The sequence below is a fragment of the Poromitra crassiceps genome (assembly GCF_964638095.1).
Source record: "Poromitra crassiceps genome assembly, chromosome: 10".
NCBI classification, from domain to species: domain Eukaryota; kingdom Metazoa; phylum Chordata; class Actinopteri; order Beryciformes; family Melamphaidae; genus Poromitra; species Poromitra crassiceps.
Genome location: NC_139631.1, coordinates 48,839,193 through 48,911,281, shown reverse-complemented (window position 1 = coordinate 48,911,281; position 72,089 = coordinate 48,839,193). Strand labels below are relative to the sequence as shown.

The 72,089-nt window shown below is 47.0% G+C and overlaps 1 protein-coding gene across 1 annotated transcript; it reads left to right on the top strand.

Moving 5' to 3' along the window:
* Nucleotides 1-40,934: 40,934 nt before the first annotated feature.
* Nucleotides 40,935-52,110, top strand: LOC310784496 (kazal-type serine protease inhibitor domain-containing protein 1-like; the record flags this gene model as incomplete). Its single annotated transcript, XM_083645482.1, has 4 exons — nucleotides 40,935-41,478; nucleotides 47,673-47,833; nucleotides 47,993-48,140; nucleotides 51,898-52,110. 4 exons carry the CDS (start codon nucleotides 40,935-40,937, stop codon nucleotides 51,984-51,986), a joined length of 942 nt encoding a protein of 313 aa, XP_083501608.1. The 3' UTR covers nucleotides 51,987-52,110.
* Between the last annotated feature and the right edge of the window lie 19,979 nt (nucleotides 52,111-72,089).

Genomic DNA, 72,089 nt, shown 5'->3' with positions numbered 1-72,089 from the left:
CATGTTTCCTTGTTTAGTTACAAGCAGTGGAAGTTAGCTTGTTTTCACTAAAAATGCCCTCCTTTGTAACAGAAATAGGAGAAAAATAGGTTTTTAGTGAATGACACCATTTCAAGCAGAACTCTCTTTTGAGCCTTTTATTTTTTGCCTCAGTGACACATCAGACATATACAGTATTTGTTTTCCCAAATAAATAAATAAAAAATAAAAAATAAGAGAATGTATTTTACAGTTGCCATGTGGATTTTTAGCTTCTCTCTCTCTCTCTCTCTCTCTCTCTCTCTCTCTCTCTCTCTCTCTCTCTCTCTCTCTCTCTCACACACACACACACACACACAGGAATAACGAGTGCTGTAACGTTACCTGCTGTCACGTTACCTCTCATAACTAACGTTAGCACAGAAGATCACACAAGTGCTACGTTAGTGCTGTAAACTTTGAAATGTTTATGTGACACATGTTTTGCCTTGGTTGCTGGGGACGGGTGTGTGACGCGGTTTGACGCGTTTGACGTATCCATGTGATTCCCCTTCCCTTGAGTGTGACAGAGCTCTCAAGCTGGCAAGCTGGCAAGAGGAAACGTGAAGCGAGTCATGCCGGCGGCATAAGTTATAAACAATGCGTGACAATTATACTCGAATGTTGTGTGTGATCATTTAATCTCAAACGCGATACAAAAAATAGGCTACTTTTTACCATCGTCATCGCTCCAAGTGGCACCCATTTCTCCTCCTCCGATTCATCCGTGTCAGAACGCTGTGAAGGGGAGCCTTCGTAGCAACAACAAAAACGCTGGCGTCTTCCTCGCCATCGTCGCCAGCCGAGAACTCTGGATCGGACTCTGTTTCGACCACAGGCTCCACCCATAAATACTAAACTAGCGGGTTGCTTTTATCAGTTTGACTTGAAACAATGTCACAGGCTGGGAAAGTGTCTGATGTAATGTAAACACCCAAAACATGAAAGTACGTCCGAGTACGTCTTTGGCACAGAACGCCATTGTAAAAAGTACGTCCGAGTACGTCTTTGGCAGAGAATGAGTTAATAATAAACCTTGAATTTGTGAATGTGATCAACCTGTGGACATTCAGTTCCTTATCCATTAGGTATCAGTATCATATCAGTCTCGAGTATTGTGATACTGCACTTTGTAAGGGACACCTTGTAGGCCTATCCAGCAGTTAAACTTGTCTAACTATTTGCACATTCATATATCATGGAAATATTAATGAGGGAGGACTAGATATGATTTTAATGGGGGGTTTTTGTGTGGAAAAACCATAGCACACTATTTAAAGTAGAGTTTTAAGATGTGTAAAACATTTGTAGGGGATCTTTTATCCTCAAATTATATTCTATGATGTGAGGTTCAGTCATTCAGAAAGATACGGTAAAAATACTTTTACTTTTACTCGTTGGGTACATTTCAGAGCCTGTACTTTTTTACTTTTACTTGAGTAAAATAATTGAATCAGTACTTCTACTTTTACCGGAGTAGTTTTTTACACAAGTAACTGTACTTCTACTCAAGTACAGAATGTCAGTACTTTTCCCATCTCTGAAAAGCGCGCCGTGCTAACAGAGGCCGCCGGTCCCATCTGTTTACCAGTAGTACCATCGTCTTCATCAATCACTCTATGCTGAGAGGAAAAGCGCGCCGTGCTAACAGAGGCCGCCGGTCCCATCTGTTTACCAGTAGTACCATCGTCTTCATCGAACAGTTCAAATGTTCAAAGTACAGTTCAGTTATTTTGAGAAAAAAAGAAAATAAATTTGTACAGTTATGTATGTATGTATGTATGGGATGCTGCAACGATGCAAGTCCAGTTCAAAGTTATTGTTATGAGTGAGTTATTGTTATGAGTTATGTATGTGTGTGTGTTTATCCAGAGTAGTGCTGCTGAGTGTGGTAAACTATGAAACACACTCCTGAGTGCAAGGGGATACAACAGGTCTTGCACCAAAATTTGGTCTCTTTGCGCTGGCCCCTGCGTATGCAGACCCTACACCTTCTTGTTGGTCTTGCTTTGCTGGTGGGCCTCAGGTGTTCCAGCTTGTGTTTGCCAATCGGGATATTGAGCCTGCAGTCTGGGTCGGTGTTGTATGGTGCCCTGCGTGCCCCACCCCCCTCAACTGCAACTTCCTCCTCCTCCTCCTCCTCCTCCTCCTCCGGCACAGGTCGCTTTGAGGTCCATGTCTTCACCACCCTCCGCATGAACTCCAAGAGGGTTTTACACTCCCCTGGGTTCCTGGCTTAGAGGATGTAGGCGTTGAAGATGCACACTTGGAACAAATAGGCTACAAACTTCTTGGGCCAGTTCAGTGTCTTCCGGATGAAGGGGTAGTAGGCTATGTTTTGGTCCAACCTATCCACCCCATTCATGGATGAGTTGTATGCCACAACACACTCTGGCTTGAGCTGAGCCACTTTGTTTGTCTGTCCCTTCTGCCACACGTCAACGCTCTGCATGCTGTCTTTGTGGCACGTTGTCACCATCTTCACCAGCCGTTTGTCCTGCCAAGCTAAAACCATAACCCTCTCATTGTGACGCACAACTTTTCCCCCCACCCCCAGGTCAGCCTTTGTCACCTCCCTGATGATCTGAGGTTCCCCCCTATTCTTCCTCAGCGTTCCACACACATTGGTTTGTGCTCGCAGTAAACGCTCACACAGTGCAACAGAGTTATAAAAGTTGTCCATGTAGAGCGTGTAACCATCACCCTGAAGACGGTCAAGGAGCGAGAACACAGTGTCTGGCAGAGTGCTAGGTACCCCAACATAAGGCTGCATGTTGAAACAGTACCCTGTGGCAGAGTCACACAGTATGTACGATTTGATGCCATACTTCACCGGCTTCTGTGGGTTGTACACCTTGAAAGACAGATGGCCCCTCCACAGCATCATACCCTCATCAATGCAAATGTTTTGACCTGGTTGGTACAGCTCCTTGAACTTGTTGACAATATAGTTCAACACAGGACAGACTTTAGTCATTTTGTCCGTCGCATCCTGTGATGCATTGTCATTGTAGTGAAGGAAGCGCCAGATGAGTTGGAACTGGTTCCTTGGCATTGTCTTGTTGAAATAGGGAGTTGCATCTATTTCATCTGTACTCCAATACAGTGCAATGCTTGGCTTCTTTATGTAGCCAGTGATGAACGAAAGTCCAAAGAATGTTTTCAGTTCTGGGACTGACACTGGTTTCCAAGCATTACCTCTGCTATGTGGCAGACTGTCCGGGTGTGCTTGAAAATAGTGAGTGGCAAAATTGTTTGTCTGTTCCACAATGTGTTGGAGCAGCTCATCCGTCAGGAACAGCTCCAGGAAGTCAGCTGGCAGGTCGGAATCCAGCGTCGCAGCAGCATTCTGGGGTCCACGGGTTGCAGTGAAGGGGATCTGGTTTGGTTCCCAATCTGCCTGCTGCCAGCCTGTATCTTCCCCACCTCTGCTCGATGCAACTGTAAATGATTGAAATATATATAATTATCAAATACATTTTTTATTGCTTGGTTATGATGTGTAGATATATATATATATATATATGAACTGCATGTGGGAGTGGGAGTGGGTTTTCTCCTCGATGTTGATGAATATATATATATATAATATATAAATTATCATAAATACATTTCATTATTGCTTGGTTTTATGATGTGTAGGATATATATATATATATATATATTACCTGTCTTCCTTGCACTGCCTGTGGAAGCCGTGGGAGTGTCTCTGCTCGATCCACAGTCTGTAGAAATATATACAATTATCAACCACAATTGACCACAGTTTTATTGCTGCAGTTTTACTGACTATAATGCCTGAACCTGCTCAATCCATGATCTGTGGAAATATATCTACCATAAATATACATTGTGTTATTGCAATGTTGTGGCTATTTAGAAAAAAAGTTTTACCTGCTCTGCTGCGTGTGTCAGGCGACGAATCTCTGCTACCTCCGTCAGGCGACGAATCTCTGCTACCTGCAGATCCCCATTCAGGCAACCACTCGCCGGATGAATCTGGATCCGGCTCACTGAATTCATCCGACGTATCTGAAGTTTCAGTTGTGAGCTGAGATGAAACTATGTCCGATTCTTGACCAGTACCATCGTCTTCTTCATCTCTTTCTTCTGCATGCTGAGAGGAAGCGCGCACTCCACCATGCTTCACTGTGGTGGGTGCAGAGCTAACAGAGGCCGCCGGTCCCATCTGTTGACCACCATAGTCTTCATCGATCACTTGTTCTTCTGCACGCTGAGAGGGAAAGCGCACCCGCCTAGCTCTACCACGCTGCACTGCGGTGGTGGGTACAGAGGCCACCGGTCCCATCTGTTGACCACCATCGTCTTCATCGATCACTTGTTCTTCTGCACGCTGAGAGGAAGAGCGCACCGGTCTAACGTTAGCTCTGGTGGTGGTAACAGAGGCCGCCGGTCCCATCTGTTTACCAGTAGTACCATCGTCTTCATCGATCACTCTCCGCTGAGAGGAAGAGCGCCCCGGTCTAACGTTAGCTCTGGTGGTGGTAACAGAGGCCGCCGGTCCCATCTGTTTACCAGTAGTACCATAGTCTTCATCGATCACTCTCCGCTGAGAGGAAGAGCGCCCCGGTCTAACGTTAGCTCTGGTGGTGGGTGCCGTTGTAACAGAGGCCGCCGGTCCCATCTGTTTACCAGTAGTACCATAGTCTTCATCGATCACTCTCCGCTGAGATGAAAAGCGCACCGGGCTACCGTTAGCTCCACCAAGCTGCACCGTGGTTTCTGCAGTGGGAAAAGTTTTTTCCTGGTCGCCACCAGAAGTGGTGGCACCGGTACCACCACTAGTGCCTTCTCCAGCGATCGCCACACGTTTAGGCACAGAATACAAGCTCTCTTGCAGAGTAAGCTGCTTGTACTTCTCGGGTTTTCTCTTACGCTTCGCCATGTCTGCCTCATCAAAGGATCGCCGCTCACTACAAAGAACCACAGCGTTTCCGTTTCCCCAACGACTTCTGTGTTTTTTCCTCAACTTTCTCTAATCTGGAGAGCACTGTCGCCACCTAATGGATCTGTAAAATAGGTTAGACCTCCAATAGCTACAATATTTGTACAGGAGATGTATCGGGCATTGATCCACGTCCCACCGTCAAAAAACACAATTGACGACAATCGTCGTCATTGGCACTCTACGTTACTAAAGCAATTGACGACGATTGTCGTCATTGGCACGATTCTGTCATAAGCATGTATTCCTGGCTGTATCTTTTCACTTTGACCCGTAACAAACATGGTATGTCTTGACGTTGTCTGAGATGGTCCATCTATGGTGTGGTTGTATGTTGTGGGAAGCAGTATGTGGGATTTTGTTTATTGGCAAAAAAAAAATTACGTCATTTAAAACGGGGACGTTTTTTTTTATTGAGGGGGAGACGTATGAGCAGACTGTTCTGTATGTGACCTGCTCTATCGAAATCAGTCACATTGACCCCGAAACACATTTTGAGTTTTATACACTGTTGGAAAGAGAAAAATGTAAGCTTTCTGGTGATATAAGATCTAAAATTATCTTTGTTCTCCTAAGATTGAGTGAGATGCATCCCTTTATGTTTTGACTGTTTCCAAACTGTTTTTGAGAAAAACTGCCTCAATAATTGACAATGGCTGGGTTTCCCAAAAGCTTCTTAGCGCTAAGAAGCTTCTTTAACCCTTCTTAAGGCCCCCTTAAGAAGCAAACGCGTTTCCCAATTGCTTCTTAGCCTAAGATGATCTTTCGTTACGAAGGCATGCGTTTCCCAAAAGCTTCTTAGCGCCAAGAAGCTTCTTTGACCCTTCTTAAGGCTCCCGTTAGAAGCCAACGAAGCCAACGCGTTTCCCGATTGCTTCTTAGCCTAAAATTATCTTCCATTAAGAAGGTTGCGTTTCCCAAAAGCTTCTTAGCGCTAAGATGATCTTTCGTTAAGAAGGTTTTGTAAGAAGGGTCTGGGGCATTCTCAACACCTTCTTAATGACGAAACACTGGCAGATCCAGCCGCGTCAGGCAAAAGGAGATACTTGTGTCCACTGTTCCTCTTGTGTTTTTCCCTTTTTCCTTTCTTTCATGCACCCTTTAGTCCTGTAGGCTATATTCCTCTAATCAGAATGGATTCCTTTTATAATAAGAATCTTGTGGATTTATATAGCACCTTTCACAGAATCCAAGGTCGCTTAAATTCTGTAGTGTTTCTCGCAATTTTGTTGTATGCTGTGTATATAAAGCAATTTGAACTGCAGTCCATGTCTGAAATAAATAATGTTTAATAGAAGAAGTTCTTGTTTAAAGCCCCATTCAGCAACTTTTCCAAGTTTTGCTATTGGAGAAACTGCGCCCTCTGCGTGCAATAGTATCAATATTCAAAGTCAACAAAACACAGCGCCAGAAAGCTCTATGTACATGTTGTGACATCGGGTACTCACCACGTGATGAAATAATAATCCATAGTTCCGTGAAACATCATTTTCATAGCAAATTCGAATCGAGTTACTTCCTGGTTTCCTGGAACACAACGCTGCCGCTGTAGAGCGCATGCGCGCATCTTGCCACGGGACGTGGCAGACAAAGTGCTTAGTCCCAGGGCTGGCCAATGGAGGGCGGTGTGGGATAAATAAAGGCGAGAGTCTCCCTATTACAAGTCAATCTACCATGTCCTATGACTAAAAATATCTTATATTACAGTAAAAAAATTCAAAAAAATTACTGATTGGGGCTTTAACATGACCACGATTAAGTTATTCTACAACAGTGTTTCTCAACCACTGGGTCGTGGCCCACTGGTGGGCTCAGAGTGCCATCTAGTAGGCCGCAGAGGACCTCTTACATCGAGATGGTGGACAGCTCCAGTTAACACATTCACTGCCAACAGTTTTTCCAATACAGTAGGTAGCTTCTGCCAAGGGTTTTTTTGAGGATTCTGGCTCATCTTTCAAGAGCCGAGGATTATTTTCTGCTAGGACTTTGTGAACACAAAATATCTCAAAAGAACTAATAGAATGTGTGCTTTCTCTGTCTAAAAGAGTTAGTTTTTTATCATGTTCTGTTATGTAGGCATTAGCAGTTGAATACAGCATGGTTTCAGCGTCTGAGAAGGAAAGCTGAGATAAATGCCTTTTTGTGAAATTCGATAGAACAGGCAGAACAGTCACTTTAACCATTTATTTTTGGCATCAGTGAGACATCAGACATCTAAACAATAGTTCTGAACAGTAATTTCCTCCAAAATAACAGCACCCCCACCCCCCTCTCCTTCAAACTCCTCCCTCCGTGGGTGTGTCTCTGGTGGCTCTGCAGCGTGTGTCACAGGCGAGTCTCTGCTGCCTGTCTGTGCTGCCTGGCGGCCGCTCGTCGGGCGAATCTGGATCGGGCTCGTTCGTTTCTGGGGTTTCGGTTGTGAGCTTTGATGAAGCTGCGTGCGATTCTGGCTTTCTGCTACGTGTTTCAAAATGTGTTGCACCCAGAGTCTATTTTTGGAATCCCCCACCGTTGTGCGCCAGCTCCCAGCGCGAAAGCGTTTTCGCCAAACCATTTTCATGAGAATGGTTTCCTCACGCTTTTTCCTGCTGTTTTTGCTCGGCTTTCTCTAGTCTGGAGAGCACTGTCGCCACTTAGTGGGTCGGTAAAATAGGTTATACACATTCAATAGCTCCCATATTTTTATAGGAGATGTAAAAGGGTTTGATCCACGTCCCACCGTTAACTCGTCGACGGCAGTGAACGTGTTAATATGCTTCTTAAGAGCCTTTTTTTTTCTCCCTTCTGTTAACTCATTCATGGCCATATACGTCTTTAACGTCTTATCAGGAATGTGTTTGACGTGTTTTTGTTTTTATTCGTGTTTAGCGTAGTTCAAAGACTTCCCCAGCCTGTGACATGGTATCAGGTCCCTGGCCTCAAAGTCAAGCCGACAACACGTGATCAAACAACTACCCCAGCTGTTGTTTTGAAATGGAGCAGGAGGAAAGAACAGAAAACGGAGAAACGTTTCCTTGTTGCAGAGAGGAGAAACGCCATTGAAACGCCCCTCGGCGCGCTGCACGAGCTGGTCGCCTTGCTGCAGGGCAGCGAACCTGGATGAGTTGTTCGTGGTAGTCAAACCCGTGACCAACATGATCGATCCTGGTCCCAAACCCAAGCCGGACCCCGTTCCTGTGTGCCAGCCCGAAAGAGACGAGACGGAGTCACAACTTTGTGAGGAGGAGGAGAACGAGCAGCCTCGCCACAGAAATTGCTTTCACACAGAGCCAAGCAGCACGGCCACTTTCCATGTCGAGGGCGAGGAAGTCAAGTCAAGTCAAGTTTATTTATATAGCCCTAATTCACAAGCATGTCTCAGAGGGCTTCACAGAAAGTATGTCTAGCTGATTCTAGCTAACACACAGTAACAAGAATATACAGAATAAAGATAACATTTGAACATTTGAAGAAAGCAGGAGAGTGGAGGAGGGAGGGAGAGGGAGGAGGGAGGAGAGGGGGGAGGTGGGGAGAAAATAGGAAATGTGGAGGAGGAGAGAACAGAGGAGGAGAGATGAGGGTGCAGGGGAGGGAGAGCCAGGGTAGGGGTAGGGTCTAGGGTTGGGGGAGGGGAGGGAGTAGGATACGGGCCCGGATTAGGGCGAGGGTGGGGAGAAATGGGAAATGTGGAGGAGGAGAGAACAGAGAAGGAGAGGGTGCAGGGGAGGGAGAGCAGGGGGAATGTGAGAGGGAGGAGAGGGCAGAGAGGAGAGAACAGAGAAGGAGAGGTGGGAGGGCGCAGGGGAAGGAGAGCAGCGGGAATGTGAGAGAGGGGAGAGGACAGAGAGGAGGAGAGAACAGAGAAGGAGAGGTGGAAGGGTACAGGGGAGGTAGAGTAGAGGTAGGGTCTAGGGTGGAGGGAGGGAGTAGGATACGGGCCCGGATTAGGGCGAGGGTGGGGAGAAAATGGGAAATGTGGAGGAGGAGAGAACAGAGAAGGAGAGGTGGGAGGGTGCAGGGGAAGGAGAGCAGGGGGAATGTGAGAGAGGGGGGAGGACAGAGAGTAGAGGTAGGGTCTAGGGTGGAGGGAGGGAGTAGGATACGGGCCCGGATTAGGGCGAGGGTGGGGAGAAAATGGGAAATGTGGAGGAGGAGAGAACAGAGAAGGAGAGGTGGGAGGGTGCAGGGGAAGGAGAGCAGGGGGAATGTGAGAGAGGGGGGAGGACAGAGAGGCAGAGAAGGAGAGGTGGGAGGGTGCAGGGGAAGGAGAGCAGGGGGAATGTGAGAGAAGGGAGAGCAGGAAGTGGCAGGGATTCAGGAAAATAGGGGAGAAGAGGAGAAGGAGCAGAGGGGGGGAGAATGAGGAGAGAGCAGGAGAAGGGAGGGGGGGCGGTGGGATGTGGGGGAGGAAAGAGCATGGAAAGAGAGGAGAACAAGAAGGGGGAAGAAGGGAAGAAGCGGGGGAAGGGGGAAAGAGAGGGGGGGGGGAGAAGATCAGACAACTGACTACTCTAAGCATTAACCAGAGCTAACTGGGACATAGTATCTAGCTAATCTACAGCCTAATCTGGCCTATCCTACCCTGCTCTAGTCTGATTTTAGCCTGAACACTAACAGGTCAGCCTTAGGCTGTAGCTAATCTATCGCCTACCTAAGCTGTTCTAAACCAACCGGCAGCCCTCGACCAGTGATGAAGAGCACCGATGCCCCCCGACCCGGCCCCCGCCCACATAAGGCGTGGGAGGGAAGGCCAGGCCGGGACACAGCGGCACCCCCTCACCCCCAGTGAACGCAAGAAAACCTTTCCACCATATGGTGGCAATCCACACATGGATCGCCACATGGATTGCCCCAGTGACTTGGCTGAGGAGGAACCTTGTGAGGTCGTTGTGCTAGGGGCCAATTGCTGCGGCCCGGGCGGACCCAGCCCCCACGCGACCCGCCCCCCCAGCCCCCAGCCACCAGCATAGTGACTGAGAGCGTGAGAGCAGGCCACGCGGGGGACGGGCCCACCCAGGCCACAGCAGCGGACCCCCATCTGGGGACTCCCCTCCGAGACAGGCCGAGAGATGCCGGGCTAAACCATGCACAGAGTTTCCGAAAATGAAACTCTGTGAATGGTTTATTATGGAAATAAAATGTACAAGAGAACAGAAAATTGAAAATGTAAAAAAAGAGTCCAACAGAAGGGATATAAAAATGTAATTTTTAAATTATCCTAAGATCAGGGAAGGGAGTTGAAAATCTAAAAAGTAGAGTCCAAAAAGAAATAGAAAATGCAGTCTTTAAGTGTTCGTAGGTTTAGAGAATACTAGTTAATTAGCTAGGTGAAAAAAGGGGTAACAAGATTGGGAGTTCCATGAGGATGATCTGAGGAATCCATGAGTCCGCGTTGGTGACATGGATTAAGAGGAGGGGAGGGGAGGATAGGAGTCGGAGGTGATGATTAAGAGGAGGGGAGGATAGGAGTTGGAGGTGATGATGAGGCGGCGGGGGGGGGGGGGGGGCTGGGGGGGCGCCCCCCCCCTTCCCTTAGGCAAGCAGGTGACCAGGATGATGAGGATAGGGGTCGGTGATGGTGATGAGCCCGGGGTGTCAGACAGTAGAAGGAGTAGTGGGTAGATGGCCTAGAGTGACGACAGGTGGCTAGGGCGATGACGGCCGGACCTAGTGCTGCAGCGGTGGGGTGTACGTCAGGCCAATGAAGGACACCTGAGGGGGAGAGAGAGAAGAGAGCGGGGGAATCTGCGCAGAGGTGGAACTAACTCTATAGACAACAATAAAATTAGGTCAAATCAAAATTTATTAGGATTATTTAGGATGACTAATATTATACTGCTAATTCAGGTCTAGGTAGTCTAGGTCTAAGTTTATACTGATACTGCTGGCTTGAGATAGCCCGCTCAGCAGTTCAGGACTAAGTTTATTCACCAGCTATTTGATTTTATATCTGAGCTACTGGGTCGGCTGATGCCATATTATTAAATTAGGTCAAGTCTAAGTTTATACTGATACTGCTGGCTTGAGATAGCCCGCTCAGCAGTTCAGGACTAAGTTTATTCATCAGCTATTTGATTTTATATCCGAGCTACTGGATCGGCTGATGCCATATTATTAAATTAGGTCAAGTCTAAGTTTATATTGATACTGCTGGCTTGTGATAGCCCGCTCAGCAGTTCAGGACTAAGTTTATTCACCAGCTATTTGAATTTATATCTGAGCTATTGGATCGGCTGATGCCATATTATTATATTAAATTAGGTCAAGTCTAAGTTTATACTGATACTGCTGGCTTGAGATAGCCCGCTCAGCAGTTCAGGACTAAGTTTATTCACCAGCTATTTGATTTTATATCTGAGCTACTGGATCGGCTGATGCCATATTATTAAATTAGGTCCAGTCTAAATTTATACTGATACTGCTGGCTTGAGATAGCCCGCTCAGCAGTTCAGGACTAAGTTTATTCACCAACTATTTGATTTTCTATCTAGGCTACTGGGTCGACTGATGCCATATTATTTAAATTAGGTCAAGTCTAAGTTTATACTGATATTGCTGGCTTGAGACAGCCCGCTCAGCAATTCAGGATTGTATGTACTCAAGAGCTAATAAATATTTCTAGAGAATGACATCATCAAACATAACCATCAAGCACAACCAAATGATTGGGAGAATAAATGGGTTTTGAGTCTAGTTTTGAAGATTTCAATGGAGCCAGCTTCCCTAACTGACAGAGGAAGCTGGTTCCAGAGATGTGGAGCACGGTAAGAAAATGCTCTGCTACCTGCTGATTTTTTCTTAATTTTAGGGACGGTAAGATAATTACCGTCCTGTGAGCGGAGAGTACGCGTGGGAACATAAGGAATGATTAGCTCAGATAAGTACGGAGGTGCGAGCCCGTGCAAAGATTTATAGGTTAACAGAAGCACCTTAAAGTCTGATCTGGCCTGAATTGGGAGCCAGTGGAGGGAGATTAAGACCGGAGTTATATGATCAAACTTCTTAGTTCTAGTTAGAATTCTAGCAGCGGCGTTTTGCACGAGTTGTAATTTATTTGTGCTACAAAGTGGAAGGCCAGAGAATAAGACATTACAGTAATCGAGTCTAGATGAAACAAAGGCGTGTATTAAGGTTTCGGCATCCGTTGCATTTAGCAAGGGACGGATCTTTGAGATATTGCGAAGATGAAAGAAAGCTATTTTAGTGATGTCCTTAATGTGAGCATCGAATGACAGAGTAGGATCAAAGGTAACACCTAGGTTTTTCACCTTTGAGTTTGGAGTAATTACGCAGTTCTCAATGTTCAGACTAAGATCAGTGAGAAATGGAAGTTGGGTTTTTGGGCCAACAACTAGTAGTTCAGTTTTGTTGGCGTTTAGTCGTAAGAAATTATTTGACATCCAATCTGTAACAGCGATTAAGCAGGATTCAAGATTAGCGAGTTTAGAGCGATCGTCTGGTCTAATTGGTATATAAATTTGGGTATCGTCGGCATAACAGTGGAAGTTAATGCCATATCTACGGAAAATTTCGCCAAGAGGCAGTAAGTAAACTCCAAAGAGTAAGGGACCCAGGACTGATCCCTGCGGTACACCAAACTTCACTGAGGAGAATGTGGACATAATATTTTTATATGAGACACAGTGTGTCCTATCAGACAAATATGACTTTAGCCAGGATAGGGCAGTGCCCCGGATACCTACGTAGTTAGATAAGCGGTCTAGGAGGATCTTATGATCGATTGTATCGAAGGCTGCGCTTAAGTCTAATAAAATGAGAAGAGAGGAGAAATTAGAGTCGGACGCGAGGAGAAGGTCATTGGTTACTTTTGTAAGAGCAGTTTCAGTACTATGGAGTGATCTAAAACCAGATTGAAAGGGATCGAGAAGTTTATTATGCGAGAGGTAGTCAGTTAATTGTGTCGAGACTACTTTTTCAAGAACTTTAGAGAGGAAGGGGAGATTTGAGATTGGCCTGAAGTTGTTAAGAACCTCAGAATCAAGGTTTGGCTTTTTAAGTAGAGGTTTGATTACAGCAGATTTGAAGGAGGCAGGGACAATGCCAGAGGAGAGGGAGCTATTGATAATGTTAAGTAAGGAAGGGCCTAGTATTGGAAGGAGTTCCTTAATCAACTTTGCAGGGAGAGGGTCGAATAAACAGGTTGTGGATTTAGATGAAAGTACAATTTTTGAAAGTGCATTTAGGGAGATAGTCTCAAAATTTGAGAGTATAGTACTCTCGTCTAAGGTTCTAAGGACAGGGCTAGGAGAGGGGTTAGCACCCTTTGTGAGTAATAGAGAGTTGCTAATTTCATCTCTAATACAGATAATTTTACGGTTAAAGAAGTCAAGGAAGTCATTAGCTGTAAATGGAGAGTTTGTATTGGGGGATGGTTTGCGAGTAAGATTTGCGACCGTGTCAAATAAAAATTTAGGATTATTTTTATTAGTGTTAATAAGATCTGATAGGTAGGAGGCTCTTGCAGCGGAGAGCATACATTTGTATTTTAATAGGCTATCACTCCAAGCTAGTCGATAGACTTCAAGCTTGGATGATCGCCATTTACGTTCTAGTTTTCTGCATATTAGTTTTTGTGCGCGTGTATCGTCAGTATACCAAGGCGAGGGTTTTTTAGGGCGACGGATTTTAGTACTTTGAGGTGCGATAGAATCAAGCGAGGCGAGTAGGATTGAATTAAATTGATTTGTGAATTCATTAATGGAGTCGATCCGCTCTGGGAGAGAGGAAAGCGGCCCCGATAACAAATCAGCGAGTTCAGTGGGAGTAGAACTATCGATACGCCGGGCGGTATAGGTATCGGCTAGGTTTGATTGCCGGAGGGGCAGGTCTATTTTAAATTGAATGAGATAATGATCTGACAGTGCTGGAGGGTAAATCATGACTGACAGATCTGAGACGTTAATCCCACGAGCAAGGACGAGATCAAGCGTGTTGCCGTTAGAATGCGTTTGTTCATGAACCAACTGAGCAAAGCCAAGGGTGTCGAGGAAGACTGGACTCCAATGCGACAGGACCCGGATGATCTCGCGGTAAGGAATCATTTTGTTGTTGATATATATGCATTGCCAACGATGCAGAGGCAGAGTAGGCTAGACGCTGATCTCAGACCAGTTTGGTGTTCTCCTCCTATGCTAATTTGCGGGGAGATCAATAGTGTTCCCTGGGAAGGAGGTGCGATCCAGCAGCAGCTGTGGACAGAACTCTCTCTCTCAGTGTTGATGTGATGTGATGTCACTTGAGAATTGTGATGTCATCAGTGATGTCACTTGAGCAAATTGTGATGTCATCAGTGATGATGTCATCATCGATGTCACTCGAGCAACTGTGATGTAGTATGAGCTGATGGCACACAGTTGCACGATGGCACCTAGGTGGGTGGGCGGTGTCTGTCTGTCTGTAGCGCACGAGATTCCTAGTAATCCAAAATTGTCTCGTTGGCTAAAAGGGGTGTGGTGGGGGGAGGGGGTGCATGGAAGGGGGGGGGGCAAATTTCGAAATGCAGGATGGCAGGGACAGAGAGCTGAAATTTGGCATGGAAGTGTGTGTGTGTGTGTGTGTGTGTGTGTGTGTGTGTGTGTGTGTGTGTGTGTGTGTGTGTGAGAGAGAGATACACTGTCTCTCTGCATTCTATGATCGTATAGTTTACTGAGACACTAGTACACTACACTGTCTCTGTACTAAATGTGATTATATAGTTTACTGAGGATATGTTGCTTTTATTTCAGATGAGGAGCCGATTGTGAGCCCACATCTCAGAATGAGCTCAGGACGGCCGAATCCCTGCCCATCTTTCGCCGAAGATTGAAAACTCCTTTTCTTTTCTTTTTTCAACTTTTTATTTTAGTTTTCAGTTACTCTACTGCTGCAAGGGTGTATCTGTGTAGATGATGTTCCACAGTTGATTCCACTAATGTTGACAGAATGTGACATTGTAAGTCACTTTGGATAAAAGTGTCTGCTAAATGACGAAATGTAATGTAATGTAAAGAGACACACATGGGCACACACACACATTCACACTCACTCACACTGAGTAAACTGTATTGTTGAATGTAAAAAAAGCACTTCATGTATATATATATATATATATATATATATTTTTGTCATTTGTGTCATAACGAATAGTATTTACATGTCTGATGTCAATACAGTTCAAAATAAAATAATTGAGAGCGAGTTCTGCCTGAGATTGTGTCCTTTACAAAAATGCCTTTTTCTCCTATTTCTCTTCTCAGAGAGACCTTTTTGGTGAAAACAGGGTGTATATAAATGGCTATAAGTAGAGTACAGAACATGCTAAAAGCTCACTTTTTTTTTCTGGTGAACCCAGAGACGTACATCTTCATTTTGAGGTATTGCAAATCACTTTGGTGCTAATAGATAATTTACTGTGCGTCTTGAATGATGATTCAAGATTCAAGATTCAAGATTTTTATTGTCACTCCATGGTACAAGTACCACGTGTGAAATTCTTGTGCAGTGGACTCCGTTTACGACATAGTACAAATAGGCAACAAGCAATAAGTAATAGGCAATAAGAAATAGGCATCAATAAGCAATAAGGCAATACGAAATAGGCATCTATAAGCAATAAGACAAGTCGGTGGCTTATACGACAGTGGCATATTCATTGCACATATAGGTGCACATGTCATGTGCATACGTTAGACGTGTTCAGACATTCCAAATTCGACGTTTTATACATACATGTGCAAATAGCATGTACCTTATTAAACATACACTTAAATTTACAATTAAACGTTAGGCACCTTATTAAACATACACTTAAATTTACAATTAAACGTTAGGCATCCGTAATAGTAGCAGCTGCAGTACGGTACGGTACGACTACTGCACTATTTGTGCATATTAAGGAGTCTCGTGGCCTGCGGGAAGAAACTGTTCCTCAAGCGATTTGTGCGTGTTTTTGGAACCCTGTATCTCCTCCCTGAGGGTAGTAGGGAGAACAGGCTGTTGTGGGGATGGTTTGTGTCTTTGATGATCTTCAGGGACCTCCTGAGGCACCGCTGGTTGTACAGTTCGTGCAGTTCTGGCAGTTCACCTCCTGTTACGTGCTGGGCCGCGCGCCTCACCCTCCGTAGCGCTCTGCGGTCCATGGTGGTACAGTTCCCGTACCAGGCGGTGAAGCCGCCTGTCAGCAGGCTTTCAATGGTGCCTCTGTAGAAGTCCCCGAGGATTTCTTTCTACAGCCCGAATTTCTTCAGGCGCCTGAGTCCGTGTAGTCGCTGTTGGGCCTTTTTGACAACAGTGGCGGTGTGGCCGGCCCAGGTCAGGTCCTGGTGGATGTTGACTCCCAGGTACTTGAAGCTGTCCACCCTTTCCACCACTGTGCCGTTGATGGTGATTGGGGGGTGTGCGCCCCCCCCCCTCTCCTGTAGTCTACAATGATCTCCTTGGTCTTGGAGACGTTCAGGGAGAGGTGGTTGTCCTGGCACCATTGTTCCAGTACCCCCACCTCCTCTCTGTAGGCCGTCTCGTCGCCCCCCGAGATCAGCCCCACGACCGCTGTGTCGTCTGCAAACTTCACAATTGTGTTTGAAGTTTGAGTCGCCACGCAGTCGTGGGTGTAGAGGTCGTACCAGAAGGGGCTGGAGACGCACCCCTGGGGCGCTCCTATGCTAATGGTCAGTGGGGAGGAGGTGAGGTTGCCCACCCTCACCACCTGGCGGCGGTCTGTCAGGAAATCCAGGATCCAGTCGCACATTGCCGTGTTTAGTCCCAGATCCCTGAGTTTGCTTACCAGCCTGGAGGGTACTATGGTGTTGAATGCTGAGCTGTAGTCCACGAACAGCATTCTTACATAGGTGTCCTTCCCCTCCAGGTGGGACAGGGCGGTGTGGAGCACGTGTGCTACTGCATCCGCTGTGCTCCTGTTGGGGCGGTATGCGAATTGTAGCGGGTCGTGGTCCGGGGGGAGTGTGGGGCGGATCTTTGATATGACCAGCTTCTCAAAGCACTTGCTGGCTATTGGTGTGAGGGCTATTGGGCGCCAGTCGTTGAGGCTGGTCACTTTTTGCTGTTTGGGAATGGGGATGATTGTTGCTGCTTTGAAGCAGGGGGGGACTCGTCGGAGGGAGAGGGACTGGTTGAAGATGTCTGTGTATAGGGGTGCCAGCTGGTGAGCGCAGGCTTTGAGGACCCGCCCGGGGATGCCATCCGGGCCGGCCGCCTTGCGTGGGTTGATACGCAGGAACGACCGGCACACTTCATCCTCAGTGATGGTGAGAGGGTGGTCTGGATCTGTGGGGGTGGGTGGGGTGGGTGGGGGGTGGGGGGGGTTGGTGGTTGGGTGTGAATGGGAAGGGGTGCTGAGGGGTGGGAGGGGAGTTGGTGGGGGGGGTGTCAGGATCGGAGTGAGAAGTGTGGATCTAATCGCGGGTAGTTGATGAAGCTGGGGTGCTGTGGAACTTGGTAGCTTGAAAGCTGGGAGCTGCACTGTTCGGGGTTTGGGAACAGTTGGTTGCAGGTTGCAGACGTTGCTTGAGATTGGTATGATCCTAATTGAGAATTTATCAATCACTGGCCAAGGCCTGCAGGAGCAGGCCCTTATAGACTTGAATATGACATCATCTGTGTTATGACATCACATGTGTTATGACATCACCAGCGAGGCCATCGGAAGGCATGATTGAGACACTTGGTGGAGACACAGGTGGATCACAGGTGGATCGTGACATCATCAGTGATCGATGACATCATGGTAGGAATGACGACGTCAACGTAGGAATGGTGACGTCATCCCAGGTTGCAGACGTTGCTTGAGATTGGTATGATCCTAATTTAGATTTTGAATCACTGGCCAGAGCCTGCCGGAACAGGCCTTTATAGATCCGAGCATGACACCACCTGTGCTATGACATCATACCGTTTGTGACATCATCAGAGACATGACATCACCTGTGCTATGACATCACTAGCGAAAGGCAAGAAAGACACTTATGAATCATGACATCATCAGTGATCGATGACATCATAGTCGGAATGACGACGTCAAAGTAGGAATGATGACGTCATCCTAACAGTACCCTCCCCTCAACGGACGTCACCTGGCGTCCAATGAGGCCATCAAGGATGGCATCTGGGAGACAAAAAATCCGTAGGTTCTGGTGGAGGTGCTCTTCCGCAGGTGGTTAGATGCAGGTGGTCAGACCCCAAAGGGGGTGCAGGACAGTGGAGGTGCTCCTCCCTAATACAGGATATCGAAGCCATAGATGGACCGATACGTGGATAGAACTTCCACCGGGTCCGGTGGGTCCTCTGGGGCCGGCCATCCCCCGGGGCACGATCCAAACATGGGAGGCTGGGGACCATCAAAAGGGTCAAATGCCGCCGTCTCCGAAGGTAGAGCCGCAGGGGGATCTGACACAGCGAGGCCTGCCCTCCCGACCTGTAGTTTGGGCAGGACACCCACCGTCTCCTCCTTTAAACGCCTCTTATTTCTTCTTGCTCTTGACCGAGGGCTGACGACACTACGGGAGCCTCCCAGCATGAGTTGTTGGTCCAGCATGAGTTGTTGGTCAAGGACAGGAATTGGCTGCTGCTGGGGTACGGGTTCAGACTCGGCGAGGGGAAGGTCCACAGGTTGTGCCTCAGGTACAGGTTCAGACTCGGCGAGGGGCAGGTCCACAGGTTGTGCCTCAGGGCCAGCAGACTCGGAGGCCCCCTGCGGGGGGACGGAGCCGATCTGCAGGCAGCGATTGAGCTTCCCAATGAGACGGTCGACAGTCCTCTCCAACTCGTTAACCCTCTTGGAGACACACTGCCACTCCTGGGTCCTGCAGGGAGCGCTACCCAACCGTACAGATCGTTCGGCTGGACACGTAGAGTCTTGATCCAGAGAGAGTACCACGGGCCGGCGAGCGGTGGGACCACTTACTGGACGCCGGGAGCAGGAGGAGAGGTAATGCCCGGCTCGACCACAGTACAGGCAGCTCCGGGTGTCCAAACGGCGCTGCCTCTCCTCTGGTGTGATGCGAACCCTGCCGGTCAGGTCACGGTACAGATGGCTGCTGGGACTCGAATGTGGCTGCCCCTGCTCTGGGATGACGCGAACTCCCCCCCAGAATATGCCCTTAGCAGCTGGAGGCGGCCGAGAGGCAGAGCTAGAAGCAACGGCCGCTGTGGACGGGGGAGTGGCAGGTCTGGAAACCTCCGGAGCTGACTTAACTGCCAGCAGCTCACGATCGCCGACGTTATAATTGGCTTCAGCGGGTGAAAGCTTACACGAGAAAAAGGCGCAAGGATGGACCTTATGATCCCCAGGAGAGCGTTGAGAGAGAACAGCCCCAATTCCAGTCTCTGAGGCATCAACCTCAACGATGAACTGCAGTTCTGGGTCAGGTTGGGAGAGCACGGGAGCTGTAGAGAAACGGCGTTTGAGCTCGCTAAAAGCAGTCTTGGCCAGGGGGGTCCACCGAAACGGAGTAGAGGTGGAGGTGAGGGCGGTAAGAGGGGAAGCCACACTGCCGTAGTTGCGGACAAATCGTCGATAAAAATTGGCAAACCCAAGGAACCGTTGAAGTTGTTTCAAGGTAGAGGGTTCAGGCCAATCCGCCACAGCCGCGACCTTGGCGGGATCCATGCGTAACTCACCTTCGGCAATCACATATCCGAGGAAGGACACAGTGGAAGCATGAAATTCACACTTCTCAGCCTTGACGAAGAGGCTGTTCTCCAACAGCCGTTGGAGCACTAGGCGGACATGTTGTTGATGGTCGTCAAAATCCTGTGAGAAGATGAGGATGTCGTCCAAGTAGACAAAAACGAAGAGCCCGATCATATCCCTCAGAATGTCATTTATGAGAGCCTGGAAGACGGCGGGGGCGTTAGTAAGCCCGAAAGGCATAACCAGGTACTCAAAATGGCCAAGGGAAGTGTTGAAGGCCGTCTTCCACTCGTCCCCCTCCCTAATGCGGACAAGGTGGTAGGCATTCCTTAGATCAAGTTTGGAGAATATCTTGGAGCCATGAAGGGGTGGGAAGGCAGAGCTAATGAGTGGCAGCGGATATGTGTTCTTCACCGTGATGTCGTTCAGCCCTCGGAAATCAATACATGGTCTGAGGGTCCCATCCTTCTTCCCCACAAAGAAAAACCCAGCGGCCATCGGGGACGACGAGGGCCTAATGATGCCCGCAGCCAAGGAATCACGGATGTAGGTCCTCATGGACTCCTGCTCAGGGCGGGAGGGGTTGTATAGCCGGCTCCGGGGAAAGGTTGCCCCGGCCTTAAGGTCAACAGGGCAATCAAACGGCCGGTGGGGAGGGAGGGACAGCGTATGCTCCTTCCCGAACACCGGGGCCAAATCATGGTAAGCCATGGGAACGGACGACAGATCTGGGGGAGCCGCAGCCGACACCGGTGCAGGGGAAGCCGGAGAGAGCGCGGCGACCAGGCAATTGGCATGGCAATAGGGGCTCCACGAGACCACCTTGCCCTTGCCTGGGGACCATTGGAGGAAGGGTTTGTGCAGGTTTAACCAGGGGCGGCCGAGGACCACGGGAGTGTTAGGACAATCGGTCACGTGGAAGTGAATTGTCTCCCGATGGTTCCCAGAAAAGCGAAGGTCAACTGGCATGGTTCTTTCAGTAATCTGGGCGAAGCGCTGGCCCCCGAGGGTTATGGCCTCAAGGGCGGGGGAAAGTGGGGCGGTCCCCACGCCCAGTCGAGTAACAATACCGCGGTCCAAGAAGCACCCCTCCGCCCCCGAGTCGACAAAGGCCGGGAGGGCAAGTGGCCGACCCCGCCACGAGAGGGTGCAATCAAACGACGATACGGGCAGAGGGGCGCAGTCGGTCTGGCTCAGTAGCATCTGCCCAACGGCTACTGAGCCTAGTCTTTTGGTGTCCGTCCTTTCGGGCGGATGGGGCAGTCCTCGACCACATGGTCCGGGGAACCACAATAATGGCAGAGGTTGTCGCGGATACGGCGTTGTTTCTCCTCAGGGGAGACGTGGTCCCTGCCCGATCGAGAGGGGGGGGCAGCGGCAAAGGCAGGGGCAGGGCGAGGAGCGGCATCTGCGGTGCGGTTGGGCGTCTCTTGGCCCGGCCGAGCTCCCCCGGCCGTGATCATGGCCCTGAGCCTACCGCACTCGGCCCAAACTTGGCTCAAGCTCAGAACATCAGCCTGTCCCAAGTCGACCTTCAGCCCCACATGGGCACTCTGCCCAAAGGGGTTGAGTCTCTTTCTTGAGGATTCATACTCCTCTTCCGTGCGGATCTCAGAAAACAACTGAAGGAAGGTTGGCGGCTCTACTCTCCTCTCTCTCAGGCGGAGATTAACCAACATCAAGTCGGAGGCTACTGCGCCCCTCAGCAGTTGCTCTAGCCGCACCTTATCCACACTCCCCGGCAGAAGACCACCACGCTGAACCACCTTACCCAGCGATCGTTCCAGACGCCTCAGGAAGTCGGAGAGCTTCTCGTCTGGCTGTTGCTGTATCAGGCGGAACGCAAAGTACAGGTCATCTCCAGATTCCGCAGTCCCAAAGACGTGCTCAAGTGCTTCCAGGCACCTTTCAGGGCTAACTCCGGAATCATGGGCTCGGACTGCTTTAACAACCTCCAGTGCTGCGCCTTTGAGGCTCTCCAGCAGTCTCATCCTCTTCTCCTTAGGAGAGCAGTCGCACTCCTCAACCATAAGGCGCGCTTGCTCGAACCAGTGCTCAAACTGTTCTTCTCCCGCCGGAGTGGGCAGAGTTCCGGAGAACAGACGTAGGCGGCGAAAACTAACATGCTCAGCAGCAGCAGCAGTAGAGTAGGGGGGGGCGTGCTGGGGCAAGACCGGTAGCGACGCAGGCACAGTGGGAGCAAGAGGAGTTAGAGGCGTTGGGGTTGGGGGCAACAGCCATTCACTGAGCCTCCCCTGAAACTGGTTGGAGTCCGGCGTTGGAGGGATGGCTGCGCGTGAAGCCTCCAGTGCCTGGGCTGGGGCGACTGGTCGCTCGAAAGCGGGGGCAGCGAGGGCAGAAGGCTGCGCGATGCCCCCCTGGTCGAGACGATCTAGCCGTCTTGCCAGGAGGGCGTCCCGGTCCTCGGCCTTGGAAGCCTGAACTTGACTCTCCTCGACCATGAGGGCGTGCCGATCTTCGGCCTTCGTCTGGCCGTCGAGCACGTCCCGAAGGACGTGCGCGTAGAGCGCCTGCCCCCGTTGCATCTCCGCGAGTCGCGCGCCCAGGTCAGAAACAGCGGAAATCAGCGCTGTCAGGGAGGTGTCGCCTGGTGGGCCACCTGACGTGGTCGGCGGGGAAACTGGGGTCTCAGGAGCCTCCTCCTTGACTGGCGGGAGTGTGTCTGCTGGGTCCGCTTTAGAGTGATTGGGGGCCTCCTCCTTGATTGGGGTGAGAGATTTGCCCGCTAGATCCATTCCTGAGTGATTGATACTGTCAGGATCGGAGTGAGAAGTGTGGATCTAATCGCGGGTAGTTGATGAAGCTGGGGTGCTGTGGAACTTGGTAGCTTGAAAGCTGGGAGCTGCACTGTTCGGGGTTTGGGAACAGTTGGTTGCAGGTTGCAGACGTTGCTTGAGATTGGTATGATCCTAATTGAGAATTTATCAATCACTGGCCAAGGCCTGCAGGAGCAGGCCCTTATAGACTTGAATATGACATCATCTGTGTTATGACATCACATGTGTTATGACATCACCAGCGAGGCCATCGGAAGGCATGATTGAGACACTTGGTGGAGACACAGGTGGATCACAGGTGGATCGTGACATCATCAGTGATCGATGACATCATGGTAGGAATGACGACGTCAACGTAGGAATGGTGACGTCATCCCAGGTTGCAGACGTTGCTTGAGATTGGTATGATCCTAATTTAGATTTTGAATCACTGGCCAGAGCCTGCCGGAACAGGCCTTTATAGATCCGAGCATGACACCACCTGTGCTATGACATCATACCGTTTGTGACATCATCAGAGACATGACATCACCTGTGCTATGACATCACTAGCGAAAGGCAAGAAAGACACTTATGAATCATGACATCATCAGTGATCGATGACATCATAGTCGGAATGACGACGTCAAAGTAGGAATGATGACGTCATCCTAACAGTACCCTCCCCTCAACGGACGTCACCTGGCGTCCAATGAGGCCATCAAGGATGGCATCTGGGAGACAAAAAATCCGTAGGTTCTGGTGGAGGTGCTCTTCCGCAGGTGGTTAGATGCAGGTGGTCAGACCCCAAAGGGGGTGCAGGACAGTGGAGGTGCTCCTCCCTAATACAGGATATCGAAGCCATAGATGGACCGATACGTGGATAGAACTTCCACCGGGTCCGGTGGGTCCTCTGGGGCCGGCCATCCCCCGGGGCACGATCCAAACATGGGAGGCTGGGGACCATCAAAAGGGTCAAATGCCGCCGTCTCCGAAGGTAGAGCCGCAGGGGGATCTGACACAGCGAGGCCTGCCCTCCCGACCTGTAGTTTGGGCAGGACACCCACCGTCTCCTCCTTTAAACGCCTCTTATTTCTTCTTGCTCTTGACCGAGGGCTGACGACACTACGGGAGCCTCCCAGCATGAGTTGTTGGTCCAGCATGAGTTGTTGGTCAAGGACAGGAATTGGCTGCTGCTGGGGTACGGGTTCAGACTCGGCGAGGGGAAGGTCCACAGGTTGTGCCTCAGGTACAGGTTCAGACTCGGCGAGGGGCAGGTCCACAGGTTGTGCCTCAGGGCCAGCAGACTCGGAGGCCCCCTGCGGGGGGACGGAGCCGATCTGCAGGCAGCGATTGAGCTTCCCAATGAGACGGTCGACAGTCCTCTCCAACTCGTTAACCCTCTTGGAGACACACTGCCACTCCTGGGTCCTGCAGGGAGCGCTACCCAACCGTACAGATCGTTCGGCTGGACACGTAGAGTCTTGATCCAGAGAGAGTACCACGGGCCGGCGAGCGGTGGGACCACTTACTGGACGCCGGGAGCAGGAGGAGAGGTAATGCCCGGCTCGACCACAGTACAGGCAGCTCCGGGTGTCCAAACGGCGCTGCCTCTCCTCTGGTGTGATGCGAACCCTGCCGGTCAGGTCACGGTACAGATGGCTGCTGGGACTCGAATGTGGCTGCCCCTGCTCTGGGATGACGCGAACTCCCCCCCAGAATATGCCCTTAGCAGCTGGAGGCGGCCGAGAGGCAGAGCTAGAAGCAACGGCCGCTGTGGACGGGGGAGTGGCAGGTCTGGAAACCTCCGGAACGGCGGCGCGCTCGGAAACTGGGGCAGGAGGGGCAGAAGGCTGCGGAATGGCACCCTGGGGGCCTAGCCCGTCGAGACGATCTAGCCGGCCAATCAAGAGGGCGTGTCGATCAGCGGCTTCGGAAGCCAGAGCCTGGATTGTTTTTTCCTGCTGGGCGTGCCGATCAGTGGCTTCGAAAGCCAGAGCCTGGATTGCTTTTTCCTGGTGGGCAATCAGGCGACTTGACTCAAGTGCGAGGTCTTGCAGAGGCTGCGGGGTGACACCCTCAGGAGGGTTCAGTCCGTCGAGACGATCTAGCCTTCTATCGAGACGATCTAGCCTTCGATCTAGGTGCTTAAGTATGACATGGAAGTCTCCGAACGTGATAGGACGAGTGGAGACATCAGGATGAGTGAAGGTATCAGGATGAGTGGAGATATCCAGCTGACCGCCTGGTGGGTCAGCTGAAGCGACCGGCCGGGTAACTGGCGTTGGGGCGACTGATCGCCCAGAAGCTGGGGCAGGAAGGGCAGAAGGCTGCGCAATGCCCCCCTGGTCGAGACGATCTAGCCGTCTTGCCAGGAGGGCGCTCTGGTCCTCGGCCTTGGAAGCCTGAACTTGACTCTCCTCGACCATGAGGGCGTGCCGATCTTCGGCCTTCGTCTGGCCGTCGAGCACGTCCCGAAGGATGTCATCGAGGAGCGCCCGCTCCCGCTGCATCTCCGCGAGTCGCGCGCCCAGGCCAGAAATAGTAGAAATCAGTGCTGGCAGGGAGGTGTCGCCTGGTGGACTGCCTGACGTGGCCGGCGGGGAAACTGGGGTCTCGGGAGCCTCCTCCTTGACTGGCGGAAGTGTGTCCGCTGGGTCCGCTTCAGAGTGATTGGGGGCCTCCTCCTTGATTGGGGTGAGAAATTTGCCCGCTAGATCCATTTCAGAGTGATTCATACTGTCCCAAACCTAAACTAATATCAGGTCAACCTCTGCAAACCGTTCCCAACTTCGAGCGTTGCAGACTTAGCTATCTAGTTCCACAACTCCCCTACTCTTGGAGAGTGTCTTGGCCATCAACTACCCGCGAATAGATCCACATGTCTAACACCGATCCTGACAGGGGGGAGAGGGGGGAGGGTGGTGGTCGGGGGGGGGGAGGAGGGATGGTGGTCTTTGGGGGGGGGGAGGAAGGGTGGTGGGGGGACGGAGAGGGGGGGGGGATGGTGAGGGGGGAGGGGTGGCAGGGGGGGGAGGGTGAGGGGAGGGAGGGAGGTGATGGGGGGGGGGGGGTGGGAGAAGGGAGGGGGGGGGTGGATGGGAGGCGCTCTGGCAGAGGGGTCGAATCTAGCGTAGAACGCGTTGAGTTCATCCGGTAGGGTGGGTGACGTGCTGGGGTTCTGTCGTTTCACCTCTTTGAAGTCAGTAGCAGCATGGAGGCCTTTCCACAGGTGTCTGGGGTTGTTGGTGTCCAGTTTTGACTCCAGCTGCCTTCCGTAGTCTCTCTGTGCTTTTTTTATGAAAATTATGATTATGAAAAGATGAAAATCTTTGGCCTGAGCTAAATATTGGCAGTCCTAAACTGGCCATGAATGAGTTAAGAAGGCATTTGGGAAACACTTCTTTGGAGCCTTCTTAACTCCTTAAGAAGCTTCTTAACTCTTAAGAAGCTTCTTTGTTGGGAAACTCAGCCAATAATAGTTCTGCTTGTCACTCTACATTTATGAGCTTCAAAACTATATTTAATGTTTGAATTTCACAATAATCTTTCCAGAGAATGAAGGCCAAGGTTTAATTTAGCTAAAATCTGGTGAAACCCCAAAACAGCCAAAATCAATATTTTTTCATAAAATTATGTTTCTACACAAGCGGACCAGTGCTACATGTAGTCACATGTCAGATTTGGTCAGAGCAGGTCACATGTTGGAGTACCTTTATTTTGATGTCCGGAAACGGAAGTAAACGGTGGTTCACTCTCTTTGTTTATCTCTCTCTCCCCTGACCAAGTAAAGGGATGGCAGCAGGTCCCAACTAGAAGCGGTCTCAGACTCATTATTTCATCCATAAATACAATATAGAAAGAACCCAAAATGCTCTGTAACAGTAGCTAAATATAGAAACCCTTAACAGAAAAACTTTGGCCCGATCTTGGATGTCTAAAAAAACAGGAGTAGAGGGGCCCTATCTTGGTACAGGTGATGTCCCCTATTTGCGCTTGCGCACCTGTTTGCGCATGCCTTAAGGCAGGGAAGATAGCAGTCCACCTTGCGCTAGTGTCCAGGTGTTATACTGAGTTTTGCACCCCCGCCCGGCAGCAGCTAAACACATCCCCACCTCACAGGAGCATATTGTAATGATTTATATGGAAATGTAACTGTTTAAAAGTGATATACAGTAATTGTGTAGAAGTGACCTCCCTGTTTTCTAAGTTAAAACAGCCCCAAAATATGTTGGGGATGCAATTCTCGGAGCGCATGCGGAAACGTTCATGGCATGTGCCGCAGGCGCAAATTAGAGCCATGCCAAATCATCTGTGCCCCCAAAATGGCAGCACAAACGGGATTTAGGCGGTCCTAAGCACCAGAATTATTCACAGGTGTGGCCAGGCAATGCCTGGGCGTTACATCAATAAAACCAATCGGATTCCTGTTTCGCAATCGCTGTTTGCGTGAGGCATGCGATGCTGTAATTCTCGGTGCCGCGTCTATGTGCCGACAGACCGCAGTGCCGACAGTCCGCAATGCCGATAGCCCACAAGCAGAACCAGCTGAGCGAGGCGGTGTGCAGCGTGTCGGGGGACCGGCTGCCTCTCCCAGCCCCTACGCCTAAACCTAACCTCTCCCACCCCCCATGCCTAAACCTAACCTCCCGCAGACCCTAACCCTCAACCTAACCTCTCCCCCCCCTCACGCCTAAACCTAACCTCCCCCAGACCCTAACACTAAACCTAACCACTCCCACCCCCCACGCCTAAACCTAACCTCCCCCAGACCCTAACCCTCAACCTAACCTCTCCCACCCCTCACGCCTAAACCTAACCTCCCGCAGACCCTAACCCTCAACCTAACCTCTCCCACCCCCCATGCCTAAACCTAACCTCCCGCAGACCCTAACCCTCAACCTAACCTCTCCCACCCCCCACGCCTAAACCTAACCTCCCCCAGACCCTAACACTAAACCTAACCTCTCCCACCCCCCACACCTAAACCTAACGTTGGCATTACAGGCTGTCGGCACTGCGGGTGGTCGGCACAGCGAGTGGACGCCGTAATTCTCTCCATGCGTAATAGAGTGGACTCACTCGTGCCAAGGACAGAGAGAGATGGAGAGCGCTTGTTGACAGATCGTCTGTGGTTATGGAATAGGTGAAGGTGAATAGCCTATCTCCATTGTCCAACAAGTTTCTCAATTAATTTCCTTCTTTGCGATGTGATAAAAGTTTCTCAGTGAGTTATAGTTTATTGCCTCACTGAATTATCTACTAATACCCAATTTTAGCAGCAGAATGTGATGTCCTGGCGTGGCAAGGCTGTGGGTAATGACATATCCAAAAGGAATTTACTTTGCACTGCGCTGCACTGCACGGAGATTATGGTGCGCTCAAGCGCAGCAGGGTATTTAGCGCGTAAGAGGTGCTTTTAAAAGCTCTTATCGCAAAGTAATTGCGCGCTGCTGACGATAGGATAATGCCATCTACCCCACCTTTTTGCGCTGAAACGCCTGGTTTGGCATGTGGCACGCCTATGTCCAGTACAGGCATGCACTTTTGCACGCCCCCAATTTGCATTGCGCGCGTTAAATGAGCACAAACGCTAAATTACCGCTTTTGCGAAGATAGGGCCCATAGTCTATACATCTTAAAACATGTTTGGAGGGGATCTGCAGAGGAAAAAATCAGACCCAGGTGTTGAAATAAGCAGTGCAAGTGTGCAGGTCCCAGGTTTACAGCAGGTCCCACCCTGCCTTCTCCTCCACCCCCCTCTCCCCTCTCGCTGACACTGTGTGTGTGTGTGTGTGTGTGTGTGTGTGTGTGTGCGCGCAACTTCCAGACATTTCCAATACTGTGTGCGTGTGTGCGCGTGCGTGTGCGTGAATGTGTGTGCGTGCGTGTCTGCATGCGTGTTTGTGCGTGCGTGCATTACCAGCTTTGAAGCGCGATCGAGACGCTCTCCCTCTCTCTCTACGCCTGTGCCTCAGCTGTGGAGCTGGGGTCAGGGCCTAGGCGAAATCTCGTCTTACACATCTCGCCACCACGCATGTCGCTACACACACATCTCGCTACGCACATCTCGCCACTCACATCTCGACACGCACCTCTCGCCCACAAACACACAGTCACTTATAGAAGTGGCTGCCCGATTTAAAACAAGGGCAAATTTGGCCCAGGACCACGTGCATCATGTAGCAGGCTTACCTGGGTTGTGGCTAAATGGGGTACCGGCACGGATGGAGTGACAGCAAATGGTGGCATAGCAAAGGGTGAGATAAAGGACAACTTGCACGTTTCTGGCATGAAGTCAAATATTCTGGGCTGTATGGCTGTACTGAACATAATTTTGCGGCACATTGCTGCCTCTCACAGAATATCACGTCATCAGAGATGGAAGTAACTAAGTACAAATACTTTGTTACTGTACTTAAAGGGATACTCCACTTTTTGGGGAGTTTAGTGGCTGTTTACAGTGAGCTGCAGTCGTGAAGTTAGTTAGTATCGCCATAGAATGGACGCTAATGGTACAGCTGTTACAAATCCGCCAAAACACACATCTCATGGCGCCAAAATACATGTTGTGCTTCGGGTACTCACCACACGATTAAATATTAATCAAAAAATGCACATAATCTGTCTTTTTGGAAGGAAAAGAAGTCGGCGGCCATGTTTGGAAATTAATGCCGGCTACCTCCGAGAATTTATTTTTAGGACAAAATTTCACTTTTATTCCCTACATTTTAACCCAAATATCTGTACTACTCCTTACATTTTCCAAACAAGCTAGTTACTTTAGCGTGACGATGTAACATTGGATGTATCTCTCATCTCCCAGCTTTCACGCATTACTTTTGAAATGTGTTTTTTACGCGATTTTCAGAAAACGCTTCCAAAGTCATAAAAGTTATTCACGTTTGTAAAGATGATCCCGCTGAATCAGAATCAGAATCAGAATCAGAAAGACTTTAATGATCCCCGGGGGGAAATTGGGACAAGTTACAGTAGCTCGCTCACAGAACACACATAGCATAAAATAGACAGTAGTAAATGCAATATAAGCAAATAAGCAGAAAAACACAACATAGCATAGAATAACTAGTAAATGCGATAGAAGCAAAAAATAAGTAGAATGTCAGTAGCAAAATACAATTCGTAGAGTAAGTATACATTCCGTGTAAATTATCATTATTGCACCCTGGCCTTATATTAAGTCGGCTTGCCCTATACGTTACACGTGGCTCAGCCATGCTCAGTTAACCTATCGGCTGGCTCAGTCTCAGGGAGACTGAGCGTCTCCGAGGTGCTCTTTTAAGAGAGGCATTAAATAGACCAATGGCCACAGGCAGGAATGATTTCCTGTGCCTCTCCGTATTGCATCTAGGTGGAATCAGTCTCTCACTGAACGTACTCCTGTGTTTGACTAGCACGCCGTGGAGTGGGTGCGAGTCATTGTTCATGATGGAGCGTAGCCTGGACAACATTCTCTTCTCTGACACCGCAGTCAGAGAGCCCAGATCCAGCCCCTAAATGTCCCTGGCCTTACGGATCAGTTTGTTGAGTCTGTTGGCATCCGCTGCCTTCAGCCTGCTGCCCCAGCACACAATAGCATACAGGAAGGCACTAGCCACTACCGACTCATAGAACATCCTGAGCATGGTCCGGCAGACGTTGAAGGACCTCAGCCGTCACAGAAAGTAGAGACGGCTTTGCCCCTTCTTGTAGAGTGCATCAGAGTTCTTAGCCCAGTCTAGTTTATTGTCAATGTACACTCCAAGGTACTTGTAATCCTCCACTATGTCAACACTGACCCCGTGGATTGAAACAGGGGTCACCGGAGCCTTGACCCTCCTCAGGTCCACCACTAGCTCCTTTGTCTTTGACACGTTGAGCTGCAGGTGGTTCAGCTCACACCATGTGACAAAGTTGGCCACCACATCCCGATACTCATCATCGTCGCCATCTTTGATACATCCCACTATCGCAGAGTCATCAGAGAACTTCTGAAGGTGGCAAGACTCTGTCTGGTAGGTGAAGTCCGTGGTGTAGATGGTGAAGAAGAAGGGAGAGAAGACCGTCCCCTGTGGTGCTCCCGTATTGCTGACCACTCTGTCTGACACACAGTTTTGCAGCCGCACATACTGTGGTCTGCCAGACAGGTAGTCCACAATCCAGGCCACCAGGGGGGCATCCACTCGCATCGCTGTCAGCTTCTCACCCAGTAGAGCCGGCCTGATGGTGTTAAAAGCACTGGAGAAGTCAAAGAACATGACTCTCACAGTGCTGGCCGGGTTGTCAAGGTGGGCGTAGGCGCGGTTGGTAAGGTAGATGACCGCATCCTCCACTCCCAGTCGGGGCTGGTAGGCGAACTGGAGGGGGTCAAGGGATGGTTTGACCATAGGCCTGAGCTGCTCCAGGACGAGTTTCTCCAGGGTCTTCATGATGTGGGACGTCAAAGCTACCGGCCTGTAGTCGTTGGAGCCACTGGGTCTTGGCTTTTTCGGTACAGGAACGATACAGGACATTTTCCACATCACAGGGACCTTTTGGAGACTCAGGCTCTTATTGAAGATCAGCTGTAGCACATCACACAGCTGGGGGGCACAGGCTTTGAGCACCATGGGGCTGACCCCATCCGGGCCGGCTGCTTTCCTTGTGTGTAGTCTCAACAGCTGATTCCTCACCTGGTCAGCTGTGATGGTCAGCGTGGGTGGGGGGGGAGTGGCATCATCAGCTCTGAAGCCCTTCGGGGGGGGAGGGGGGGTGTGGCCTCGTCACTGGGTGTCGGGGTATGGCCTGGAGGATGAAGGGGGGGGGAGGTGGGCCATCAGCCGGGGCCAGAGGGAGAGAGAGGGGGGGGGGAGAGCCGTGTGGCGGGGGCTGCTGTTTGTATACTGCAGTCAGGGGAGTCGGGGGAGGGGGCCCCCGGGCCAGCCGTATCAAATCTATTGAAAAACAGATTCAATTCGTTGGCCCGATCAACCCCCCCCTCCACTCCCCCACCCCCCGCTTTGTTAAAGCCCGTAATGGCTTTCACACCTCTCCACACCTCTCTCATGTTATTCTGCTGGAGCTTTGCCTCAAGCTTCAACCTGTAGCTCTCTTTAGCCACTTTAATGCTCGCTTTCAGCTCCCCCTGGATGGCTCTGATCATATCTCTATCCCCCGACCTAAATGCTCTTTTCTTGGCGTTCAGGATGGCCTTGATGTCTTTAGTAACCGAGGGTTTATTATTCGGAAACATTTTATTTCCTTTGTGGGTATGTTGCAATCCACACAAAAGTTTATGTAGTCCGTAATGCACTCAGTGATCCCATCGATATCCTCACCATGTGGGTCACAGAGTGCCTGCCAGTCTGTTGTCTCAAAACAGGCTCTAAGAGCCTCCGTTCCTTCCTCTGACCATACCCTCACTGTCCTGGAGGTCACAGGCAGTGTTTTCACCCTCGGGGTATATCTGGATCTGAGGGAGACTAGATTGTGGTCGGAGCGGCCAAGCGGGGGGAGGGGTGACGAGGAGTAGGCATCCCTCACGTTTGCATACATCAAGTCTATTGTTCTGTCGCCCCTAGTGCTACAGCTCACGTACTGTTTAAAGTTAGGCAGTGTCTTTGTCATAGTCACGTGATTAAAATCCGTGATTGATATCAGTATCAATGCACTCGGATGCTTAGTCTGTAGACCAGCAATGGCGTTGTGGATAGTGTCACACGCTGCTGCCGGATTAGCAGAAGGGGGGATGTAAATCGACACAGCAATCACATGAGAGAACTCCCTTGGTAAATAATATGGCCGTAGTCCTACAGCTAAAAGCTCAGTGTCCGGTGAGCACAAGCGTTCTTTAATGCTGATATGCGCCGGGTTACACCATCTGTTGTTTACGAGAATGGCAAGCCCACCTCCTTTCTTTTTACCACACAAGGTGCTGTCCCGATCTGCTCGTATCGTCTGGGATCCATCAATTGATGCATTAAAGTCCGGGATATCTTTGTTTAGCCAGGATTTCGTGAAGCACATTAAGCTGCACTCCCGCAATTCTCTCTGTGTCCTCGCCAGACCTGTTAGTTCCTCCATCTTATTCACTAACGATCTAACGTTACCCATGATCAGAGAGGGGAGACTTGGCTTGAATCTCCTCCGTTCCCTCCTTGCCTCGTTTTTCCTCTGCCTCGCTCTCCTGCCTCTTCCCCTTCTTCCACACCGTGCGTGACCGATACCACCTCGCCGGCCGGCGAGCGTAGCGCTAACAGCTGTTCCCTGCTGTAAACAATAGCCCCACGAGTAGGCTCCAGCTGATGTCCCCATGCGAAACATTCCGAGAGGAGTAACCAGGTCAAAAATAAGTTAAAAATTCCTCTGAACCACATGGTTACTGGCGGATACACTATTTACACTATATATACACACGTTAAGTGTTAGAAAAGAGCGATCTTAATAATATAAATACAAAGAGCACGAAAACGAACAAGCTACTGCAACAAGCGACCTTCCTGGTCGACGCCTGCGCACACCCTGAACACAAATTACCACTCCCATAAACTTTTGTTAAGCACAGACCTTATTTTATGCATTTAAGCGAAATCCACAGTCTAAAACCCCATTCACTTTCCCCCTGAAGATCCAACATGTCCGGGACGTTCGCCTTCCGACTACAAAAATACATAATCCGTGCGGTACTCTATAAACACCGTCACTTCACAGCCAGGAGTGGCTTCAAGGCTCTGGCTGGCAGAGTGCCTCCACTCCTCCCACCTCCCTCCCTTTCCATCTATTTCTCTCTCTCTCTCCCTCCCTCTCTCTATTTATGTCTCTCTTTCTCCCTCTCTCTCTGTCTATCAAACACACACACATCCTTCTGCTCAATACATTTTTGACAGAACATATCAACATATCAGTGTGTGTGTGTGTGTGTGTGTGTGTGTGTGTGTGTGTGTCTCCCTCTCTCTCTCTCTCTCTCTCTCTCTGTCTCTGTCTCTCTGTGTGTGTCTCTCTCTCTGTCTCTCAAGGATACACATCCTTCTGCTCAAGACATTATTGGCCCTACAACACAAATCTGTCTCTCTCTCTCACTCACACACACACACACACACACACACACACACTTCCTGTGGAATGTGTCTCAGATTTCTGTAAAAACTTGACAGAGGAATGTTCACGTTTCCTCACAACACATTCTGTTCACACCAAGCCGCGACCTGCGTCTCGGCACGGAGACCCAGGTTCAATCCCTGCCCTGGCAGTGGTAACTCCAGCTTGGTCAGACGTTCCTACAGACACAATTGGCCGTGTCTGCGGGTGGGAAGCCAGTGGGGTATGAGTCCTGGTCGCTGCACTAGCTCTGTTCAGTCAGGGCGCCTGTTCGGGGGGGGGGGAGGGGAACAGGGGGGAATAACGTGATCCTCCCATGCGCTATGTCGTGCCCCACTTAGGGTCCTGACCCCAAGGTTGGGAAAGCCTGGTTTAGACTGTTGTGAACGCCGTCTGCCAGGTAGGCAGCGAGGCGACTGGCTGTGAGGAACTGGTGACATTTTCTAAGAATTCCCCCTTAAAGGTACGACTGAATCCTAGTAACGATAACAGCTATTCACAAAACATCTTAGCCCTCTAAGACAGCTCCTGATGTGGAAAACTGTTCAGAGTAGAGACTTTTAGAAGAGCTCAAGAGTTTCTTAAAGGAAGGCTTTGCCGATTATCAACCAACTTAATATAAGCAGATGGGCAGTGTTTACCGTTTTCCACATGGAAATATCCTCCATTTGTCCCACTTGCATAAATTAAAAAAATAAATAAAATAAACAATAACAGCCACCCTGGAAGCCAAATCGACAGCCCTCGGAGCAGATTCTGCATCTTGAGCAGAGCTTCCGCAGTTCCGTTGACGTAAAACGCATCACAACAGAGTGTTTTTTGCCAGAGGAGGAAATGGGAGCTCTCTGTGGAAAACATATAGCGAAGGTAAACACTGCCCATCTGCTTACATTAACGACATAATGATACAAAGTGAGTTGATAATCGACAAAGCCATCCTTTAAGGAGAGGAGAAAATGGCTGAAAGATGCAGAAACTGATGGGACACACATGCACATCATCTGCAATACTCTTACTCAAAAATGCTATTCTATGGTAGTCTATAAATTATATTAATTCTACTGAGTCTCGGACTGTTTTCACTAAATCTTCACATCAAATTAGTGTAGCAGGTCCACACCTTTAAACCATCTTTCCCCCCCCCCCCTGTTTTTGTTTATTTGTATATGGATGTCCTAGAAAGTCTATATGTCTCCTTTATGTAGACATTATACACTATCCATTATGTATGTGTTACTCTTATTGTATCCTTGTTAGTTGTACTTGTTACTCATATTGTGTTACTGATATGTGTTAATCATACTGTATCCATGTCAATTGTCCTATGTATGTACTACTTTTTTTTTTTTTTAACTCAATGCACTTTACATCAACCTGTCGAGGGACTACGGATGGAAATTAGCAAAGGCTACAATCCGGCACATTTACATGCAAATGTTCATTAATGTTGCACTGTCCCTATAGTCCAGGCAAAGTAGCGTTTTACGACAAACTAATTGTAAAAGAATTTTTTGCAGCTTAGATCATTTCTATGAGGTGTCCAGAACAACATACTAAAAGTCCTAAGAAATCCTAGTTGAGGAAATATGTTTAATTCTCATCAATCCAAGATGTGTGCAAGGCCAGACAACAATACACCCCAATGGGGCTATTTTTTTCCTTTACTCCTATCAAAACAAAACTTTATACAATGAAAGTATCCATGAAAAGTAACATTTTTTGTATTACAAGTTTCTTTGAAAATGAATTTGAATATGCAAATGAGCTATACACTAATCGAATATACTGTAGGCTACCCAAAATATACCCGCATAGGAGTAAAGGAAAAAATTAAGCCTATCACAATCAAACCTCACACAGTGAAAGTATACATGAAAAGGAACTTTTTTGTTTTACAAGTTTCTTGGAAAAATCTATTTTAAATATGCAAATGAGCTCAACACTAGGCCTAATTGACTTGTCCAATAAGCCATAAAGTCACAAGTAAAACAGGGGCCAAATAACTAACACATTCATGTCTATTCAGTAAGTTAACCTATGCATAAACAAGATAAATTTGAAGTCACTTGCCACACTTACCTGGGTCACTTGCCACAAAAAGACTTATATTGACCTTAAGAATTGATTGCACAATCTTGCCTCCAGTTGCTTTCTAAATTAATATTTTTTATTTGCGAACAAGCCTAACCAGATAGAAATGTCTAGTTAGAAAGGAGTTGGTGGGAGGTACGGTGGTGCAGTGGTAAGCACTATCGCCTCACAGCTTGAAGGTCGTGGGTTCGATTCCCACCTGGGACGATGTGAACGCTGAAGGAATGCGTGCCCGTCTGCATGTCCTCGAGTGCCCACCGCCCGGGTGGGGTCGTCAAAAGGGCCTTTCTGTGTGGAGTTTCCATGTTCTCCCCCGTGCCTCCCGGGGGTTTCCTTCATATAGGAACCCCCTTCACAAAAACATGCAATATCCTGGTTGCTAATGTGGTTCCTCCTCTGGTCGTTAAGGGCGCCTGTTCAGAGGGAGGGGAACTGGTTGGAATAGCGTGAACCTCCCACATGCTATGTCCTACCGGTGAAACTTCCTCTGTCAGGTGAAAAGAAGCGGCTGGCTGACTGCCCATGTCTCGGAGGAAGCATGGAGCCAGTCTCGGCTCTCCCCAGATCGGCAGAGGATGGAGTAGCAACCAGGATTGAGAAATCAAGTGAGCACTAATGGGGGATAAAATGGGATAAAATATCGGGAAAATTAAAAAAAGAAGAAGAAAGGAGTTGGTAACTTAAAATGTTCCGATTGGGTTTCTAGCCTAGATATTGCTGTTGCTAGCTTCTCATAAGACTGCAAAGCTACTTTACAAACGGTGGAAGTCTGATGTGTGGCCCGCCTGGTCTGAAATACTTACTACAAAAACAGAAGCAGTTTTGGTGTCTGGCAAAATTATTTAAAGAGCTGGAAAGTCTGGAAAGTGTGTCTATCTGTTTTTTCATCTGTCTTCTGTGTGAGAGTGAATCGTTTAGTTGGTAAGAATGACTTCTGCCTGTTATCTCGTAATCTTACCAACAATACCAATTATTTGTAAATCTACCAGCCCAAAATGTAATCTCACCACGTTACTAATGACTAAGATGGCTATTCTGACTTTCTGTCATGTCATTAGGTTAGGCTTGTTCGCAAATAAAAAAAAATAATTTAGAAAGCAACTGGAGGCAAGATTGTGCAATCAATTCTTAAGGTCAATATAAGTCTTTTTGTGGCAAGTGACCCAGGTAAGTGTGGCAAGTGACTTCAAATTTATCTTGTTTATGCATAGGTTAACTTACTGAATAGACATGAATGTGTTAGTTATTTGGCCCCTGTTTTACTTGTGACTTTATGGCTTATTGGACAAGTCAATTAGGCCTAGTGTTGAGCTCATTTGCATATTTAAAATAGATTTTTCCAAGAAACTTGTCAAACAAAAAAGTTCCTTTTCATGTATACTTTCACTGTGTGAGGTTTGATTGTGATAGGCTTCATTTTTTCCTTTACTCCTATGCGGGTATATTTTGCTACAGTATATTCGATTAGTGTATAGCTCATTTGCATATTCAAATTCATTTTCAAAGAAACTTGTAATACAAAAAATGTTACTTTTCATGGATACTTTCATCGTATAAAGTTTTGTTTTGATAGGAGTGAAGGAAAAAAATAGCCCCATTGGGGTGTATTGTTGTCTGGCCTTACTGGCACACATCTTGGATTGATGAGAATTAAACATATTTCCTCAACTAGGATTTCTTAGGACTTTTAGTATGTTGTTCTGGACACCTCATAGAAATGATCTAAGCTGCAAAAAATTATTTTACAATTAGTTTGTTTTTTGGTTCCAAAATGAGTTACTTTGCCTGGACTACTATGAAAGAAATGTTGAACCATGTTGATATTGAGTAAATTGTCCTCGACTGTTAGACCCCTAGACCCCCGTCAGACCCTTAGACCCCCGTCAGACCCCTAAACCCTCCTCAGACCCCTGGACCCCCGCCAGCCCCCTGAAGCATTTGGTCGATGTGGAGCAGTGATGATCTTCCCGGCTGCTCGCCTCCTCTGTGGGGGAGGGGAGCAGGGGGGGAGGGGACCAGGAGACACAGCTGGTGCTGACTTCAAAGAGGCTGCTGCCGCCGCTACTGGCCACCGCAGCTGAGTCAAGTTAGCCATAACAAGACCGGAAATCAGGAAGGGCTGCCTTCAAAATTAAAGCGTAAATGTGACTGGGGAACATGAAAAGAAAGAACACATGTGTTGGGGGTTCCAGGTCTCACACAGAAACATGGGTTAAACAGACCTGCTCTGCCCCTGACAGGCCGTGTCTGTCTGCTGAACACTGGCTGCTTGTTGTAATGCAACAGACCTCTCTGCTGGGAGCAGCCCAGGCCCGGGACCAAAACAAAATTCATTCATTCAACCTTTATTCAGATCTCGGAGATGATTGAGGGTATATCCTCATTTACAAATTACAATGATGCCGAAAATGACTTAAGCTGCCTTCACATGATAAGCGATCTTCTCTTCTCTCACCGCGAGGTAGAGCGGACAAAGGTCAGTGTTAACACATTGAATGCCAGCCATGTTTTCATTCCTGTAGGTAAGTTGTGCCAGGGGTGTTTTTGACGATTCTGGCTCATTTTAGAGACAGCCGAGGATTCTTTTCTGTTAAGAATTCATGAACACCAATCATCTAAAAATAACTAATAGAATGTGTGCTTTCTCTGTCTAAAAGAGTTAGTTTGCAGAGTTAGTAGTTATGTAGATATTAGCCGTTGAGTACAGCATGGTTTCAGCGTCTGGAAATTTATTCAGAGATAAATGGCTTTTTGTGAAACAGTCACTTTAACCATTCATTTTTGGCATCAGTAAGACCGTCAGACATTCTAAACAATAGTTTTGAACAGTAATTTCCTCCATAACAACAGGAAACACCCCTCTCATTCACCCCTCTCATTTAAACTCCTCCCTCCGTGTGTCTTCTCCTCCTTCCTCCTGGCTGTACAGCGGGCGTGTCAGAAGCGCTTTTGCTGCTGCCTGCCTGTGTGCCTGCCTGCCTGCTTGCCTGCGTGCAGACGCTCCTTGTGCGAGTCAAGATGGGCCGGGGAATGCGTGGGCGATGGGCAGATGTTGATTCTGGCCTTTCTGAGGTGTTTCAAAGTGTGTTTCACCTATGATCTATTTTGCAAATCGCTCTCCGCTCTCTGTGTGCTGCTGCCGGTGCGCGGCCGCTCTCAGGCAAGACAAGTCTGTTACTGTAAAATCGCCACGGCATTTCCTTGAACGGCTTGGTCCCGCGGCAGTTTTTTCTTTGATTTCGGTCGTCTGGGGGAGCACTGTCAACACTTAGTGGGTCGGTAAAATAGATTATACACATTATCTTGCTCCAATAGTGATCTCGAAGATGTAAAAGTTGTTGATTGATGTACCACCGTCAAAAAAAAAAAAATGTTTATGTAAGACGAGTAAACTCGGCTCTGGCACTTAAGCGTTGGATTATGTAAGACGAATTATTTCGGCTATGGCACTTAAGGTGTTAAGTAGGTAAAAGTTTAAAACAATGTGTACTGTGAGCAAGGTGTCAAATTCAAGGGTAGCGATGCCACATAGTTGGATAGCATCGCTGTCCCCATAGGAGAACAACGGCACTGCAGGCGCAGAGCTGTTTTACCATGGATCATGGGGGGGGGGGGGCTTTATGGTGCACCTGAACTTAGTGGGGGTGCACGAGTAGTGCAGGCAGGCAACAGCAAGGAGAAATAGTGTGTAGATGTTACAGGTCCTGAGCGTGGTCCCACAACAGATTATGATGGAACAGGGTGTCCAGTGCAGCGGTAGATTCCCTGCCTACCAACACAAGGGTCCAAGGTTTGAGCCCCCATGTTACCTCCAGCTTGGTCGAGCGTCCATACAGGCATAATTGGCCGTGTCTGCGGGTGGGCAATCTGGGAACCCAGAGTCTATCAGTCTGACGACTAATAAGACTCTGGCACAGGTGTCGTGCGGACATCCGTGCCAAGAATCCAAGAATCAGTCCGATGACATCTCATACATTTATCTGTTTAGAGAGATTAGCCTAAATATCTTTAACAACACTAGCAATAGTAGCAATAGCAAACAATAGTAACAACAATTAATAGCTAGCTATCCAGCCAGTCATTGTCCCCAAATCAACATTACGACTTTCATGAACAATGACATCTGTCGGCCGTAGCCTGAAGTAACGTTAGCAAGTTGAATAGTGAATTGGATGTGTGATGCTAACTATCATCAGTAAATGGTAAATGGCCTGCATTTATATAGCGCTTTTATCCAAAGCGCTTTACAATCAGTAGGTACATTCACCCATTCACACACCGATGGCGGCCAGCTGCCACGCAGGGTGCTGGCACACCAACAGGAGCAATTTGGGGTTCAGTGTCTTGCCCAAGGACACTTCGACATGCAGACTGGAGGAGGCCGGGAATCTAACCACCGACCTGTTTTATGCAAAGCGATTAGTGGACGACCCGCTCTACCTCCTGAGCTACAGCTGCAGCAGCAGCAGTAAGTTGAGAGGGGCAGTCTAGCCTACTTCTTGCAGCTTGCCGCCATGCTGTGGTGTTGGGCAACAGAAGTAACGCTAGCTGACTACAGACAGTGCAGGCAATTTGACTGGAACTACTTAGGTGTACATTGTCAGAAAATAATGTACACTCTGCAGCCAATCAGAATCGAGTATTGATCCAGGTGATGGTATAATCGTATTCATTGTAAACACAGATGGATATTAACATAGCAAATCCTTACTAGGCCTATCTGCAATATCTAAAAGGAGCGTTTTAAATAGCTTTTTTTTTTAAATAAACGGCAGTTTATCGAAATCGAGGGAATGAATATATCTCGTGGATTTGATATACGTTTTTTCTCCAATGCTTTTATTTTGAAGTTGGTGACAGGAAGTCCAGTGTTACATTCTGTTCAGCTTGACTCTGGTGTCTCGTGCCTGTCCAGTCTGCAACACAAGCAGCTCAGTTGTCTAAACCTCAGCCATCTGACTTGACTGTTACAGACAGACAGTCAGACAGTCAGACAGCCAGACAGACAGGGAGACAGTCAGACAGACAGACAGGGAGACAGTCAGTCTGTGAACAGAACCAAACGGATCAACTTTTTCATCAAAACCGAAAACTTTGAACATTTTCTTTTCTCTGTGACCTGTGGTGTTTAGTGTGAGAAACAGAACGCGTGGCTGTTAGGCAGAGAGGAATGTGAAGCTGAAAGACAGACAGACAGCCGACCCAGCCCGGTGCTGCCTGTCCAGTCCGGTCTGGTCCCGGTGAGCGTATGAGGACCTGAGGGAGCACCGTCTGTGGTGCAGCAGTGACACAGAGCAGTGACTGGATTGAGGACCTGAGGGAGCACCGTCTGTGTGGTGCAGCAGTGACTGGATTGAGGTTGGAGGGTTTAGAGGTAAAGATGAAGCGAGCCATGCAGCTGGCTTCGGTTCTGCTGCTCATCTGTGTGAAGCTCCGCCCATGCCCGGGACTCCCTGCGGCCCGGCCCAAACACACCAGCATGGACCGGCCCAGCCACCCGCAGCTGCTCAGCGACCCGGTGCTGGACCCAGAGTGGGCGGGGCAGGTGGACTCAGAGTGGGCGGGGCAGGGGAACGGGACCCACTGCGGGCGGTGCGAGGTGGAGATGTGCCCCGTGGCTCGGGGTTGCCGGGCCGGCCTGGTGATGGACTCATGTGGCTGCTGCCAGGAGTGTGGGGGGCTGGAGGGCCAGGCCTGCGACCCCCCGGGGCCCCCGGGGGGCATGCACGGCCTGTGCGGGGCGGGGCTGCGGTGCCAGGCAGATGCGCGGCTGGACGGCGAAGAGGAGAACGCGTGTGTATGTGAGCAGCAGCACGCCGTGTGCGGCTCAGATGGCAGAACATACCTGACCCCGTGTCAGCTCAGAGAGGCCGCCGCCTCCAATCCAACGCTCAAGACCAGAGGGAAGTTACCCTGCAAGGCCGGTAGGTAGACAGGTACAGTACTGCTCTGTAGGCGGGTTTCCATCCACCTAGTCTGACCGGGTGGAAGCAGCATGTTGGACTTAGCTCTCCCATTGGTGCCGACCATTTCAGTCGGTGCCGGATGGAAATCCCATTCCGCTCCCTGCAAGCTCTGCATTGGCTCCGACCCGCCCTGACTGCGGCTGCGACCATAATTTGGATTTCCTTTCCACACCCCCCATGTTGAATCTGTATGTCTCTGCTGCTGTACGTGTTGAATCTGCCGAGCTCAAATGCCTGCGCCGCTGCCTTTGAAACAATAACAACAGCAGCGCTATCCGCTAGCTTGTTGCTACACGCTGAAAATGATTGATGTGGATTATGCAATGAAGCAGCCGCTATGTTTGGTGGATGGCTGTAAACAGCCTTTTTCCCCTCTAGTCCACAATAGAAAGCGTCCCCAGCCAGACTCTCCCTGCCCCTTTGCTGGGAGAGTCTGGCAAGCGAGACTACCATCCACCTGTCTTTACACACATTTTTAATTTGCGCATAAAAAACCTGAGTGGAAAGGCCAGAAAATTTGAAAAAACCTTGAAATATCGCAAAACGGTTTTTACGCTTGGGAGAGGTGGAAAGTTGTATCGATAAAAGGTAAATGCGACTTAGTGCAGTGGAAACTGATTCAGCAAATCTTCTCTTGTCTCTTGGTTAACGTCTTGTTTAACCAAACTCCATTCATGTTGCCTTGCTTACTGCCAAAAGTTAACACCCTGCCGCTAAAACATGACAAAGGCCAGGTGAATGCATTCGCCGGAGGAGATCATGTTATCGCTCGGGTGTGTGTTCCTTTTCTCCTCGCTTGCTTCAATATGGCTGTGTTGCCAGATTGGCCGGTTTGCCGCCCTAGATGGCCTGTACAAATTGGGCTTGGGCGGCAGTTCATTGGCCGGCAGTTTATCTGCTGGGCTAAAGTTTATCTGGCAACACTGACAGACAGCTTTTTTTTTCTTTCTTTCTTTTGCTTACTTTCAGCTACGTTTGTGACGGCACACGTGTTGACACACAGCGGGTCTCTCTCTCGAGAGACAGAATGTCAGGGTGAGTTACAGAGCTCATTTACTGTCTCGCCCAACTACTATTACAGACATGATATGCTGGAGCTAACGCTAGGAAGCATTTTGTTTCTACACGGGGAACTCACACCGGCACGCGCCGTGCACACAAACAAACGCACCCAGCCAGCTACAGACAGAGCTACGCGGACCTGAAACTCGCTCGTGTTGTAAACATGATGAAAAAAATAAAACTAACGTGCACATTCTTTCCTAATTCCAAGACAGTGTGAGTAATGTTACAAGTTTGAGTTTAACACCTGCTGGACCTTTTTATGTATTCGGTGTAGTCTGGAGTCAAACAGCAATATCAGGCTAAGTTGGCTCAATTATTGAGTGTCTATAGGATCAAATAACATAATGGCGGTGCCATAGGCATCTAGGAATTGAGTGAAACTAAGCAAGTATACCGTTGGGGGTTCCAGGCCCGTAGTGTTAGACTTTGAAAACCCCCGACCTAGGCAATTTTATAATAGGATAGATGTTTTTCATAGAGCTCGGTTGCTGCCTGGAGGGGAACAGCACATATCAACTCCTAATATTTACAGCACAGCAGTGAATGGACACGTGCATAATTTAGCATTTTCTTTTGCCGAATTTCTGAAAATGCTGTTAAAATGTGTACATTTGAATGGAAAACCACCTAGTCTATCCGTCTCTCCGTCTGTCTGTCTGTCTGTCTGTCTGTCTGTGCTCTCGTTGTCCTAAACAGGTTTTCCCCCACTTGTTTTGTAGATGGAAGGACTTTGGGTTGGCTCCTAGCCTCGTCTCCTAGCCTCAGTGGCAGTCAGCCTAAAGTTTATTAACCAGAATTCATTCAGATCCGATTCGGAGAAGTTCTTAAAAAGGAAAATGAAATGAGACGGTTACTAAGAAATTATTGATGAATTGCACTTAAGAGCCTTCTTAAGAACTTCCTAAAATGTCCTCTTATGTCATTTCTTAAGAAGACTTAGGTGAATCCGGGCCCAGGTATCTATTTATAGTCTCCCCCTCTCTTTTTTTCTCTGGTATATAGTTGTAGAGTGTGTGTGTGTGTGTGTGTGTGTGTGTGTGTGTGTGTGTGTGTGTGTGTGTGTGTGTGTGTGTGTGTGTGTGTGTGTGTGTGTGTGCGTGCGTGCGTGCGTGCGTGCGTGTGCGTGTGCGCGTGCGCGTGTGCGTGTGTGTGCGTGCGTGCATGTGCAGGGTGTTGCTGCAGGAAATTCTAGTAAACCACAGTGGTTCCAGTCTGCAGCTCAGACACTCCCATAACATGCAGATAATGGCTCTCTGTGTGACTACACACACACACACACACACACACACACACACACACACACACATACACATGCGCATGCACACTGTAATTTCCCTCAAAGTAGCTGCTGTCTGTTTCACACTGCAGTCTGTCTCTCTGTTTAATAGCAGTGTGTGTGTGTCTCTCTCTCTCTCTCTCTCTCTCTCTCTCTATATATATATATATATATATATATATACACACTATATATATATATATACAGTATAGTCTCTCTCTCCCTGTCTAGGTTTCCAACTCCCTTTTCTTTGTTTCCGTAAGTAGCACTGTTCTTTTGTTTATTCAGTATTGAGCGTGTGTGCCCAAATTGCACCAAATTCGACACTGCACATCCTTGGGTCCAAGTGTGAAGTAGATTGGACGAACGTTCTCAAGATATGCGAAGGATGGTGCCTCTCCATACCTGAGAGAGTCCAGTCACCAGTGTGGATCCTCCAGTCCAGAGATCAGCTTCACTCCATCGCTCCTCGATGATTGTAGCTCAGGTCCAGCTCTCTCAGATGGGAGGGGTTGGAGCTTAGAGCTGAGGCCAGAAAAGCACAGCCTTCCAGTATATCAAGACCACACCATGAAAATCTCTGGTCAACTCATTAGGAGTACATCAAAGGATGAAACATGTTATTCCCTGTTGCCAGTAGGTGGCGCTCTGACTATAACTGAATATTGGCATGTCTATTTCTTCAGGCCGGGACTCTCATCAAACATGTGGCTGTGATGAAAAGCTATTGTGTTTTCCTCTGCCCCACTGTTCCCACCACATCAAACACCATCAAACCAGGACAGAAAGCTCGCTTTCTGCTTCGTTTGATTGGCTGCATGACCCAATGGACATTTATGAGTGGTGTGACTCCGCCTCTTGTACTGAAGAGTTGGGAACAGTTTCACTTTGTAGATGCGCACCTAAAAACGGCAATGCGTGGCACCTGAGAGGAGCACACAGCATAGGGAAACAATGTTTTTTGCGGCCATGAGTTTCTAGCTACGCTTCTCGTGTGATCGCTCCCGTACACTTTATTAACCCTTTATTAACCAAGACAGTGCTACAGTCAGTACATTTACATGCAGAGTTAAGTCGAGCTATCGTTATAGCTTGATTAGGCTATTTACTCGGACTACTGTATTGTCCCAGTATACAAACACAGGTGGGAAATCGATTTTTTGATGGAATCATGTTGTGTCCGCTACGATAGGTGGCAATATGCACTCTTTCCCAACAGGCTCCGCCAATTCTGACAGCTGGTAGCAGTAAGTCTCTTAATAATGCAGCTATTTCATTAAAAAATATGATATAATTATACAAACGTTTCCCCTCAAAACGTTCACTTCTGGCCCATAAAGTGTGGCAGTGTGTTTATGTTGAGAGACGCTGCGCCCTGTGTGTATTTTAGTGATAGGACATTGTTTTGCTGTGTTCTGTGTTTATGTGGTCGAGCGAGGTTGTGTTTATGTGGAAAGAGAGAGAGCGCCGATAAACCGTTCAAACGCAGGGATGGTCACGTAACACAAAGCTGCCCCTTGTTAGCTCAATACAGTTTAACACATTCACTGCCAACAGTTTTTCCAATACAGTAGGTAGCTTCTGCCAAGGGTTTTTTTGAGGATTCTGGCTCATCTTTCAAGAGCCGAGGATTATTTTCTGCTAGGACTTTGTGAACACAAAATATCTCAAAAGAACTAATAGAATGTGTGCTTTCTCTGTCTAAAAGAGTTAGTTCTTCTTCTTCTTCTTCTGTTTGGTTTTACGGCGGTTGGCATCCAAAATGTTGCATTACCGCCATCTACTGAACTAAACCTAAACTGATCTTAATTGAACTAAAATAAACAAAATAACCCCATATCCATATCCACCCAAAGTACTCAGATTCATAATTACTTTCCAGATGCAGACGCCTGAGTTTGCACAAATGCATCTCTCAGTATTTTATCTATCTCTGCTCCAGATACATCAACCACATCCAGAAATCTCTTTGCAGCTTCAACCACCATTTCAGTCCTCTCTGTCTTCCCAGTCATACTAGCAGCACAGTTTATCACCATGGCGATGAATGCCAGGAATCGCTTCTTGTCCATACAGATATTACTGTGACTTGCTCTTTCCTTTTCCGGCTCCCTTTGTACAATCACCCTGCCCTCGTTTCTTTCCCCTTTCCACCTTTTAACAGCCTCAGCATATGACGTCCCCCGTTCTTCTCTGATTTTATTTACCTCCCTTTCCTTCTTTCTTCGTGGACAATCCACAGAACCTGCATCATGATTCCCCTCACAATGCAAACACCTGAGCTGTTCCTTCCCCACACTGCAACTTTCAATATCACTTCCATTAAGTACTACTCCACAATCCTCCTTCCCACATCTCCTACATATTCTCTCCCTAGTACACACTGATGCCACATGTCCATACTCCTGACAGCTAAAAGAGTTAGTTTTTATCATGTTCTGTTATGTAGGCATTAGCAGTTGAATACAGCATGGTTTCAGCGTCTGAGAAGGAAAGCTGAGAAAAATGCATTTTTGTGAAATTCGATAGAACAGGCAGAACAGTCACTTTAACCATTTATTTTTGGCATCAGTGAGACATCAGACATCTAAACAATAGTTCTGAACAGTAATTTCCTCCAATAACAGCACCCCCACCCCCCTCTGCTTCAAACTCCTCCCTCCGTGGGTGTGTCTCTGGTGGCTCTGCAGCGTGTGTCACAGGCGAGTCTCTGCTGCCTGTCTGTGCTGCCTGGCGGCCGCTCGTCGGTCTAGTCTGGATCGGGCTCGTTCGTTTCTGGGGTTTAGGTTATGGGCTGGGATGAAGCTGCGTGCGATTCTGGGCTTTCTGCTGCTGTTTCAAAGTGTGTTGCACCCAGAGTCTATTTTTGGAATCCCCCACCGTTGTGCGCCAGCTCCCAGCGCGAAAGCGTTTTCGCCAAACCATTTTCATGAGAATGGTTTCCTCACGCTTTTTCCTGCTGTTTTTGCTCGGCTTTCTCTAGTCTGGAGAGCACTGTCGCCACTTAGTGGGTCGGTAAAATAGGTTATACACATTCAATAGCTCCCATATTTTTATAGGAGATGTAAAAGGGTTTGATCCACGTCCCACCGTCAAAAAAAAAAAAAAAAAATTTGACGAGTTAACTCGTCGACGGCAGTCAACCGTTGTTGTTTTTTTGACGAGTTAACTCGTCGACGGCAGTGAACGTGTTAAACTAAGATATTCCATTAAAAAAATATTTTTTCTAGACACAGATTTAGCTCTACATCAACGAACTTCACATTTAGCTTTAGACTTCCGGGTCAAAGAACGTCAGCGCATGCGCTGATAGCCTCGTCCATTTCTAGTCCGACTGGCCTGCATACATGCAGGAGTAGATTAACTCCCAATCGCATTATCTTGGTGTGTTAGTCGGACTTTTATAACTTCGATTTCAGTCGAGCTAACATTTACATGCTAACATGTTTACATGCTAATATGTTTACATGCATTTCAAAAGTCCGGTTTTAGGCAAACTAACGCACCCCTCTCTCTCTCTGTCTCTCTCTCTCCCCCTCTCTCTGTCTCTCTCTCCCCCTCTCTCTGTCTCTCTCTCTCCCCCTCTCTCTGTGTTGCTCTATGTCTCTCTCTCTCTGTTGCTCTCTGTCTCTCTCTCCCTCTCTCTCTGTCTCTCTCTCTGTGTTGCTCTCTGTCTCTCTCTCTGTGTTGCTCTCTCTCTCTCTCCCCCTCTCTCTGTCTCTCTCTCTGTGTTGCTCTCTGTCTCTCTCTCCCCCTCTCTGTCTCTCTCTCTGCCCCTCTCTTTCTCTGTCTCTCTCTCTCTCTATCTCAGTTCCTGTAATAAAAGTTCCTCCTCAGAGTCAGGTGAATGGGACAGGCAGCAGTCTGGTGCTCCTGTGTGAGGTATTTGCATTCCCCATGGCTCTGGTGGAGTGGAGGAAGGAAGGCCAGGACATCATCCTGCCAGGAGACGACCCGCACATCTCCGTCCAGGTACGGGCCCCTGCCCAGGTACCCTGCGTGTTGTGGGAGTTCTATATAAGTCTATTGGACTACCCTACACATTGTGGGAGTTCTATAGAAGTCTATTGGGCTGACTGAGAATGGGTTGGACAGGTTTAATCTCTCTCTCTCTCGCTCTCTCTCTCTCAGTCTAGGGGTGGTCCTCTGAAGTTCGAGCTCTCCAGTTGGCTGCAGATTGAGGGGGCAGAGCCGGAGGACTCAGGAACCTATCGCTGCATTGCTCGTAACAACCTGGGCTCAGTCTCCGCCTCCGCCGTGCTGGGAGTCCTGGGAGCAGGTAACTCAGTGGGCAGCCGAAGAGGTGTCCCTCCCCCTCTATCAGTATGAATATTCCTTCATATCCGTGTGAAGTCGAGAGCAGAATCACTTCCATCCATTGTTATCTCCAGAAGCCAAATACTCATTCATGCTCCATTTTCGTTAGAAAATAAATATGTCCGTTTCAAACGATGTAAGCACCGCATTTACTTGTTTACCTGTTTACTTGATTATGTACCTACTGTTATTTTACTTGCATTATGTCCTGTAATGGAGCCCCCAGCATAAGAATTTCACACGTGCATACTGGATGGAGTGAGAATAAATATATTGAATCTTGAATGTAACCGTCACTGCCCAAATACTTCCATGCGTCCTTCACGTTGGTACTGTGTCATGTTAAGCAATATATCCACTAGTGGGCAAGAGGTCAAATGTGCGAGTGTGTATGTGGAACTGCTTTGTAAATGGTAAAATGGCCTGTATTTATATAGCGCTGTTATCCAAAGTGCTTTACAATCAGTAGGTACATTCACCCATTCACACACCGATGGCGGCAGGCTACCACACAGGGTGCTGGCACACCATCAGGAGCAATTTGGGGTTCAGTATCTTGCCCAAGGACACTTCGACATGCAGACTGGAGGAGGCAGGAATCGAACCACCAACCTCTTTTATCCAAAGCGATTAGTGAACGACCCGCTCTACCTCCTGAGCTACAGCCGCCCTTTCGTCCATATCTGTAAGCTTTCAGAAAACGTGCACAATTACGCATGGAATGAACACAGAACGGACAGAAGTCTCTGTCCATATCCATATTTAAAATTGAGTATAATTTAGCCTTATTAACCTTTGTGGTCAATGGAAAATATTGTTAGCCGCTCAGCTGTAGGGCTGCACGCTATATAGTTTCAGCATCTTCATCGCGATGTGCACATGCGTAGGACATGTGATTCAAACGCATCATGCTACAACTTTTTCGCTGCTTGATACAAAAGCAAAACTCACACGGTTCTCATTTTCAATGACTAATGAACAAGAGAAGTCTGTCTGATATAACATCATTTACTGTGATTTAAGGCTTTTGTTAAGAGTACTCTATGTCACTTTACAGGTTTTGCGGCTCCGAACCGTAGTTGAGAAGCCTCTAGTGTTGTGTTAGCCTATTTTAGCTTAGCTTTAGCTCCTAGCTGCTAACAAGCTTTTTACTAAGAGCCTGGACCAATTCTGCAGTGGAGAACTGGCACTTTATTTTGGTACAGCAGTGAACATGATGCACAGCCTCTCTGTGATGTTCTAAGCTCTTTTGCCACTAACTGCTAACTTTACTCACTTAGCATCCTGCAACTCCCTCACACACACAGATGCGGCTATAAACACTTCGTATTACTGTCAGCCATGCAGGTTACCCAGAAGGCCACCTTCTTAAAGGGCCAAGGCTTGATAGAGCTTTTCAAGTCATTTGACATAAATTGCTGTATTTCCTCATATCGCAAGATATCACAGGTATATTTATTTTATTTTTTGCAATGTCTTAATGTTCAATATTGTGTAGTCTCGGTTTCCAGACGTCTGGTGAGCGGCGCCACCTAACCACCAAACGTCTGGGAATTTACTGTTCCAAATCTGGTTCATTGAGCTCGGCGAGAACGGCCGGCAGCAGACACGCCTACATTTATTATTAGAATTTTATTTGGTAGCGGCAATGCAATGTTTCATAGTTCCAATATAGAGCAAGACACTGATGTGCTGCAAAGAGAGTTTATACCTGTGGTTGTTTATTTTACAATAATTTGTCCTACCCGGAAGTGGTCCGCTTGCTACTGTGAAGCGCTGTGAAGTCATCAACAGCAGGCTCTGTAACGTTAGCCTCGGGAGTCGGGCTTATCGCTGGGGGAAAGACCTCTAGCCGCCGGGGCCCGATGAAACACGTCCTATTAACAGGTTATGTTTGTTTCTAAGTGATTAATATGTTTCTCCACAAACGCGACAGCACCGGTTCTGCATGAGCGTCATTGCTCCCAGAAAGCAGGCCCGCCCACAACACTCATGATTGGCTCTCCGATGCAAGGCTTCCAACAGCACCACCTAACGTTATGAAAAGATTTAAATAGTAATATTCTCAGTCTTACAGTAGTGAAACGGATTAAGACTGAGAGCTGAGTCTAAATATTGTGCAGCCCTACTTAGCTGCTGGTCAGCAGCAAGACTCCAGGTTCACCTCCTATACTGTAGAGACGAGTTAAGAATTAGTCTCACGTGGTCAGACCCAACATCTTACGTCAGCATGCTTCCAGCGACAGAGGGTCTGAATTACAAGTCAAATTTACGGGTTCCACCAGACAGTAAGTCTATGCGAAATCTGACCGACTGGGCTGTTACAGAAGTCCGGCATTGCGTGGTTAGTCAATTCATATGTCCGTCATGTCTCTTTTTATGCCTCCGCCGGCGATAGCCAGGCCGGAGGCATTATGGATCCGGGTTGTCCGTCCGTCCGTCCGTCCGTCCGTACGAGGTTCGTTAACGCGATATCTGAGGAATGCCTTGACGGAATTTCATCAAATTTGCCATAAACATCTACTTAGACTCAAGGATGATCTGATTTGATTTTGGTGGTCAAAGGTCAAAGGTCAAGGTCACTGTGACCTCTCGAACGCCATTTTCAAGCTTGTTAACGCGATATCTCAGGAATGCCTTGACGGAATTTCATCAAATTGGCCTCAAACATCAACTTGGACTCAAGGATGAACTGATTAGATTTTGGTGGTCAAAGGTCAAGGTCATTGTGACCTCTCGAACGCCATTTTCAAGCTTGTTAACGCGATATCTCAGGAATGCCTTGACGGAATTTCATCAAATTTGTCTCAAACATCGATTTGGACTCAAGGATGAACTGATTACATTTTGGTGGTCAAATTTCAAGGTCACTATGACCTCATGAACGCCATTCCCAAGTTCGTTAACGCAATATCTTAAGAACGGCTTGATATAATTTCTTCTGATTTGGCTCAAACATCGACTTGGACGCAAGGATGAACTGATTCCATTTTGGTTATCAAAGGTCAAAGTCACTGTGACCTCTCGAATGCCATTTTCAAGCTTGTTAACGCGATATCTGAGGAATGTCTTGATGGAATTTCTTCGAATTTCCCTCAAACGTCCATTGGACTCAAGGACATTTTGGTGGTCAAAGTTCAAGGTCACTGTGACCTCACACACCCAATTTTCAAGCTCTGTAACGCAACATCTCACGAGCGCCTTGACGGAATTTCTTCCAATTTGCCTCAAATGGCGATTTGGACTGTAGAATTAACTAATGGCGGAGGCATAAGTCCGCGTTGCGGTCGTTCTAGTTTTGGTAATGTGAATGGTTGTGTTCCAGACGTAGATGTATCGTATCTACGGCGGGCTACTTCGAGACTAAGTTAGAGTAGGCCTAAAGCAAAATATAGAATAGAACAGAATAGAATGGAATAGAAACACTTGAATCTGAGAGACATTTTTCAGAATACTGTCCTTAAAAGTAGAGCTACTGACAACAGAACCTGTTTCTTTGCACTCGTCTTGTCGTTGCAGACCTGTTTGATGTGCTGTTTGTTCACTCCCACTGTTGGGTGAAATCTGGGTATATTCTCCAAAAAGTGGATGTTATACCCGGATTTCACTGTTTATATTCCTGTCTCTCTCTCTCCCTGTCTGCTTTTCTGCCTGTCTCTGTCTGTCTGTCTGTCTCTCTATCTGTCTCTCTCTCTCATACCTGCCTCTCTGCCTGTCAGAGGAGATGTCGTCCTACCTGGCGGACAGTGTGTCGGAGATGATGGAGCTGATGGAGCCCAGAGAGTATTCTGACCAGGACTACTACTGAACTACTACATCTCCCACAATCCTCTGCTGTCATATTATGTCACATCCTCCCATCTGGAACTATTTTGCTTCCCTCCTGTTCATGATGAGGATTATTACTGAGCAGCAGATCAGCACGGACACCAGAGACATTAGAAACTACAGTAAGGTGTCACACAAATGGGATGCCTTTTTTTGTTGCCATTTTGCATGCTTCAAAGTCAATATGGGGGGCGTGCTTAGCCTCGATGAACATCAGATTAAAGAACCAAAGATGTCATTTATAAACAATCAGATCATGGGATACCAAGTTTTGTCCATTTTGCATTCTTCAACACTAAACACTCTACTTTAAAGGACATTAGAGATTGTAAAGAATTTAGATCAACACAGATGACTGCAGACTAAAGCATCTTTTGTCGAGAGTGACCTGGGTGCAGACGGGACCTCCGCACATAGATGCCTCTGCAGCACGGAGGTGCCTCTGCAGTGGAAGCTCGTCTTTTTCATGAAAACACTCATCTTTCATTATTTCACACCGGGCCTGGTGTTTTATACAGTCTATGCTCCCACCGTGTCCAAAGTCATGTAACATTCTTTTAAGCCTAACCCAAGCCATAACCATAACCCACCGTGTCCAAAGTCATTTTATTCTGAAAGTAAATCGTCGTATTTTCGTTGCTAGTCTGGTTTAACTGTCACTGTTTTGACACAGCCCAATACTGTCGTGTTTCAGAAAGGTAACATCAGTTTCAATTTCTATAGAGCAGGGATGCCCAAATTCTTTCCCATGAAGGGCCAAAACTCAATCTGGGTGGAGGGCCGAGGGCCAAAAATAAATGTTGTGGAATTACATTAAAATGTATTGTGTTTTATAGAAAATGTACATTCTAAATCTAAAATAACATTTCAATATAATAATCTACTTTTTATCTGTTTGGTAATTGTAATAATTTGCAGTAAACACCCAGTTAAAAACAGTTGTATTTTCCACCTTTGTAATCAAGAGAGAAATTTGACTTAATTCACAACTTGAAAAATCCTCAAGGGACTTTGAAAATCAGCTTTATTGTCCATCTTTTGTAAACAATTTGCCATGACAATTTGCAGGGATGCAATCTCAGGAGTGAACACAGTATCCGCAGCCACATTCAGACACTGTTTCACAAAGTCACCACATGAAAAAGCTCGTCCACCCTTTGCAATCAGTGCAGATATCTGATAACTTCCCCGAGTTGCATTCTGGATACAAAATCGGTGGGGGGGGGGGTGGGGGGGGGGGGACAAAAATTTGGGATTTTCCCAAATCCCGCAGGCCAAGTTTGGTCAGCACTGCTATAGAGTGATTTATTACATTGATTAACTGTTTATCTGGCCGTGACAATATCCAGTCATAGTAGCTATGGAGGAGATGTCCATGATGGATGGTAGTGGGGCTCAAAACAGCACCTATAGGTCGCTTCCGAAAAGAAGCGCCAAAATTGGCACAAATACTCCTTGTGGACTGTTATTTTGATAAAAGTAACTGGCCACGCAGAAATTTTATTTTTTTCCAAGATGGCCGCCATTTCCAGGCTGAAAACACTATTTTGGGGGCAACTTTAGGTAGAATTTTCCAATATGAATGATCTTGTTATCAAACCATACATTTATGACCACAGAGAAGCCAGATTTATTCCATGAAGATTTCAAAATGGCTGCCATTTTAAAGATGGCTGCCATTTCAGCCATTTTTATCATAGGATTTCACTGTCCAGGGCGATTTTGATGATTCTGGTGTCAAATGACAGGTTTTTAACTATGGAAATTTCAAAATTATCCATCAGAAATGATTTGTATATCTCCTTTTGCCATTTACTCTGCATATATTTTCAAAGTAATGTGAAAATATGCATAAACAACAGTATTTTAGAGATTTAGTATTTTAGAGTAAATGGTAAAAGGAGATATACAAATGATTTCTGATGTATAATTTTGAAATTTCCATAGTTAAAAACCTGTCATTTGACACCAGAATCATCAAAATTGCCCTGGACAGTGAAATCCTATGGTAAAAATAGCAGAAATGGCAGCCATCTTTAAAATGGCAGCCATTTTGAAATTTTCATGGAATAAATCTGGCTTCTCTGTGGTCATAAATGTATGGTTTGATAACAAGATCATTCATATTGGACAATTCTACCCAATCGTTCAAAACAACGTTCAAAATAATAGTTTTGAACAGTAATTTCCTCCATAACAGCAGGAAACCCCCCTCTCCTTCAAACTCCTCCCTCCGTGTGTGTTCTCCTCCTACTGCAGCGGGCGTGTCACAAGCGAGTTTCTGCTGCCTGTCTGCTGCCTGGCTGCCCCTCGTCGGGCGAGTCTGGATGGGCTCGCTCGTTTCTTGGGGTTTCGGTTGAGAGTTTTGATGAAGCTTTTGCGATTCTGGGCTTATTTATGCTGCGTGTTTCAAAGTGTGCACCCAGTCTATTTTTGGAACCCCCCACCGTTGTGTGCCACCGTTGTGCGTCAGCGCGAAAGCGAAAGCGTTTTCGCCAATCCATTTTACAGTATGAGAATGGTTTCCTCACGCTTTCCCCTGCAGTTTTGGCTCGGCTTTTTCTACTCTGGAGAGCACTGTCGCCACTTAGTGGGTCGGTGGAATGGGTTGTACACGTTCGGTGGCTCCCATATTTATATAGGAGATGTAAAAGGGTTAGATCCACGTCCCACCGTCAAAAAAAAAAAAAAAAAAAATTTGGGACGAGATATCTCGTCCACGGCAGTCAACCGTTGGTTTCTGCTTGACGAGATATCTCGTCCACGGCAGTGAACGTGTTAAGTACATTTAATATAAAAAAAAATACTTTTTGATACTTAAGTACAGAAAATATCAGCTACTTTAAGACTTTTACTCAAGTCATATTTTAATGGGTTACTTTGACTTTTATCGAAGTCATTTTCTGGTAAAGTGTGTATGCTTTTACTCAAGTATGGATTTCGAGTACTTTATACACCACTGTCATTTACACCCTCTTTTTAGCTGGAAGCTCACTTATATTTCTTCTTATAGCTCGAGCACCTGGCTCAGATTTCAGCTGAAAACAGGGTGTAAATGACATATTTTCAAGTCAACTTGGCATCTCAGGGCTTGTGGAGACTTGGATTATGCCAGGTGAGCAGTATGGAAGCATTGGATGTATTTCTTCTGTTGTTTTTTACGTTGTTGCTCATGGCCTCCTTCACACTCAGCAGACAGCTCTACTTGCTTGATTTCTCCAAACTGTGACTGCACCGGCTTAATTCTACTGCACGTCAAAAAATCACAACTGTCCCTTTAAGGTCAATATTCTGATTATTGCCATCCATGTAAATGTAGTGACATGCTGACACGCGTCAGCAGGTTGACCTGTATGTTGGTCATGTCACGGGTTCGAGTCTCGGTCAGCTGTCTGCTCTCTGCTGGACACTGGCAGGGTGGATCACATGTATCATCAATAAATGTCAACTAAACCAACAGCGATGTTCTCGTCTGGTTATTTCATCACAAACTACAAAGACACGTTTAGAGTCTGCTCCTGTCTGAAGACCTGGAGGAGACATTTCATAATACTGTCTCCTTCCGGTAGGACACATAGGAAGCATCCATTAAAGGTTTCTTGTTTTGGACGACTCTGAAGGAAGGGCTCTCTCTCTCTCTCTCTCTCTCTCTCTCTCTCTCTCTCTCTCTCCCTCTCTCCCTCTCTCCCTCTCTCTCTCTCTCTCTCTCTCTCTCTCTCTCTCTCTCTCTCTCTCTCTCTCTCTCCCCCTCCATCTCTCTGTTCAAAGAGGCTTTATTGACATGCATGACCACAGTGAATAACAGTAACATACAAAACAGAAAACATTATGTTACTGTAACATACAGGTAGTTCAAACAACAACCATGTCAACAATATTTTGTAATGAAATATAGACATTGATTGCGCTTGCAATAGAGAGAGTGAGGGGAAGTGTGTATGTGTGGGGGTGGGGGGGGGGGTGCTCACTCACTGTCCCTCAGATTGTGACATGTCATGATATTTGACTAAAAACTCACCTTTTCAGGCTACACCTGGGCCCTTCTTGAACTAACATCTATAAAAAAGAAAAGAAAAAAAACTACTAATGCTACATGTCACTTATTCCTTCTCAAACTACTTCCTACATGGTCTATCAAAGTATCTTAGCTGTCATTGATTGTGTTGCATAGTGGTTTTCTGTACTGTTGACAAATTGTGATATTGTAAGTCACTTTGGACAAAAGCGCTAAATGACGTAATGTAATGTAATGTAATGTAATGTAATATTTAGCTGCTTGTTGTCTCCTCTCCCAGCAGGATGGCTAGTTTGCTGATGAGGCTGAGGCTTCTGAAGCCTGAGTGGATTTATTCCATATTGGGGTCATATTAATTTCTAATGTTATTACTAACTGTATATTTACAAGTGGTGAGGAAGTGCAGCTCTGTCTCCACCTCTCCCATGTCGCAGTGTGAGCACAGGCTGTCTTGCCAGTGGCCATGTTTGCCTGTGTAACCTTCTACTAGGAGGGGAGGCATTAATGTGCCTACTCTTTACCTTGTTCTCAGTAACCAATATACTCAAAAATATCTAATTATCTACAAGGATGCACAGTTCAGGTAGTCTCTACGTTCTGGGACGAGATTGGCGGTAGTGGATGTCCTTAATGCTAAGGACATTTAAGAGCTTCACCCCACACTGACACACAGGACACCAAGTTAGAAGTAATTAAAAAATATATATATTGACTGACTCTGTTTCATTCAAAATAAACACTCTTTTCAGTCTCTGAATCAGATTAGTGTATGAATGAATTTGATAAGGGTTTTGCGCCTCTACCAGGGGCGGAGCGACCCTATCAGCCCAGAGGGGGCGAAGCTCTTAGGGGGGCCAGGCCAGGCCGCAGGGCGGGTTCCAGAACAAGATGACTAGGGGTGCATCCTAGATAGGAAGGGGTGCAGATGCCCGGCCAAAGGCCGGGCCCACTCGGGTGGCCCGGCCTAAATTTGACATGTTATTTTACTAAAAATAATGCATTTGACCATCATTTCAAGTAGAATGATACCACCCAAGCAAGAATATTTCAAGTGTTTCAAGTGCTTTACTGAAATATTTGGACCATATAATGATAATACAATTATCTCAACCTTAAAAGGTTACATATAGGTGCCAAAAAGCCATAAAATCACATCAAAGAACAAAGAAAAACAACAACTATAATTCAAGTTTAAACAGTAAGTGTGCAGCTGTAGCATTTATAAAAAAAAAATTTTTTTTTTTTTTTTTAACTTTTCAACTGAGCATGCAGACAAATAAGGGTGCAATGCATGCTTTTGCACCCCCGTAGAACCGGGCCTGCCAGGCCGCGAAGAAAAATGTGCCTTTTTTGCATGTTTGAATCGGTTTTAGCCATATTTAGTGGAATATCTCATTTTAAACACACCAATGTTATTGTCTATTGATTGAATTCCTCTCAGACTCACACCACTGACTTTATTAAATAAAGTCATTTTAAGTCACAACTGTAAAATAGCTGATAGCCCCTATATCCGAAAACACAATTTGTCACTCATTGAGCCAAGTAATATTATGTCCAAGAAAGACTACAGTGAAGCCACTTTACAGACAAGCTTGTTCTGAAGAAGAAAAATAAAAACACAGGTTGCCAGCCAGGTGGCCTGGCCTGCAAAAAAAAAAAAAAAAAAAAAAAATTGATGGGCCCCCCTGACGAGTGGGCCCGTGGCGGCCGCACCCTCTGCCCCGGCGTACGCTCCGCTACTGGCCTCTACAGCTTAGTCCCACCCTTGATGATGGCCTTTCAGCCTGACTGTGGGGTCTGGGACACCCTAGTGAGGGTCTTTAATTTTAACTTTAATTCTTACTTTTGTCTATCACATTTTGATAATGTTACTATTTTCATATGTACTCTTTCTCTTGATCACACATGGCCACACGTCACCCATTTGATACATGGTATTTTATACCAAATTTGATCTATTCAAAGAACAACTTTAAGATTTGTCATCATGGTCTCTAGTTGTTTTCATACATATTGTTTCCAACTAGCACTTCAAAGTATTCACCTGACCATGTAACCACAGCTGTAACCCATCCTGCTTGATTGCATTGGAATGAATTGTATCATGTGACCTGACCTGTATGTATTTAAGATGGCGTCTCACAGTCCTTTGCCAGTCTGATGAAGAGCTTTGCTCGAAACGTCACTTTTTTTGGGTGTTTGAAATAAACACACGCAGTGTGCGAGCTTTTTATTCATTTTTCACTTATTGTTCACCTTTGAGCTCAGCACCTGCCCAACTTGGCTTTTGGATGTGCGTGTATCCTCTCTGATACTGAATTTGATAAGGTACCATTGGATCCAAAAAACAACCACAAAAATAGAAATAAAAGAAAAAAAAGTTTCTTCCCGCAGGCCACGAGACTCCTTAACATACACAAATAGTGTAGTAGCTGTACTGTACTGTAGCTGCTACCATTACGTATGTCTAATGTTTAATTGTATGTTTAATTAGGTATATGCTATTTGCACCTGTGCAAACAGAATGTTAATTATGTTTAATTATGTTTCAAGTATGTCCATGCCATTTGCACCTTTCTTTGGCTTGTCGCTTTACTGCCTTATTGCTTGTTGCTTCTCTTGTTTTCCTGCACCTATATGCCCTGTTATTTTGCACTATGTTGTAACGGAGTCTACAGCACAAGAATTTCACACGTGATACTTGTACTACGGAGTGACAATAAAAATCTTGAATCTTGAACCATTAAGTGTTAGTCCAGGTCCACCTTCAAGTACACTCATCCAGGACCATCATTAAGTGTTAGTCCAGGTCCACCTTCAAGTACAGTCATCCAGGACCATCATTAAGTGTTAGTCCAGGTCCACCTTCAAGTACACTCATCCAGGACCATCATTAAGTGTTAGTCCAGGTCCACCATCACCAAGCGGAAAACGTGCATCAGAAACTATTTGTCTCTTCCCTCTGCCTGCATCTCAGAGCAGCTGCCAGACACACCCCTGCCTCATGCTCCAGATGACCATAAAATACTGAGAATTCAGTCTGAGTGCAACAGAAAAATATACATGGCTCCTACGTTGTTCTACTACCCGCCCGCATTTAGTTCATTTTTACCCGCGCCCCGACCCGGTAATTACACAAGTGTATTTTTTCCCTGCACCCCACGTTTTTTTGCAGGTACCCAGCGGGGCCCCGTGGAACCCCAACCCGGTGCAGGACTCTGACCTACACTCAGAACCAAGTTGAATAGTTTTGAGATGGCCAATTGGAATTTAGAGCTCAGGCATTTTAGCATCTCGTGGCTGTCAGCTGCTTTCTTAGTTTTTACTTTTTTGATTTTGTCCTTAAGTTCCTGCTCAGTAATAGGAAAGTCTAGTGGGTTCTGGTTATCTTTAATAGCCAATTCTAATTCTTCAAGTTTTTTGTTTATATGGTCCTGATATTAGGCTATGCATTTGATTAAACGGTTTTAAAAAGTAATTGGAAATGGTTGATAGTGTTGTTACAATATCAAAATTTTGACTTTGATACCGATACCGAGTTTAGTATCACGATACACGATATTGATACGATACTCGATACCTATTGGATAAGAAACATAATGTCCACAAGGTTGATCACATTCACAAATTCACATGTTGTTCAATATTTTATTTTCAACTTTTATTTTGAACCATATATGAACAAGACAAACAAAACAAAACAGGCTCAGACACAGGAAAAGAAAAGGAAAAAAAGACATAAATTATTGACATTCAGTATTACGTCGTGCTACTAGTCACATAAGGTGCCTATATGCTTGCAAGATATTGTGCCCATTAAAGGGGTCCATGCCAAACCAGTCACCCATCACCCCCAGCCTCAACAAGGTAGGTAAAACGGGTTCCAGATGGCAGAGAATTTCATGAGTTTGTCCTAAGGAACCTTAGTCTCTCCATCCGTATAACAGAGGTCATATCCGTCAGCCACAATTGAAAGAGGGGGACTTCCATTCCTTCAGGATTAGTGTCTTGGCAACACCTGTCCCTTGTGTCAGAGATTGTTGCACAGCTGGAGGTTCAGAGAAGACTCAGAGCAGCCGAAGATGGCGAGTTCTGCCTCCGGCTGAAGTGTTATTCTGTAAGCCTTACAGTACCAGTCATATATGTTGGCCCAGAATCCCGTTAGTGAAGGGCAGAACCAAACGGCATGAGATAGTGTGCCCTCCAACACTTGACACCTGTCACACAGTGGTGAGACAGAAGGGAAGATCTTGTGTATTTTCTGCTTGTAGTAGTGGAAACGGTCGGTGAGTGACTTTAAATTGGATCAGCTGGTGTCTGCTACTGAGCAAAGTTGTACAACTGATAGACTCCTTTCCCATATAATGTCAGATAAATCAATACCAAGTTCCCCCTGCCATGCTCCTCTAATCCTCTCAGTAGAGTCCATGGTGCAGTTGTCAAACAGACACACAAATCTAGAGATGAGGTGCTTGGAGTGAGGATGGTAGAGATGTAATTTCACATCACTATTATCGTGACCAAAATTATCATGTTATCGTATTATCACGGTATTCGTAAAAAAATGCTGAAAATGTTCAAAAAGTACTGAGAAACTCACTGAAATCATTTTACAACATTTTATATTGAAAACTCAGACCCAAAAAGGATTGATACTCACTGAAATCATTTCTCAAAGGCTGCACGTTTGCATCTGGGAGAATGTTGCCAACTTTGGTTGATGATGGACAGTATTTACCATGTTTTCAAAGCAACAATGACAATGACAATGACAATTTGAAATGGTACGCTTATCGTAAGGAATTTTATCACGGTTATCATTAAAACCGGTTATCGTTACATCCCTAGAGGAGGGCTCAGCAAAACATCGAAAAAAGCATGTTCATTTGGGAACGCTTGGATCCAACATCATTTCTGATTTGCAGGAATAGGAGCCAGTTTGTACCGGGCAACTCAAACTTCCTTTTCAGTAGATCAAAGGATGCAAAATGACCATCTATGTATACTGTACGTCTTTGATGGAAGCCAGACCCTTCTCACTCCAGGCATGGTAGTTTCTATCTGACCAAGGAGGCAAAAAAAGAGTGATTGAAACAAATTGGTGTATGGACGGAAACATCTGGTAGACTCAACGCTTTCCTAACTTGGTTTAGAAATCTGAGGGAGTTTCTCAAAACAAAACCGAAATCCTGAAAAGTCCCGGGTCTCCCTAACTTAGAAAATAAGATGGCTGGTACAGAGGAGTTGGCAATAGAGCTGGCCTCCAGTTTCAGCCACAGAGAGAGCTAAATTACCATGGGTCCCTTGCCGCCAAAACATTAGAGCTCTAACATTGGCAGCCCAGTAGTAGTGCCTAAACACTGGTAAGGCCAGCCCTCCTTCAGACTTGGGCTTTTGCAAATGCATTTTCGTAATTCTATGATTCAATTCCAGATGTAGGACAAAATTATGGAGTGCAGTTATTTGAAAAAAGACAATATAAGGAAGATTGGAAGGTTTTGACACAGATAGAGGAACCTGAGAAGTGAAACCATCTTAACTGAATTTACACGGCCAATCATGGATAAAGGCAGGATTTTCCAGCTTTCTATACATTGTTTCAGTCTCAGAACAAAATCACCAAAATTCAACTTAAATATTTATTTAGGATCTCTGGGTATGGTCAAGCCAAGATAGGCGAGGCAGCCCTTTGCCAATTTGAATGGGAGATTTTCCAGGAAACCGGGAGTGAAGACATCAGAGAGAGGCATAAAGTCACTCTTTGTCCAGTTAATTGTGTATCCGGATAGTTTACCGAAGGAGGCGATTAATTCTAGGAGAGGATGTAGGTATAATATTATGTCGTCGGCATACAAACTGATATGCATCTCGATCAGTGACGGCTGGTGGTGATATTGGGTGGAGGGGCTAAAAAATTATAACCATCAATAGCTCATGCTGCAGCAACAGCAGTATCCGAGATACCAAATTGCAGCAACAAACGACACTTGCCTGATGCAAAACTTTCTGTATCACTCACTCTCTCTCTCTCACACACACACGCGCACGCGCACGCGCACGCGCACACACACACACACACACACACAATTTGACTATTTTGCTCTGTAGGCTACACAATAGCACATACCATTTTAACAAAAACAAGATACAGTATGCAAGAATGGTGTGATAGGCTACATGATAGAACAGACTACATTCAAAACCAACACATTCCCACAGATTTCAGTCCATCTTTATCAGACAACAATTGGGAGGAGAGAGAGAGAGAGAGAGAGAGAGAGAGAGAGAGAGATCGAGATCCACCTTTGATGTCTTAACGAGCAACAGCTGTTGTCTGCTTCAAACCACCAAAACTTACGATTTTGTTGTGTCCCTTTGTGCCAATGTGCCTCCAGTCTCTACACTTGTAATTTCCCCCCGTCAAACATGAAGGAAAATGGATGAGGAAGTAAATACGGTAGTCCATGTGTGTGAATCTCATTGGAGCTGTCATTGGTTGTGAAGAGTCTCGTTGGCCCGCCTCCTCTCCCTTCTGTCTGGTGGGCTGAAGGAGTTTAGCCCAAATGAGCCGTAGACAGCGGCAGCTCAAGGGGGGCATGCCAGACACCTGTCAATCACTTATAACGAAGGTGATTGAAGCCTGACACTAGTGTCTTGGGGCTGGACAAAGCTAGCCCAATTTGATGATTTTCTTGTGACTACAGATGGCGCTGTTGCTGCTCTATAGGTTACACCAACATAAACAACCAATTCTAAGTTTGTTTGATATAATGTATGTAAAGAATAAATAATAATAATACTTTTCTCATTTTATTGGAAATGATAGGGAGGGCTTAGCCCCCCTAGCCCATTGATAAAAGCCGTCCCTGGTCTCGATACCTCCGACCATCAGGCCTGTAAAACCTGGGTGACCACGTATTTTTAAGACAAGGGGCTCAAGCGCAATGGCATAGAGGGCCGGCAAGAGAGGGCAACTCTGCTGGACCGAACGAAGTAATGGAAACCTGGTTGACTTGTCACTAGGGATGTCACAATATTTTGTCCCACGAAATTTTGCGATATCAAAACGTGACGATATGTGTCATGGAGATGAAAAACTATATCATGAGGAAAACCAGTGGTCCCCAACAACCGCCCGGTACCGGGCCGCAACGCATTTGGTACCGGGCCGCGAGCCCGGTCCACACACACACACACACACACACACACACACACACACACACACACACACACACACACACACACACACACACAACCCCCCCCCCCCCTTTAAAAATAAAAATAAACATAGGCTATAATATTATAGGCTATGTGTGGTAATGTCATTGGACTTGTATGTCTCTGTATGTACTTGTTGCTGACCTTTAACACATTGAGTGCCAGCGACGCCATATGGCGTCATTAGAAATTTACCGTAGGCTGCCAGCGACGCCAAATGGCGTCAATAACTCGAAATTGTTTTTTTGACGGGGGGGTGTCGATCTATGCCTCTTACATCGCCTCTTACAATATCAGAGCTATTGAATGTGTCTAACCTATTTTACAGAACCCTTAGGTGGTGACAGCGCACTCCAGATGAGAGAAAGTGGAGTTAAACACACAGAAGAAGTCGTTGGGGAAAAGGAAATCGCATCGCATCCGTCCGTATGCAGCTGCTTCATTGAAGCATAACGTTAGCTGTGCCCCTGCAGCAGCCAATCTGCTGTCACAATTGAGCACCTCCGTGTCCGCTGCAACAGCCCATTCGCATGATCAGCCGTGGAGTTGTTATTATTCTCAACTGGAACGCGGCTGTAAAAAAGCTGGATGTAGCGGACTTCTCAGTGCTGAGCACACGCAGAGCAAACGCACTCACAGCAGAGCCGAGCAGAGCAGAGAGACACTCCTCCCACAACGGGGGGGGGGGGGGGGGGGAGGAGGAGGGGGGGAGGTGGGGCACGCAGGACACTACAGCATACAACAGACCCAGGCACTGCAGCAGGCTCGATGCACAGAGAGCAAACAAGCTAGAATAGGCTATCTGATGCCCACCAGCAGTAAATCAAGACCAGCATGAAGGTGTAGGGTCTGCGCACGCAGGGGCCAGCGCTGCTGGTTGCAGCTAAAAAGTATTATTTGGCCAAACAAAATTCCTTTGTTTTCACTCTTTTATTGAAGGAAATTATTTTTGAGGTGTCATTACATCAGAAAATATTAGCAATGAGTCAATGATGTGCTTGAAATGCTTCCTTTCACAAAAGGCTGAATATCTCAGGTTTCTAGAAAAAAATGGCTGTTTTTGGTCTAATCAAGCTATCTTCTCCGGCTCATAACTAAAGAACGGAAAATGGGATCAATAAACTTTTTTTTGCAGGTGATAGAAGAGAGTCTCATCGTTATTTGTGCTTGTTCAATGTTTACATAGTAATTATTAAAGAAATTATATGACTGTTTTAAAATGCATTGCGGACTATGTGGCACAGTACAGCACCTTTTGCCCAAGGGCCGTGGCACTCAAAGTGTTAATGAGCGCAACCAATCAGAGGAGCAAAAGAAGATAGCCGGTGCTCACGCTGTTGCTGCTCGCCTCTTGTCCTGCAGATTTGCACTCCGCTCTACACAGGACACTGCACATAACATACTCCAGGAAGGCAACACGAGGCAGAGCTCCGCAAACCGGGAGCGCACTCCGCGCTCGGGCTGAGGTGTTCATACTCAGAGCGCTGCTCAGAGAGAGAATGCAGAGAGGGAGAGACTAGCATGCGGCCTGTCTGTGCGGACTGCAGAGCAGCATTGCAGTGCCTGTGTCTTTACCAGGAGAACTAATAACTTGACCTCAATTGAAGCGCTATATGAATTTAAAATTGATTGATTGATTGAAATTGATTGATGGGTGTGGGTAAAGCCTACAATCGGATTTTGAGACTTTTTTTTGGCCCAGTGTTAAGAAAAGCTTTGCAGTTTACATCAAAACATGCCATACTGTACATGTCAGCTAACCAGTAAGCCAAATCAAACTGTCAAAGTGGCCCCTCTGTACCCCATTCCGGCTGTTAGTCAGCCATTTGAACACCATTATTGGTTGCATGGGCCCTCTGCCTAAGTCGCGATCTGGTGCACTGTATTTGCTGACGGTCATGTGTCAGATCACTAGATATCGCACACTTACTGCAAAGGCCATGGTGCGCGCTCTCAGTCAGTTTATGTCCATCTTCGGGATACCGAAAACCATTCAACACTAAAGAATGTGCTGATTGGGAGGACGGGTTACCGTGGTTCTTGCTTGCTGCAAGAGAGCTGACACAGGAGAGTACGGGATTCAGCCCGATTGAATTGGTTTTTGGTCAAACCCTGTACTGTACAAGGCCTTTAGCTGCCTTGCAGGATGACTGGAGAGAAGATGTGCTGCCTGGGAATTTAATTGACTATGTTGGTTTCAGACAGCATCTTTACGCCGCTATGGAGTTGGCAAAAAAGAAATTGGCATGCGCACAGGACAAAATGAAACGCCTATATGATCAGAGTGCTGAGCTGCACAGCTGAGGTGCTGTCAAATTTGGACAGTGTTCTGGAACATTTACCTGAGCCACAGCGGAGAGAGCTGGTGGAGTTGATCCGGCAGTGTTCAAGTTTATTCGGAGACATGTTGTCTGTTACACAGGTGATGGAGCATGACATTAAGTTGCTTGACAAACAGCGGTTTTACAGAGTCACTCCAGAGAAAAGCACGTTTTTGGACTCTGAGATTGACTACATGTTGAAAAATGGCATCGCGGAACCGTGCGCATCGAGCTAATTGGATAGGATAATACTCCTCGGTTTTGTACGGACTTTAGGAAAGTCAATAAAGTAGTTGGTAAGTTGGAGGGCTGCGCGGAGTATAGATGACGTAATTTATTCCGATATCTGGTCTGACCACGGGGAGCGCGTGAGAGCACTTTTCGGGCGCTTGGCAGAGGCGTGCTTAACTGTCAATTTGGCAAAGTGTGAGTTTGCTCGAGCGACAGTGACGTACCTTGGTCGGGAGCTCGGGCAGGGTGAAGTGCGCACCCTCCGTGCCAAAGTGCAGGCAATTGATCAGTATCTTGCTACAACAACAACAAAATAACTTTGTAAATAAAAATTTCTGGGTTTAGTTGGCTACTATGTTTCTGTAGAAATTGTTGCAGCTCCATTGACTGACCTTCTGAAAGGGGATGTAAAATATGTTTGGTCCCCTGTGTGCCAAAAGGCTTTTGAAACAGTTAAACCAATCCTCTGTGAGTCTCCTGTCCTGGCTGCCCCGTGCCTGGATATGCCTTTTAAACTGCAGGTCGATGCCAGTTATGTTGGTGCAGGTGGAGTGTTGTTACAGGATGATTTTGGCATTGACAAACCTGTACGTTTTTTCTCAGATATCAGTTAAACTATTCTGTAATAGAAAAGGAAGCTTTAGCTCTGATTTGGTCTCTACAACAGTTTCAGGTGTATGTGGGTTCGGTGCCTGTGTTGGTCACAACCCCTGAACATTTTTTAACTCACTGCGCTGTACAAATCAGAGACTGGGTGGTCCTTGTTTCTTCAATCTTACACTTTGGATATATGCCATATTAAAGGAAATGAGAATGTAGTTGCGGACGCTTTGTCCAGGGCCCCATGGCAGTAAAATTGTTCTTGTTATTTCTAAACGTGATGTCTCTGTCTCTTAACACTTTGAGTGCCACAGCCCTTGGGCAAAAGGTTGCTTGCTGTGCCACATAGGCCGCAATGCATTTTAAAACAGTCATATAATTTCTTTAATAATTACTATGTAAACACTGAACACGCACAAATAACGATGAGACTCTCTTCTATCACCTGCAAAAAAAAGTTTATTGATCCCATTTTCCGTTCTTTAGTTATGAGCCGGAGAAGATAGCTTGATTGAACGAAAAACAGACCTTTTTTTCTACGAGCTGAGATAATGAGCCTTTTGTGAAATTAAACATTTCAAGCACATCACTGACTCTGAAGCTAATTTTCTGATGTAGTCACACCTCAAAAACAATTTCCTTCAATAAAACAGTGAAGGCCAGGGAATTTGGTTTGGAAGAATAATATTTTTAGCTGCAACCAGCAGCGCTGGCCCCTGCGTGCGCTGCTGGTTGCAGCTTCTTGCTTCTGCTGGTGGGCATCGGATATTCTGGCTTGCGTTTGCCAACCCTGTCCTGCTGTCTGGGTCTGTCTGGGTCAGTGTTGTGTGCTGCTCTGCGTGCCCCACCTCCCCCCCTCCTCCTCCCCCCCCCCCCCCCCCCCCCGTTGTGGGAGGAGTGTCTCTCTGCTCTGCTCGGCTCTGCTGTTTGCTCTGCGTGTGCTCAGCACTTGAAAAGTCCGCTAGATCCAGCTTTTTTACAGCCGCGTGTACCAGCTCCCATGCTTCCAGTTGAGAATAATAACAAATCCACGGCTGATCATGCGAATGGGCTGTTGCAGCGCACACGGAGGTGCTCAATTGTGATAGCAGATTGGCTGCTGCAGGGGCACAGCTAAACGTTATGCTTCAATGAAGCAGCTGCATACGGACGGATGCGATGCGATTTCCTTTTCCCCAACGACTTCTTCTGTGTGTTTTACTCCACGTTCTCTCATCTGGAGAGCGCTGTCGCCACCTAAGGGTTCTGTAAAATAGGTTAGACACATTCAATAGCTCTCATATTGTAAGAGGCGATGTAAGAAGCTGAGATGGACACCCCCCCGTCAAAAAAACAATTTCGAGTTATTGACGCCATTTGGCGTCGCTGGCACTCTACGGTAAATTTCTAATGACGCCATATGGCGTCGCTGGCACTCAATGTGTTAAAAGCTTCAAGGATCCAGTTGCTGAGAGGAGATGTGAGGTTAACGGAAAAGACATGTGGACAATTATTGGGGTGATGTTGCATTTGAGTAGAGTGTATATAGATTTGTATTTTGATAATTGTGTTTTTTTCATAATTGATGTAATGTATTATGCAGTTAGAGCTCATGTATAATACTTACTTTACATTGGTTGGCGTCCAGGTTTTCCCTTGGGACCCTGTCTTTATTGGGAGGGGGGGGGGGGGGGGTTGACGGCCCAGGGCCTCTTGTGTGTGTTGTCTTGTCTGCCTTGAAGTGCCCGGGGGCTCTGATTGGCTGAGGTAATAATCAGCTGGAGTTGGGAGCAGCTGGCCACTTCTCCCAAGACCTCTACAAAACCTTAGGTCGCTTTCACATATAAGCTGTTTGGTCCCCTTTAACCGCGCCAGAGTTCATTTCCTCGGATAGTGCACTTCGTTTGGGGTGGTGTGAAAGCGCAATCTGGGGCGGAACAAACAAGCGAACTCTGGTCCGCTTGAAAACGGGGGTGTTACGACTGCGGTCGTATTTTGGATTTATGTTGGGTTGATTTTTCATTAATTGCTTGTGTTTCCCTCCCCTGATTGTCTGAGTGATTGTGTGCATGGGTTCCAGGTGTGTGTGTGTGAGTGTCTGTGTAATCAGGAGCAGTGATTGGTTGGAGGTGGGAAGGCCTAGCCTTCATAAGAGACCACCACCAGAGGCTGGTGCGCGCAGGGCCACAACCCATACTTCCTGGATCCCAACCAGCCACACTGGAGCTTTAGAGTATTATTTACTGGAGCTGTAGGAGTAGGCCGCCATTTATGTTTAACCCCTTTTTCTCCTGTTTTAGTAGTTAGGGAGGTAAGATGATGTCTTTTGGTTTTCTTCTTATTTTGTTAGGTAAGCTTTAATCCTTTAGGTAGTACTTTTTGGGCTTTGGCCTACTCCGAAGCCAACCTCCAGTTTTAGGTTACTTTGATCCTGTTATTTGCAACCCTCTGTTTTGTTTTATTTAATTGTTTGACAATAAATTGTTATTTCTTATATCCAACCAACTTGTTTCTGTGGCTGATTTTGAGATCTGGGGAGGATGGGCTCATTTTATGATGTCCAGGTACCCCTAGACTGGGGCATAACAGGGGTCTCGGTTCACTTGCAAGTGAACCCTGGCGCGGTTCGTTTGTTGTGTGAAAACACAAGAGCGCCACTGCATCTGATGCACTCATGCAGTGCATCATGAGTAGAAGATGAAAAAGGGAGCAAAACAAACACTGCGGCGCGCACACGTGTACAGTACCTGCGCGCCGCGTGACATACGTCGTCATAACAACACATTGTTTCTCAACAGCTGGCTTGCCTTCTCCTTTGGTACAGTACGTACTAGGCTACTCATCTCATCTGCAGAACGAATTTCAACAACTTTCTGCCTCATCTGCTGCTCATATTGGGCACATTCTTGTAAAATATTTATTTGATAGTAACACTAAACCAGAAATCCCAATATCGCAGGTGGTGTTGCTCCATGGTTTGTGTTTTGCTGATTCACTTGTGTTGTTCAGTCAGTGTTCAGTCAGCCCTCAGCCAGGCTAGAAGCCTGCTGAAGAGAGGAGACATTTCCCTTCTCTATTCTGTCCAATAGACGAGTGACAGTTTGGACCATGTGACATTGTTCAGAAAGTTTGGTGCTTGTGACAAATTGCTGTGTGAAAGTGAACCAGACCAAATGAAAAATGCAACAATGTTGCAACTTCACCCCCCAGAATATCACCGAGTCCACCAGCTTATATGTGAAAGCGACCTTAGTCAGCCTATTAGTCTGTGGCTCCACTTGATCTGGCGCCATGCCTTTGTGTTGGGAGTCCATTTGATTTATTGGATAAGTTAGTTTAATTGCACATTTTGATCCTTTGCATTTTTGCACCAATTAGCTACTTTATAATCTTTATAAATAAATTCATTTTTTGCATTTTGAAACCCTTGAGTTGCTGCCCTTATGGTCTGTGAGCTAGGCCATAACAAGTGGGCGTCATGTGACCAGACAGGAGGTTACATCATGTGACCAGGCAGGAAGTTGCATCAGAAACAGGAACCAGAGGCTGCAGAGCGCTCATATAGCCTACTCATGGAGCTGCTTTTACTCATTTACTTTATTCAAGTTGTAAAACAGGAACATCCACCAAAGTTCCAATATCAAACTAACTTCACTCCAGTCCAGTGTGACTCACAGCTGAAGGCAGTTAACACCTCTTCTAGGTAGGTTGTTGAAAGGCATTCTGAGAAACGTAGTTCATCACGGGAGCGTACCTATGTTCCCCGGGTCCTATATTCCCCGGGTCCTATGTTCCCCGTTTTTGTGGGACCGGGGAACAAAGAACCCTTTCTATGAAAAAGGGTCCTATGTTCCCCGCTTTTCCCAAATAGGGTCCTATGTTCACCGCTATGTTCCCTGGTCCGATGTTTCTCCCGAAATGCCAAAAACAGCCTACCTCATATGATCGCGTGATTCAATCAATGCATATGGGCGCAGACAACACTCTCCGTAACATTTGGAAAGGGCCTGCCGACTAGGTCATTTTTTCCCCCACCATCATTTCTGAGTTCTGTCTCGGGGATTACCAGGCCTTTTTTAAATATTATGTGAGGCCAAATTATTTGTGCACCCGACATTTCCCAACGCTATAAATGAACGATTTCGGTAGATGAACTTACTGTTTCTGTTGCCCTCGATGTGATCGCTGCAGTCAACTCCAAATAAACTTACATGCTGTATTATAATCCAGTCCAGCACTTGCCCTTGTAGCATACTAGGCTAACGCTGTAGCTTTAAATTCATATCAAGACTGGATTGACCTGTATGGGAAAATAATACTAGCGCGTCGCGTCTTCTTTTCCAACGTGTCTTCAGTGGAGACGCGACGTTCTGGTGACATTGACCATATAAGGAGTAAGAAAGAAGGCATCCCATCACGTTGACGCGTGGCTATTTGTTTATTGCCTTGGGTCCTTCGGGGGGTCCTTGCCATCTAACAATAGGCGGCTAACATGTGCCTGACGGAAAATGAAGCTTAAAATACATTCATAGACTAGATAACGTAATTAATATTAATGTTCCTCATTAACACATTGAGTGCCAAGGACGTCTGTGGACGTCCTAAAAAAAAGTAACGAGGAGTGCCAAGGACGTCTGTGGACGTCCTAAAATCATAATTCATATTATTCCATAATTCTGCTGTTTAAGGTCGTACCTAGCCAGTGAGCATGAATCCCTTCAAGGGATCACACGGCGCCACCTTAAACATCGACACGGGAGCTGCGCCACCCACCTCAGATCCTTTACTTTGTGCAGGAGAAAGCAGGGAAAGACGTGATCAAAGGGGAAACCGATGCATGCTGCAGCCAGAGCCGTATAGATTGCTCTGTCTGCAGCGGACAGTTGGCTCGGCTGCATCCGCGCCCACAACTGAGCTCTTCTGCTTCTATCTATCTGCATATAGTTTCTCCACACAATTCCCTGCCAGAAAGCCAGCACCCGAAGCCGAACGGCCAAACCTTTTCGTTCAGTCGCGTTTGGCATTTCCTTGTTGCGCGCTGGGATCCGTCCGGGGCAAAAACGGAGTCTGTGAGAAAACAGACTGTGTGCGTGTGGGGAGGAGCCCGCAGCTCAGAGGTGGAGGGGGGGGGGGGTGGGGCACGCAGGCTGCACAGAACCATACCACGCCACCACATCAGAAAACACCAGCCAGAGTCAGTGAATGTGCTCGAAATTAGAGTGCAAAAAGTATTCATAAAAGTGACTATATCTTGAAAAGTAAAAAAAAAACTGCAGAAAACCCTTGAAAGTGCACTTCTTTCAGAGGCTGTCATTTCATAATGGAACTGTCTAGAAACAAAATTTCTTCTTTGGAAGAAGCAGGAGTGTTCAATGTTTCATTAGAGTCCAGCTCTGTCAATATAGCCCTAATAGAAAAAATTCTATAGCTGTTTTCAACTGAATGGAAGTGAATCTGGCACAGGCTCCAGACAATTTTACTGAAGCGCTGTGGCACTCAATGTGTTAATGATACATCATTTCAGGGCGGGATATCCGTGGTCAGCGCAGTTATAACTGCAGCCCGAGCATCTCTAGTGTGTATCAGTGTTGCAGTCAAGTATATCTCGAGTCCAAGTCGAGTCTCTAGTCCCCATGTCTTCGAGTCCATGTCACCAAAGAAGAGTCCAAGTCAAGTCCCCATTACCTGAATCCGAGTCTGGAGTTCGCCTACTGAA